Raw genomic sequence first — 65,808 nt, 5'->3', positions numbered from 1 at the left:
CCAAGGTGAAAGACTTCTGGGAAAAGATTCATAATGAATTGAAAAAGATGTTGAAATATACATTTATTAAGAAACCAGAAGCCTCTCTACTTGGAATAACAGGTTCGGAATTGCCCAAGAAGGATGTTAGATTGTTTTTGTACGCCACAACTACAGCTAGAATTTTGTTTGCCAAAAACTGGAAATTACAAGAAGTCCCAACAGTAGAGGAATGGCAGATGAAGATGATGGACTTTTGGGAGCTAGCCGACCTGACTGGAAGAGTCTGCGACGGGAAGGAGGAGGAATACCAGGAGGAATGGAAGAAATTTAAAGACTATTTAGCTAAATATGTTAAGATAACTTAAATAGAATTACTTGCAAGTATCAGATTGGCCTAGGATTTAAATATGTGATGTTATAGAATAATATGTTTAAAGTTAAAATGAAAAGAAAGAAAGAGGTTAATTGACTAAGTAAAGTTTAGGTGAAATTAGTTTTGGAAAATGCTACAATGATATATATGGAAATTCAGCCAGGGGGATTCGAGGAAGTCACCCAACAATGTTATCAAAAATGGAATTATTACGGTAGTTAGGATTTATGTTTGCTTGTTTGTTTGTTTTTCTTTTTGATGTTTTCTTTTATTTGTTTGTCATAAATTTGGAAACTCAATAATTTTTTTTGAAAAAAATAAATAAAATAGACTGGAGGGGATAGACAAACGGCTGGGTGGTGAACATCAGGTTGTTAACCCGCCTGTAGTTGCTCACCCCTGCCTTCTCACAGGTTGCCAGGAAAAAACAAATCTTTCACACTGGAAATAACAGACTTATTTATATCTAGTGTGCATGTTTATATGTATGCATGCAGGAGGGATGCGTGTTAGAGGAGAGGTAGTACCCCTGGACGTGGGTGGTGCTGTGGTCTAAACCACTGAGCCTAGGGCTTGCCAATTGGAAGGTTGGTGGTTCAAATCCCCGCGACGGGGTGAGCTCCCGTTGCTCTGTCCCTGCTCCTGCCAACCTAGCAGTTTGAAAGGATGTCAAAGTGCAAGTAGATAAATAGGTACCGCTCCAGCGGGAAGGTAAACAGCGTTTCAGTGCGCTGCTGTGGTCCACCAGAAGCGGTTTAGTCATGCTGGCCACATGACCTGGAAGCTGTACGCAACCCCAGAGTCGTCCACGACTGGACCTAACAGTCAGGGGTCTCTTTACCTTTACTAGTACCTCTGGAGGGGGGCACATCGTGCCTCCCCCCCCGGGGTTCTTTGCACTCAGCTCTCACCTGTGGCTCTTAGAAGCTGTCAGCATGCAATAGTAGCCACAGTCCAGGAAACAGCTTTGACTGGAAAGCTAAACCGTGCGAGGGTGGCCGATAGGTCTCAAACCCTTGGTGAGTTGGGGACTTCCCCGGCTTGCGAAGACAGGCTCTGGTGGATTGAGCATGTGAGACCAATTTTGTGGGTCCTACGGTTATGAAGGCAGTTTTTGTACCTGCTGTAGAGGGAAGTGAGGGGCAGATAGGGCTCGACAACCTGGAAAGGTAGCCAATCTAGGAGAAGGAAAACTCTGATCCTAAACCTCCACTGCTTTGGGGAGAAGAAAAGGTTAAGGAGTAAACCCCACACAAACTCCAAAGTGGAGTCCCCAAAGACAATTGGATGGCAGCCTGTACGCCTCCTGCCAAACAACTCCTGCAGCCAAGCTGGTGCCAAATGTCTTGGTCTGCTTCCCTTTGGACCACATCAGTGAGGCTGAGAGCAGTCTTATCGTCTGGGCAGGCCAGGACCCTCATACACACTGCCCAGGCTTGCGCCCTGGGGAGGTCACTTCGGGGCTGCTAACACAGCAATTTGACTTCACCCCCAGAGGCACACTCCACTGTCTCTCGAGACAGATGGATGCCAACAACATGCATGCAGGGACGCTCTTTTTCCATGGGGAGAAACCAGCCAAATGTGGGGAGAGCTGCATTCTTCCTATGGTGTACACACATACACCTGCACTACATAGCCATCCATTTACTCTTTCATAACTTGCAGCTAGCAAAACTGGTGGCCTGGACCCAGCCTAGGAGTGACAATATTCACCGCATGCAAAATAAACAGGTTATCGACAATGATTCTTTTTTTTTTTAGATCAGCTTTGAAAGGCCAAAGATTTGGCTCCCTTCCCATTCCACCTGAAATTTCTATTCTGTGAAATTCAAAAGCTTGCATGCTCTTCCAATCAGCCTAAACCAGGGGTGCCCAAACTTTTTCAAAGAGGGCCAGATTTTATGAAGTCAACATGCATGAGGGCTAACCGAAGTTGTCGAGCTTTTTAAAAAGGATTTAAGCCCAGAGCTGTTGAGCTTTTTAAAGGATTTTAACCCAGGACATATACCGCCACAGGGGCTGGATTAGATCGACCAGTGGGCCGGATTAGGCCCCCAAAACGGACTTTGGACATGCCTGGCCTAAACTGAAGGTGATGACAAAGGCAGAAGGAAAAAGAGCAACCTTATTTCAGCCCAATTACATGAATGGAAGACACCGATTGCAGGATAACATGGCGGAAGTGTTCAGTCTTCCAGACACGACTTGTTAAAAAGTGCCTTTGCTGCAAGAGGCTGCTCATCAATGATGGCTATTCTAACCTCAGATCTGTTTGCTCTTCTGTTCACGTAAAGGGAGGTGCTTTCTGCCAACATCCCCTTCCATATCCTAGCCCAGATCATTCCTGAATCCCTGTCAGATCAGTTTGGGGAGAGGAAAGATGCTGCAGAGCAATGGGGGACACAGGTAAGATAAGATCCAAACCGAAACTTTTGTATTATCCTGTAATATGTGGCTTGGGTTTCCCTCATCTCCTTGTGCCACCTAGTGGTTTGGTGAAGTTTGAGCTTGCACATCATTTAGGGCGGGGTGGCTTCTGATTTTGCAAAGTCATAGAACAGGGGTCAGCAAACTTTTTCAGCAGGGGGCTGGTCCACTGTCCCTCAGACCTTGTGGGGGGCCGGACTATTATTTTGAGGGGGAAATGAACCAATTCCTATGCCCCACAATAACCCAGAGATGCATTTAAAATAAAAGCACACATTCTACTCATTTAAAAACACAGATTCCCAGACCGTCCACAGGCCGGATTTAAAAAGCGATTGGCCCAGATCTGGCCCCCGGGCCTTAGTTTGCCTACCCATGCTTTAGTTAGTAGGTACAGTGATTATTGAGCACGGTAGATAAGAATCCGAAAGGGTGTGTTAAAAATCAAGTTTTTTTCAGAACGTGGGGAGCAGCAAAATTAGCCTTGGTGGATTAGAATGATTGGGACCTACATATATCATGACCAAACTGGCTGATTGCCGGACTGTGTACGGGCCGGATTTAGAAGGCGATTGGGCCGGATCTGGCCCCCTGGCCTTAGTTTGCCTACCCATGTCGTAGACTCATAGAATTGTAAGAGACCCTGAGGATCATCTGGTCCAACCCCCTTGCAATAGAGGAATATACAGCTGTTCGGGACCAATCCTGCAACTTTGGCGTTAACAGCACCATGCTCTAACCAACTGAGCTATCCAGGGGCTTGATCCCAACTGGCCTTGGATCTTACTTTGCTTCCTCTGCCAGTAAACAGCTATTCATAGCTCAAGGAGGACTCCTCTATATCAGGGGTAGCTATTCTGTGGCTCGTCGGCACCCCAACACGCATGGCCAAGGGCAAGGAACAGTGGCAATATCTGAAGATCAGCCATCCCCGTTCTATATTGAGACTTCTTTGCTGGGTGCTTGGCGGAGTTCATTGCACTTTAGGCCAAGACAAAGAAGATCCTGAGGGACTTGGGACTACAGTACCTCGGGTTAAGAACTTAATTCATTCTGGAGGCCCGTTCTTAACCTGAAACTGTTCTTAACCTGAAGCACCACTTTAGCTAATGGGGCCTCCCGCCTCCGCCACTCGATTTCTGTTCTCATCCTGAAGCGAAGATCTTAACCCGAGGTACTATTTCTGGGTTAGCGGAGTCTGTAACCTGAAGTGTCTGTAACCTGAGGTACCACTGTACTTATATGATCACAGTCGGTGTCCCCTAGCAATTACTGCTTGTCAAGTGTGCCTGGTAGGAACTTTACAGCCATAGAAAAATGTCAAGCCGCATTGTGTTTGTCTCAAGCTAAATTATGTCTTTTAATTCTCATGCTGCTGGACGAATACTGCGGCAATTCTGTACCAAACGGCTATCAAGCAGGGCATCCGAGAGGAATGCGTCAACATGACCTAGAAAACAGAACAGTACTGAGTAAAAGAGCTAGTGCGAAGCATTGCAGTGACAGCTACAGACACATCTGAGACGAATGCCAAAAGGAGTTGTTGTGTGCCAGCCAATTGCTGCAAAATCTTGGAAGTTGCTTATGGCACCTTAAAGGCTAACAAATGTATAGCTTTTCTGGGTCAGAGCCCATTTTGGCATCGACGTATTCTGAGGCAGTAGTTTGGTTTGGAAGACCAACCAGCCAATATATGCTTAAAATCCAGCTTTTAGTGGTGTCCACTCAGGTAGGGTAGGTAGGTAGGGACGTGGGTGGCGCTGTGGGTTAAACCACAGAGCCTAGGACTTGCTGATCAGAAGGTCGGCGGTTTGAATCCCCGCAACAGGGTGAGCTCCCGTTGCTCGGTCCCTGCTCCTGCCAACCTAGCAGTTCGAAAGGACGTCAAAGTGCAAGTAGATAAATAGGTACTGCTCCGGCGGGAAGGTAAACGGCGTTTCCGTGCGCTGCTCTGGTTCGCCAGAAGTGGCTTAGTCATGCTGGCCACATGACCCGGAAGCTGTACACTGGCTCCCTTGGCCAATAAAGCGAGATGAGCGCCCCAACCCCAGAGTTGGTCACGACTGGACCTAATGGTCAGGGGTCCCTTTACCCTTACTTAGGTAGCAACAATATGCTGGTGTGTTAAAGCAGTGTTTTCCAAACTTGGACCTACGGCTGTTTTTGGACTACAACTCCCATCATCCCTAGCTAGTGGTCAGGGATGATGGGAATTGTTGCCCAAAAAACAGTTTGAGACCCAAATTTGGGAAATACTGTGCTAAAGGCACCACTCACCTATTGCCAGATACGCTGGTGCAATTGTTCAGTATCAGGCACTAGCCAATCTTACTGTTTGGTTCATAGTAACTCACTATTGCAATCCTTCCCCGAGTCAAATAAAATCAGGAATCCAGGGTATATTCTTAAATATGGTTTAATACTCTTCTCCATTCTGTACATCACAACACCAAGATATCACTGCTTGGGAGCTCTCTGAAGAGGCTATGTAGTATGCAAAAGGCTAGGATTCTCACCCTTTTAATGTGTTTGTGTAAGTGTAATACATATCGGTATATATTGATATACACATCAATATATAATGCAATATATATCACCAGATATAACACATTGATTAAAGAGATACAAAAATTTGGCATCATTTCCAACTTAAATAGTAAAAATAAAACTACAAAAAAGGAGCTGCATACCCTAAATGTGAAACAAGCAGTATATTCAAAAATGTAAATTTACACCCAATTTTTCTGCTCTTGTCATGTCACAGCAGACCCATTTACAATGGCAAAATCCAAGTGTACTGCTTTCTGGAAGAGACTTCACCCTACGTGAACACTTCTCGTGGACAATCACACACACTGCCTGCTTGCGGAGTTATAAAAAGATACAAATTCTATTGCTCACATTGACAGAAAGTCATTTTGGACCTCTTTTTAAGAATACACTGTGAGGAGGTTTACGTTAAGACAAACCCGCCTTCCAGTTCAAGTGAGACAGGATTAATGGAACGATATGCAAAGTTTGCCAGCTGGGGAGTTTTACCAATACATGAAGGACAAGAGGAAAATGTGAACACAGCTAGGCACTAAAATATCAAGAGTATCCTTTAGAAAACCAGACAGTCCCAGGGGGATTCGGGAAAGTGAGCTAACTGCCTTGCGTGAGCGATCCCACAGTGTTTAAAGTGAACCTTTGGCGCCAAGCTTCTAAAAAAAAGAGAGAACTTGCTAATTCCTACAGCTGCTTCACAGCTCCCAGTGCCAAGGTTGACATCAGTCACATTTTGCTAGCTACTTGCATTTAAAGCAGTTTGTGAAATTTTGATGTTAACTCACACCAAGGCAGCTTATGCAGTCCCAAAGCAGAACTAAAAAAAACACACCTCCCAAACCCTAGTAAAGAATAGAACCAAGCATAAGAAGCATTAGCTTGCTTGTGGAAACTGTTTATTGACTGACAAGAGGGAAGAGTGAAGGCCACACGACTCATAATCCCCAATCAAGCCTGCCGAGACCCTGGCATTTTGATTGCCACAAATGAGACATACTTCTTGATTGAAACAAGCAGCGCTTTTGCAGTCAAAGATTAAAATGGGTGGAGCTCCCAGACTGTCTGAATTTACACATCGCACCTTTGAAAGCTGGCATGCCATAAGGGTTCAATCTCTATTACTTCCACCACTGTAGACCAAGAGCAATGGGTGCACCTCCTAAGGTTCTTCTTCCGCAGTCTAAGCCAAGAACGCCATGTAAATGGGTCTTCTCACTGCAAAACGCAGCGACTTAATTGCCTCCAATCAATTTAAGAAACAAACCAGTATAATCTATTAATTTTTCAAATGAAGGTTTTACAGCAGTTAATGTAGCATGAAGGTTAAAAAAATCATTTTCATAAAATACAAGAGCAACCAATTTCACCATTAAGTAAAAGTAAAAACTGGGATTTATTTTTTTTAAATTAGTCCAAAATGGCATTATAGAAACTTAGTAGATTGCTGCTGTACTGACACTATGACAAATCAGTAGGGTTTGCTTCTTTCTTCTTCTTTTAAACCCGGTGTTCTGGATAAAGTTCTGGAAAAACTCCAATTCTAAGGCAGGGATCTGTTTTGTCTTCCATCGCAAGCTTTTTCCTTGGGTTGGATGCTGGAGGGGTGAGGCACGTTTTGCCAGACCCAGGTCGACTACCTAGTAGTCATCAAGGTCAAAAAATTCATCGTCTCCTCCTTGGTATTCCATTCCCTGGAAGTCCACTCGGTACCGCAAGATACCTTTGGAAATAAACGTTAGAAGGAAGATGTTACAAACACTTTGTACCCCGGAGTCGAAAGAAGAAGGCTGTACACATTTCCTTTCCACCTCTATTGATTCCATTTCTCGGAAAGACCTGTGTAAAGCTGGAAGGTGGGAAGAGACCTGTGCATAAGCTGGCAGGTGAATTCTTCAAGTGAGGCATTTGACTGGCAAGACAAATCTAAAGTCAGAGGAGGTGGTAAAGAATTATTGCAGCCTGAACAAGCAAGCACTCACAGTCTGACCCAACTGAAGTTGAAATTTGGGGTTCAATTCTGAGAAGTAAAAGGCCTGTTATCTGTAGTGAGAGAAGCCAACATTGAACGAGCCTATACTGTATGTGCAAACGAAGAAGTCCCCCTTTTTTTCTTTTTTGTAACCTTTATTAATCTTTTTTCTTTTCTTTTTTTCATGTTTAAAAGTTTTGATTCGTATTTATCTGCAATATAACTTAAAAAAAAAAACTAAAAAAAATCAGCCTTTAAATTCCTGTCATCTTGACCAGTAGCCAACAAGAGTGCTGGGAAATTATCACAGTAAGTTATTCTCCATCAGTTATAAAATATTGACAGAGATGTGTCCGTGTATGCACTATTGGGGTCTCTCTCTCTCTGTAAGATGAGTTACTTGTAAACCGATTCCCTCTGTGCTCGGTAGAATGTACGGTTTCTGCTCTGGGTGGAGCATACAGGATGTACTGCCCCAAGGAAAACCATACCCCTTTCCTGGTTACAGGTTGTGTCCCCTTATGGGGACATAAGTCCCTCTCTATGATGCAATTCCTCCAAGATTACCCTGAAAAGCTTGTTAACAGACTTGGGAATGAAAGATAGGACCATGGGAAGCATCCATTAGAGAAGGTGGACATAAAGATACAGCAGACCTGTACTGAATCTGAATTTGTTTTTATGAATAGGAAATCTCATTATTCTATTACCACTTTGAGATATCACAAAGCAGCATGAACCACAACTGCCTCAATCATAGATACTTATATGCGGCCTAGGACCCTCGTACCTATGGGACTGCCTCTCCTGGTATGCCCCGCGGAGGACCTTAAGGTCCACAAATAACAACACTTTGGAGGTTCCAAGTCGCAAGGGGGTTAGATTGGTCTCAACTTGGGCCAGGGCCTTTTCAGCACTGGCCCCAACTTGGTGGAACGCTCTGCCACAAGAGACTAGGGCCCTGGGGGATTTGACATCTTTCTGCAGGGCCTTCAAGACGGAGGTGTTCCACCTGCCTTCGGCTTAAGACTCACTCTGATCTCTTATATGGGATTTGGTATATAAATTTTCCCATGGTTTTTTTTTTTTGCTGACCCATGTAGGACCAGCATGGATAGCTGGCTCGGGTGAATATCTGATGTTTCCTCCCTTTATGGTCTTGATTTATGGGCTACTACTAAAATGAGGCTACATTTTTAAGCTGTATTTTAAGCCATATTTTAATTAACTGTTTTTTTCCCTATTACATTTTATTGTAATTTATATTTGGTGTTAGCTGCCCTGAGCCCGGCCCTGGCCGGGATAGTAATAATAATTATTATTATTATATTTAACAGTTGTAAGACTTCACTAAAGTAATGTAGGGTGCTGCAATTGTGGGTTACAAGAAACACACCACTCTGCCATTTCCCCTTTTCAATTACCTCCAATTCCTCCAAATCCTTTCACAAACTGGGATCCTTCCTGTGACTTATCTGTCACGATCTCCAACGTGGCTCCAAACTTCTTGTAGTTGTTAGCAAACCACTCAAGCAGAGGCATGCTTTCTATCAGCTCGTGTTCCTGTCCAGTCTAAAGATGAAAATGGAAGAGAATTGCTAAGCAAATCTATTACCTGTACTTCCATCAATAGCTAATATGTAAACTGTCTTAGGTTGCTTCGTAGCTAACGTACGAAAAAGATGCGGCTTTACATAAATACCTCTTTATCTGTGAAGTGAGATTTATCTTTTTCTTGTTCTGGTGTCAGATAGAGAATCTTCTCCTCTGTAAGGGGAGAGAGAGAGAGAGAGAGAGAGAGAGAGAGAGAAGCTTAACCGACATATTAGTAAAAATTCCCAAAGACAATCAGATTGCACACGCACCTGACAAATGAAAAGCCAAATGTTATTAAGTTCAGGGAACTAGAACATCAATTTTTGTGGAGAGGCATTTTTAGCCCAATCACCATACTTGGAACATTATGGAGAAAAGGTGCAACTAGAATGCAAGCTGGGCCAAAAAATATTGGGGGATGTGTGAGAAAGCTACTGGCTAGAAGCCGGGACCACCTATATTCTTCAAGGAGAGAATGTATATGTTCGATGTGTCGTTAAATGCCATCAGTGTGAGCACATCTAAGAGCCAAACTGCTTTACATTGTGATCTACCCATGTTAACATACAATTCTTATTCCCCTAGATCCCAATATTTGTGTAGGTAGGAGCTACATACCTTCTGTGCCTTGGCAATGGAGAACATATCTCATTATATCCAGGTTCTCATAAACTATCAGGATCTCTACTGCTCCCATTTCTAAGGCTTTTAGAGTGTCTTCAACACCAAAACAGTATTTTCCTGTGTCCTGACTGATCTCATCAAAGTATCGGCCTACATTTAAAGAAAACAAGAGAGATGGAAATGAACATGTCATGCATATTTTTAATCAGTGCAGACTGGAACACAAGAGCAACTAAATTTCACGATGATCACTGCGCTGCTGTGACATTAGGGAGACAATGTTGATTACATTCAGAAAGGTGGAAGATAATTACTTTGGCAGTACATGGACAGTTGACTCACTGACACTTTCATAGTTACCAGGTTATGTACTCTGTGACCTGGTTCAGAAGTCACGCTAAACCGTAGCTTAGCATGAGAAGAATGGGTCTTGGTAAGCTTCAATCTCACTTGCTTCCTGCCCCTTTCAGCAATGCTACAAGGAGGAATCCAACACCTTGCCGGGTTGTTCAAACCTGAATGACTGTGGTTGGTCTTAACTATGGTTTATTTGAAACATGCCAATTTCAAACAGTGGTTTATGAAGCTGGCTTGTTTAGAATAACAATAGTTATATGATGAGGAATTGACACTAGACGTCGCTATCTGTCAATATAATTAGGACTCTACATCAGATAGATAAGGACTTGTCCCTCACTTCATTATTTCATGAGAATTAGGCATCAGATGTGCTATACATCAGAGGACTTGACAGCTGGCCTGAGGAGAGGAGGAGCCAACTAGGGGTCATGTAGTTGGCCCAGCCATGGAACTGCCCTGAGACCTCCGGGTATAGGGCGGTATATAAATTCAAACAACAACAACAGACAATTTTGATTCATCACTGGGAACAGAGGGAGGATGGACACTGTGCCAACGGCAACAGATAAGAGAGGACCTGCTATGAGATTATGCTTGCAAGCCTCTATTTAAGTGTCTGACTTCAGAGGCTTGGCGAGCCTTTGCACAGAGTTCTACCGGTGAATGGTCAGTGTTGGTCTCACCAACTGAGCGAAGGATCTGCTGCACCTGGGGGCTTCGCAGCAAATGAGATGAACCACAAACTTCGCCTTTGCAGTTATTTCCCCCAATATCCTTTTGTTCTTGCACTTCTGGCTTGGTATCTTAAGTGCAACTGGTTAGTGAGTATGATATATAACTGCTAGACAGATTCTTTTGTTTATTAGGTGCTGTCTTGTAGTATTGTAATATTTGCTAACCAATAAACCACTTTCTTTTTTATCTAACAGTCTGCCAGTCTTCCATCCGCTGGGATCCTAAAGAACCTATTGCCTGCCCCTTGCTCTACCCACTAGGCAATACACCCTTCCCAAAATTGTGCTTTACAAACACCTTGAGTGTCAGCTTATGATAACAGATTAAATATAGTATTTTATTCATACCTATTAGTTTCTTTTCTTGAATGAATTTCACATTAGATAGGACCTCAGTGGACAATTCAATTGCTTGATTGAATCCATTTTCACCACCATATGAGATGTCAACTAGCTTTAGTACTTTGGACTGCAATCGCTATAAATAAAAAGATGTGGTGTTAGAAGACACATTGCATCAGGCATGAGCAACCATTATGTCTGTTGAATGAAGGCAGCATTCCCTTGGGGGTGATATGTTGGGGGCCAGCAGCCAGCAACTGTTGGGGTCAAAACCAGTAGCTGTGGTTGTCCCCTTCTCTTTTTACCTCTGGCCCAATGGACTGCTGGGGGAGAGGGAAGAGCACATATTGAACTAATAGCCTGCAAAGGGCTTTTGAAATGAGGCCAATGCTTGAAAGCTGCTCACCAAAGTAAATTAGAAGCCTATAGTTTTACACTGTGGAGTTAACACAACCTCTGGTTGCAAATGAGGTTGCCTCATACTTTATCAATACTAAAATCAGGAGAAACTGGGTAACTAATATCAGGCTTTCACCTCGAAGGCAGTGAAATCCCATCCTCAAAAAAGGGTAGCAAATAACTCTTGTTATCATTTCAAGAGGAAATTTGTAAACCCTCTGCAAAGAATGCAAATACACGGGTAGCATTTGGTGAACACCCAGATCTAGACAGAATAATCTGAATGATTCCAATGGTCACATGATAGAACGTTAGTGCCTGCACATCTCTTTCAAGCTTCTTCTCAAAGTTAATGGCGCCTCTTTTTATTTTATGTATTCACTGAATAAATCTCTATACTATTCTTTGTCAATAACCTCAGAGAAGTTTTCATATATACAGTGGTACCTCAGGTTAAGTACTTAATTCGTTCCAGAGGTCCATTCTTAACCTGAAACTATTCTTAACCTGAAGCACCACTTTAGCTAATGGGGCCTCCCGCTGCTGCCATGCCATCGGAGCACGATTTCTGTTCTCATCCTGAAGCAAAGTTCTTAACCTGAGGTACTATTTCTGGGTTAGCGGAGTCTGTAACTTGAAGCGTTTGTAACCTGAAGCATATGTCGCTTGAAGCATATGTAACCTGAGGTACCACTGTAATTAGAATTATCATCATTAAAACTGTAAAGCCCAATATCACATTAGAAGCAGTACTAAAATCTGTATCAAGTCAACAGCAGAAAGCAGTCCCTCATTACAAATGGGCAATTCTCCATCAGCCAAAATCCCCATTTACCTGATCAAACATGTCTGACTGACTTAGTTCAGTTTTGAAGTCAGCTGACCCAGCTAAAACGAGACCAGCCACGTTCACCTTGTCGCCAGAAATGAACAGCTGTACAGCCGTTTCTGCTACTTTCCTTACATAGTTGTGCCGCTTCTCCATTCTCAAACGAGCAAAACGCAAGGCAGACTGACCTCCTCTTCCTTTGAGAGACAGAGGTAAAAGCACAGCAATAATGAAAGTTGTTTCCATCCCCGGGTTTTCCCCTCACCCCCATTTTTTTTTAAAAGCCAAATGTTTTAGAATTCTTTCATGTACTTTGAAGTGCTTGGACCACATGTTTGTCAAAGCATATAACCAAGTTCACACAAAATACACGTCTATATTAATGTTCACAGACACTTGTTTCAAGGCAGATTATTATAAATTATGACTCAACTGCAATTACCACAACAGCATTATTGTGTGAGGACATCGTGGATGGTGCTCATCACATGAAGCCAAGCCTATTTAGTGATCATACTTGCTGCACAAAGCACTATTACTGGCTGTGTCGATTGACTGCTTTATTAGTGCAATGGCAGCTTTCTGCAAAATCACAAAGCCTTTAAGCAATGGGATGCTGGTCTGTATCTATCTGCAGTATTACTACATTCAAGTTACCCAAATAGCATAGAAAACAATAATTTAGGTATGCAATATCCCTCCTTCCAAATGACATGACAGAGCCACTTACAAATGTTCCCAATCATCTTCTCTTTCCTTGATAAACCATGTTTTGTCCTATCTACTATTAATAATTCTTGAGCTATTTTTACACATTACCATGCTTCTTTGGGAGGTCGACTGTGAACTTGTGCAGCACCTCTCTGGTGTTTCCTTGAAGAGTTCCGAAGAGTGCACCACTACCATCTATTACAATAAAACCAAACTTGCTGTCGTCTGACAGTAGTGCTGTAAGGGCCTGGAAATCAATGCAGATGATGCCGGTGTTATACTTACGATATTCAATAGTTACGGAAAGTCTGTATCAATACGATCAATCTAGGAGGAGGAATGTTCTCCTGTTCGCCTTTATCCCTTTTAGACTCTGAGAATCTATCTTGACTCGCTTCAAACTCATGTAAAAAAACAAGTTAATTATGTTCATCTAGGGCCTTTTTGAATTTAGGAATGTCACTGCTCACTGTGCAGCATCCCTTTAAGCTTGCTAGAGAGAACTGTTAGCAAGTTATTTCTGATTATGATGATGTGCAAGCTGATTATGATGATGTGCTAAGTAAGGGGAAATAATCAGAAGCCAGCTTGAGTAAGTAGCAAATGGGCAACCCAATAAAAACAGTTTTACACAAAAAACATGCATTATTTTATGAAAGGGAAAAGAAAAGCAAGCATCAAAAGAGAAAAAGCTCAAACTGGTGCTTGATGGAGAATGTATTAGTTATACACAATAAAAGTCTGAAGCTTGCATTTTGTGCCATCCCTGCAATTAATTGCTCCCCTAAGGCAATCAGCAATTGTTTGAGTAAGTGAGCATCAAACAGGAACATCAAAGCTCAAGAACCATGACAGCAACAAGCACAGGTGCAATATCACTGGGCTGGAATGGCCAGCCCAAGGTGGCCAACTTAGCATTTCTGACTAGAAACAGTGTTAGGTGTGTGCAACAATTTAAGCTATTAAAAGCCTTTCACAACTCCATTGACTGGCACACCACATGAAAGAACTGGACGTTACAAATATGTTCTGAGATGCAGGTGGCTGTAACACTGGCAAAAACCTGCCCGAAATGTATATTAAAAAGGAACCATAAGCATACTGTTACTGTTTTATTTAGACCAATATAGAAAAAGCAAGTTCAAGTCTTTCAGTCAGAACTGGTGTTGCATGAATACCAGACCTTTTCCAATGATATTTGCTGCACACATTGGAGACATTGAGCAAGGTTCAACTAATGAGTCCCATCAATCGAAGCCCTGAGCAAAGCCTTCTACTTGCTCAACAGGGCTTCTGCCCCCCCCAAAAAAAATGGCTCGGGGTGTGTGTGTGTGCGTCAGGAGAATCTCTGGAACAGAATGAAGGGAAAGGAGAGGGTGGGATTTTTTGGTCTGGAAAGTCAAAATGTTTATGCTGAAGGAATGATCAGAAAAATGTTGAATTTCTCCCAATATGTGAGAAGTGGGAACTGTTTTTGCATCTTCCCCACAACAATTGCTAATGCAGTGTTTCTCCCAGAAAGTGGGAGCATAACCAGTGTTTGAAACTCCCATTGTTCTAGGCACATTTTGCGACAGGGAATTTCATTACCAAGAGCAGCTTCTGAGCTCTGGGCACAGTACTGTGCCTAAGATGGAAGGAAAGGAGGGCCCTTTTCTGCCTCCCCACTTCCAGAAATTCTCTGAAGACTGGAGAAGAGACCCTCTCAAGAATATTAGGGGGGTGGGCAGGGGAAGGACATGTGAAAAATGAACATAATATTTTAGCTGCAGTTCATTCATTTTCAGCTTTGTATTCTTGTTATACAAAAAGAACGCCTAGACATTCCGTTGTTGCGCCCATAACCTAGGTTTAAGGTGCCATTTAGCTCCTAGCTTTTATATCTCAGTTTCCAACACTGAGCATAAACACAGTACACAAATATTAACTGATCTGGGCATCACTGACATGGCAAGTTCACAGGCAGATCAAGAAATGGTGTCCCCTTGCTATTGTTACACAACAATTCTGAATAAACCAGATATCCAATGGTTTCCTGGAAAAATTAACCAATGAATCAGAATTGTTTCTGGACCCAGAAATAACACAATAACTATCACACATTTTATCTATAATTATGTGTTTGAAGTGGAAGGTAAGGCCTAGTAAATCACAGTGTTCAACTCCAGGGGGAAAAATCCCTGTATCTCATTGTAACAGTGCACTGAAATCACTTGCATAGTCTGGCATTTTATGTCTGCAATTTGCTCAGCTCACAATTACATTTACAACCTTCCAGACAAAAATGAACCTTTGGATCCCAACATTTGTGATGGTGATCAGCCTTTGTTTCTGGAAAGGTCTGGACGCTGGGTGTATAAGTAAACAACCTTGCTTAGTATCTTTGTATGTGAACAGAAACAGGAAATCATGTTTTGAAGTAAAATACACAAGTGTATGTTGAATTCAGAAATAGGTTGTTATAATTAACATCTAGAAACCAACACACTGTATACGATAACCATTCATGAGCATACTGCAAACTGAGGAAAGTTATCCTGAGCCAAATTTACAACCTGGCTAGAAATGCAAAATGACACTTACCTCTGTATGGAATTTATTATCGCACAAATACAACGATGTATTTATTGGTTTGAAAGGTTCAAAATCAATGTTCACTTTCTTCTCCTTTCCTTCTTCTGTCACAATTGTTCCACAGTATACAACAAGACCATTTGGAGGTACTGTAAAAAGCACAGGGTGCAACCTTAGATGATGCCAAAGCGAGCACAAAGTTATTCCTAAAGTAAGCAGAAGAACTTTTTACCTTTGTTATAAAGTTTTAGCCGTTGCTGTACAGATGTAATGGCGCCGAGGACTGAAAGGCGATTCACTCGAGATTTAATGTTTGATGCTGTACCAAACTCATCCGCTAACATCTTTGCTACTCGTGAAATCTGGTCTTTGGGGGGAATGATCAATGATATCATGCTGGTGCCATTGCTAGGGAAGAAGGGAAAGAAACTATGTTAACACAAGTTGTGTGACTTCAAGCCTGGAAGAAAGCATGCCCAAAACTAATCTCAGATGTTCAAGACTTATTCTCTTTCCATTATTTGCAACATCCTTTTGGAAATAAGGCCTTCCATGCAGGCCAGTTGCTTATACTGACCACAGGACTACTATGAGCCTATGTACACACCAAACTGGTAATGTTCTATACAGTGAAAATAGTAGGCACGCCTTCTGGGTCAAACTCACCTGATCTGCAGTCCCAGAATCAAGCTGTGGACTGAAGCTTGCCACCCCACAATTTAAAACAGGCTACCTCTTAGAACATACTAGTCTAGCTGTTATAAAGACTCAATGACAAAGTTAGCTCCCACAACTTTCTTTGTGCTTCTGGTCTTTGTATAAAGGAAGTTCCACCAGTTATTAGGGAGTTCCTAATATTTATGGTAAGAATATTTAAAAGTTTCATCACAACTTCTGAATGTTTATGAGAAGCACATTTTTATTCTGATTTCTTTTGAGCCAACAATCTATACCTATTCTCCAAATAGAAATAGTTCTTATACCTTTAAAGTTGCCTTATCTGAACTGAAATAACCAACCCAGAAGGTAAAGGAAACTTTGAGGCTGCTGCATCTTGAGAAATGCCAAATCTTTCTTCAGGTATTTTCATCCCTAAAGTCTATGTGCTTTATGAGGCATTAGTGCCTTAACTTCCTAGCTGGTTCCTTCCAATGTAAGGGGCAAAAGAGAATGGGCAACTCAAATAGCCTTTGGAGGCTGCATACTTCTATTAGTGCTATTTTCTGAAAAATATTATGTCTTAGGTAGTAGCAAGCTTCCAAATGCACAGAGGGGAGTTTTATGTGTTTTAACACATTTCTTTACCTCCCTTCACTGGATCAGATGTCACAGCAGTGAGCCATATCATTCTCAATGCAATAAAATGTAGCCCAAGAGACAACAGATAAAACCACAAAACATGCCAAAGTATAGAAATTTTAAAAAATGCTTTAGTAAATAAAAAAATTTAACCTGGCATTTAAAAGCCTGGCAAAAGATTTGTACTGCAACTTATTCTGTTTAAGTGCTAGGGCTAGCAAGATGGCTGGGAAAGCTGTACAACAAAGTCAAAACAAGATGCATAGTTCAAGCACCCCGAATATTAGATCAAATTGAATATACAATATTTACTTCTCCTCACCCTGAATTTAGGAAAAGAAGTCTGACTCGTAACAAGCAGCCTGTACTTAATAAGAGAGCAAGCCTACACAGGTAAGATAGAATGTACTGGAATATGGGAGTTACACAGTTACACATTTTTATGGAAGGGAAACCCACGAGAAAGACTCATAATGGCAGCCAGGAATGCAAATCTAACAATGGGACAAGCCCACCACATGCTTCAGTAATTTTCATTTTTTTAATTTACTAAATTGTTTAAACAAGGAGCACAACCCCCATTCCACCCCCCAAAATCTCCACTTCCTCCTTGTCAACTAACCCACACAGATCACACACCCTCCTATTGGGGAAGAGAAAATTTCTAGTGCGCTAAAAATGTAACCATGCTTACAAAACACAAGCTTTCAATAGGTCAGTTACTAGCACTAAGGTAACACTCCTTTCTTTTATGTCTTTGCTCTCCCAACCATCACAGCTACATCCAGGGTTCAAAACTAGCAGGGTGCCAGGCACATTTTGCACCTAATGATTCTCCATTTGAGAGTACCTTAAAACGTATGGGTGCCATTTTTTGTGCCTGGCTGACACTCAAGGATTACTGCAATGTATGTGCTTTGAAGCCTCAAAGTATATGTTAAGGATAGACAATATGTTAAGGAGTTTAACAATAAAGAGTAGAGTGTTTCGGAAACTGAAGTGTGCTACCAATATTTTTTACTGTAAACACCAAATTAAACATGTATTAACAATTTCTGTTAAAAATGTGACACTTATGTGAATTGTGTATTAGTTCATGCTTGGGCTCCTAGCTTTTCTATCCCATTTTCTAACATTCTCTATGATGGACAGAGGAAGTCGTCAGACCTACTCCTTTTGATTCAGATATGTGGATTTTCACTGTACTGCACTTTACAGCACCTATACCATGAGACTAGTACAGTAAATGATTTAGCTGTGTCGGGTTAGATGGTTTTTTTTAAGGCAAGAGGCAAGACCATTTATGATACTTTATCTATATAAATTTACATCTTATATAAAAAGTTGTATGAAATCATCCACATATTGGACCTATACTGCAGGTTGCTAAAATGTGTTTTGTAGTTCAGACAAGGTGCAGACAGTATTAAAATCACATGGCAGTCTTACTGCTATAGCTAATTAGATTAGAAACTCCATGAAATTAGTTTCAGTGACTTCAAGATACTAATTGTTAGAGTAGCCATTTAAAAAGTTTGTACTGTACCATACCATATTATTTTGGGTCGAGTTTCTTTAACTTTTCAAAAAAAAATTCAAATCTATCAGTATATACTTCAGTTGGGGGAGGGAGAGACCTTTTATCTTAATTTCTACTCAGATACAGTATCCCTTAGCAGCTACATCACGTTACAGCCACTTCACACAAGCCAATTTCTACATCTAACTACTCAAGGATGCAATGAGAAATCAGTTCAATGACAGAAAGGTTTTTTCACTTCCTTGTGTCATTTTAAAAAAGGATACCAATTGCCACCTCGTGGAATACACTGCTGCCATCTGCTGGTTAAATATCTTATCAGCACAAACTGTGATCAAGAGGAATGATAACAGATCTGTGCTGTCTTAATCAAGATTCAGATTAACTTTCAGCATACCGTAGTTTCAGTGCTCTAGAAACTGATCCCTGAATACTGTCAATTATTCAGATGATTTGGAATCCTCTGTTGGCTTCAGTAATCAAACACTGTGTGTTGATTAACTAGAACTCAGGCTATCTGGGTATTATCATGCTAAGATAGCAGAAAATATGTACAATTACAACACAGGCTAAAGATATTTTAGAAACTACCATAAATAATGTTTTGCCTTTCTAGGACCAAAATTGTTTGTTTGTTCGTTCTCTCTCTCTTTCTCATGCGTGTCACAAGTGAAAAACCAGGAGAAGCATACCTCATCTCAGTTAAGGAAGAGCCTCGCCAGAAAAATGTGCCCAGCATCATTCTTGTGGTCTTTTTTAGTCACTCAGCTCTTTTAAACAACATATGCTTAATGATCTGGGCATCTCCATTTATAATTTGTGTTCTATTGCGTATTTATGTTAATTGTTCTTCTACTTTCTCCGCCAGAATTCATTTATGCTTTTTTCAATACTGCATTTCTTTAAAAAATTATGAGCCAACAAGAGAACATTTGCTATTGGGCAGTCACACAAATGCAATTAGCACTGCTTATTATTTAATAATTAAATTATGAAACAAATGACTAAGTAACAGCTCATGAGATCATTATATGGATTACCAAAATGCGGCTTCAGAACACTTTATAGTACAAAACCACACTTCTTACTGCTCCACAACTGAGGGGTTCCCCACAACCACCAAAGGAGCTTCACAAATAGTAATTTAAACCTATGTTGCTTACGTCCAAGTTCAACACTTTCGCAAGAGCATATGGGTAATATTTCAATACAGTGCAAACATTTGGGAGTTCTCTTGCGCATCAGAGCAGTACAGTCACTAGACCAACTGAGTGCTCTCACAACTTATGCAAGCTAGGATATGGATTATCATTAGAGAGACAAAGTGAGTGCCAATTTACTAGCCAAACAGGAAGCTTGTATAAACAGCTGATGCAGCAACACTCCAATCCCACTTTGGTTACTAGGCCACTATAGCAGTTGCCTAGCTGCTGAAATCACACACTCTGGTGTTTTGACTCCACCCTAGGCAAAGCTTGTTGTGGGTGCTAAGGAATAAATCTATAGAGCAATGACAAATGGTTTCTTTTTCTTTGGGGCTACTCTGTTCACTGAAAACTGCTCTCTGAGGGCAGGTAGCATATTCTGCAACAGGAACTGCTCAGGTTCTAGAATAAGGTTAATGTCAGCCAGAATGCGCAACTGATCCAATGCTTTCTTTCCTAACCCCATCCTCCTCCCACTTTGTATACTGTCTACTAGAATCTGAGGCTGTAGGCAGGAACAGTCGTATGTTTTAATATCTGTACGGTGCTTTGAAAGTTCTGGTACTTTGTATTAGATAAAAATAATAATCTAGCAGCAAGGGTTTCACAAAAGTGGTGTGCACATGCTAATGGACATAATTACTTACAAATATGTGTTCTTGTATATGGATGCAGAGTGGTGATGTAGATTAGAATTTACACAGCTTCATTTTTTTTTTTTAGTAAAGTGGTTCTTAGCTGTAAATATTCCTCAAAACATATTGGAGGTCATGGTGGACAGCATAATTCAGGCCATCTTACAGAAAAGGTAGGAGCCTAGGGCTACACAGGCCAATAAAAAAATCTGACGGACTGGGAGCCTTTCTGCAAGGCTCTGCACCCCTGAACTATTTCATGAAATAAGTTTCCATTGTGCAACTACCAGCCCATGGTTCTGGGCAACTAAACAAAAAGCATCTGAGCGTGTTCTAAGACTTAAATTTTCCTGATCTAAGTCAGTGGAGACCTAGCATGCCATTAAAAAATCCCAAACAACCCACTGCTTTACATGCAATGTATTTTTATTTAATACCCTTTCTACCTCCACCTTAGAGATATATAATGCAGCAATAACTGGTGGATCCTGGGCCCAGAGAACTGCACACTAAAGCTCCCCACCTCAACACATACTATGAAGACACCGAAAGGGGTGCAGATTCATGGAATGCTAAGATGGTCTGAAGTGAAATGTGGAAGAATGTGATAATGAAAAGTTTAAGCAACACGTTGGATAAACAATTCACTTTCTATTCGGAACCAAATCAGTCGATGTCACGGTTAGATCAGGTCTGGATTTCAAGTGAATTGACACCAAGAACCAAACAAATAGAAATTAGACCCAAAGTAATTTCAGACCATAATCCGATTGAATTTGAGTTGGAGAGTTTTGAGAAAAGAACTTTTAGATGGAGATTAAATGAATATCTTTTAGACGATCAAAAAATTGTAGAAAATGCACAGAAGAAGCTAACAGATTATTTTGCTGATAATTGTGATAAAGGAACAAAGAGTAAAGTGGTTTGGGACGCGAGCAAGGCTGTAATAAGAGGTTACTTCATCCAGCAGAATGCAATTAAAAACAGGAATAGAGAGAGAGGAAAAGAGGAAATTTTAAAGCAGATAATGGACAATGAACAAAAACTAATTAAGAAACCTAACTGTCGGAAAATAAAATAAAAGATCAAAATCTTACAAGCCCAGTTTGCCACAATAATAAATAGAGAGGTGGAATGGAATATTAAGAGATTAAGACAAAGGAACTTTGAATTCTCAAATAAACCAGGCAAGTGGCTTGCGTGGCAAATTAAAAAAAGGAAAGAACAGAGCACAATAAATAAAATTACAGTAGAGGGAGAAGAAATAAGCGATCCAAAAGGAATCAGGAAAGAATTCTTGGACTACTATAGAAGCCTTTACAAAAACAAGGAGAGAAACAATATGAGGAGAATAGAGAGATTTCTGAAGGATAAAAGGGTGCAGAAAATCCCAACAGATAAAAAACAACAATTGAACGCTCCTATTGAAACAGAAGAGATAGTAGAAGTAATCAAAGAATTGAAGAGAGGAAAAGCCCCAGGACCTGATGGATTCACTGCGGGTTATTACAAAGAGATGAAATCCATCTTGGTGAACCCACTGAAGGAGGTTATGAATAACATCCTAAGAGAAGAAGAAATTCCGGAAACATGGAAAGAGGCATATGTTACATTTATTCCAAAACAAGATGCAGATCCAACCCAAGTCAAAAATTATAGACCGATTTCACTGCTGAATATAGATTACAAAATCTTTGCAGGAGTTCTGGCGAGGAGGATGAAGATTTTGTTATCAGAAACTATCCACAAAGACCAAGCGGGTTTTCTTCCTGGCAGGCAGATGAGAGACAATATAAGGAACATAATTAATATGTTAGAATATCTGTCTGCCAGGTATGACAAACAAGCTATAATGATGTTTGTGGACGCAGAGAAAGCATTCGATAATGTGGCATGGGACTTTATGCTGAAAAATTTGGAATATATGGAAGTGGGCAAAGATTTTTTTAATGGGATAAAAGCAATTTATAGGGAGCAGAAAGCTAAATTGATCATAAATAATGTAGTAACGGAAGAAATAAAGATACAGAAAGGAACGAGACAGGGTTGCCCACTTTCCCCACTTCTATTTATAACGGTGCTAGAAGTCCTTCTGAATTCAATTAGGCAAAACAAAAAAATAAAAGGAGTAACAATCGGTCATAATGAGTACAAAATTAAAGCATTCGCAGACGACTTGGTAATAATGACTGAAGATCCCATAACTACAATTGAAGAAATCTTAAAGGAAATAGATCTGTTCGGAGATGTGGCAGGCTTCAAACTAAATAAGAAGAAAACGAAAATGATAGCCAAAAATATGGATCAGAGGGTAATAGAAACAATTCAACAACAGTCACAGATAGAGGTGGTTAAAAAAGTTAAATATCTTGGAATTTGGGTAACCCCTAAAAATATAGACTTATATAAGAACAATTATGAAACAGTGTGGAAAGAAATCAGAAAGGACCTAGAAGTGTGGGGAAGACTAAAACTGTCATTTTGGGGAAGGATTAACACAATTAAGATGAATGTGCTACCAAGGTTGTTGTTTCTATTCCAGACCATTCCAATAATTAAGGGGAATGGAGTCTTTAAGGAGTGGCAAAGGGTGCTCTCAAGATATATTTGGCAGGGCAAAAAACCGAGAATTCAATTTAAATTGTTAACAGATATAAGAGAAAGAGGAGGTTTTGCCCTGCCAGATTTGAAATTATACTATGAGGCATCATGTCTTTGCTGGCTGAAAGACTGGGTCAAGTTAGTGAACAATGAATTGCTAGATCTGGAGGGTTTCGACAACAGGTTCGGTTGGCACACCTACTTGTGGCACGGAAAAAGGAAAGTACATAAGGGATTCGAAAACCACATCTTTCGAGGCCCACTAATTGAAATATGGGAAAGGTACAAAAACCTGTTGGAGCCTAAAGTTCCACACTGGTTATCACCTCTTGAAGTGTTAAGTGTGAAAAAGATTAATATGAGAAGTAACTGGGTAACATACAGCCAATTATTAATTAAAGAAGGTGGGAAATGGAGAGTGAAACCTTATGGGCAGGTTAAAGAACTAGTATTTGATTGGCTACAGTATTTCCAAATAAATGCAATGTTTAAAGAAGACAACAAAGAAAGAGGATATGTGGATAAAGACTCTAAATTTCAGACGGAAATTATAGACAATGATGTGAAAACTTTATCTAAAATGTATAAGATGTTGTTAGATTGGAATTTAGTAGATGAGGAAGTCAAGTCCGTTATGATTCACTGGGCTAGAGATGTGGGCCATAGTATACAATTTGAAGATTGGGAAAAACTGTGGAAAGATGGATTAAACTTTACAGCATGTACGACAATAAAAGAAAATGTCATGAAGATGTTTTATAGGTGGTATATAACACCTATAAAATTATCGAAAATGTACAAGGTTTGTAATAAGTGCTGGAAATGCAAAGACAAGGAAGGCTCCTTCTACCACATGTGGTGGGAGTGTAGAAAAGTGAAAGAATTCTGGGAAAAAATATATATCGAACTCAAGAAGATCCTAAAATATACGTTTTTAAAGAAACCAGAAATCTTCCTATTGGGGATACTAGGGAACGAGATACAAAAGAAGGATTGTAAATTTGTGTACTACGCGGTTACAGCAGCAAGGGTAACGCTAGCCCAGAAGTGGAAACAGCAGGAAATACCAACGGTGGATGAGTGGAGAGCAAAATTATTAGACTACGCGGAGTTGGATAAATTGACAGGAAAGATTAGATATTTAAGAGACCAAAAGTTCATTAAGGATTGGGGAAAATATGTAGATTACCTGGAATATATAAGTGAGGGACAAACAACGTTAAGGGGATTTAAAGAAGCATTGTGAAAGACGAAGAGTTATTGACTAAAGGGAATAGAAGAGAGAGATATATATATTGTCAATATAAGCTAGGAAATGCGTAATCTTAATTATTACCACGAATGATTTACGGACAAGCTGAAGGAAGTCTTATAAGAGATGGAAATGTGAAATATCTGATGTGAAACATGTAACGTGTACTATTTTTTTTTCCTCTTCTTTTCTTTTTATTTTCTTCTTATTTTTTGTCTATTTTTTATTTGTAAATCAATAAAAAATTTAAATATGAAAAGTTTAAGCAACAGACACAAGAGTAGGCACACGGTAAAGTCATAGTCTGAGTACAATCTAAGTGTACAACTGAGTTGTCTCCAACAAAGCCATCCTGTTAACACAAAGACTTCCATCTCTGCAGAAGGCCTACTTCCTCTATAATTCGTTCAGGGCTTCTCCCCAACTCTCCGGGGTACATCTGGGAGGAAGCACAGGGCAAGCACAGCAACAGAAAGTCCCATTGCATAGACATAAATTATTGTGCTAACAGGACCTTGTTGGATACCCTCAGATATGATATAAACAGAAGGCACTGGCAAAATAATTCTGGGAAACATAGACCAAGGTAGAACATTTTATTTACAAAACTGCTCATGCACAAATGGAAATCACTATTTAAAGACAAAAACCCAGGATCTGTCTATGATGTAACTTTCTCATTAAGCTCCCCACAAAAACGAGGCCTACTTTCCTGACACCCCAAAATGTGCAAGTTAAGCACACTAATACCAAAACCTAAGCTTTTAGGTTTTCTAGCCAACCTATTGCTTGTGTAAAATATTTTTTTATAAAAAAAAAAGCACAATGAAGAATGGAGGTGAGTATATACTCACTTAGAGATATATAATTACAGGTGATTCATATTTAAATAAATATGAAGGAAAGGGTAGGCAATTGGTTGAGAAGGGTCACTTTGGAAGTTGCATTCCGAAAGAGTTGCTAACGTCATGCTAGATAATTCCTGCCATCAGCACTAAACAGGAAAAAACATTAGGTAATGCAGCTCCTCTATGGAAGAATAAGGAAGCAACTACATCAGCTAGTGAGACCAGACTCTCCGAAGGCAGACAAAAGAGCAGTCTGTATTCATACTAAAAATAAGTGGCACTTCAAGGGAAGAGAACACACGCCTTCTCCAAATGAGGCTTCATGTGACAGCACAGCCATGCTGGTGATGATACAAGTTGGGCAACTAGGTTGGCCAAGGCTGTTATGGACAAACAGATTTTCAGCAGGCCTCCCCATCTTATGTTTATGGCTTTCTCTTCTAAATATCTGAATTTCAACTCCCCGTCTCCAAGCCTTTTAAGAGTCCAAAGCTTTGATCTGTTAGGCTATCAGGATGAACCTTAATGTGGTTCCTGCTCAGATAAGCACAACCTGAATGGCACAACCATCCTGCAAGCTTAAAATCAAATGGAAAAAAAAGAAAAGAAAAAAACCTAGTGCTGGGCAACTCAAGAGTACAGGCAACGACTGTTTTAGGTGAATCCAATATGTGTGCAACTATGCTCATGCGCTGAACCTGGAAATGACTGAAAAACATCACAAAAAGCAGCAGCACAGGGTGTCTGCAGGCTTTTGCAATGGTGTTTCAAATAAACGCAATTTCACTTCAATGCACAGTGCCTTGGAACGTAACCCCCACTTAAATTGAGAGTTGCCTGTACCAAAGAAAAGCCTTGCAAAAATGTAGGATGCTTTCCCCCTCACCACTTAAAAGCCATGATGGGTTGCATCCTGAAGTGAATCTGAAGAAGTGGAGCTTCTTCAGCAAAGCTGTGGGCCCTCCATAAGTAATCTTAGTTAAAAACTGAGTCCCCACTTCTGTATTCATTATTATCTTCCAAACAGTTTTTGGAATAAATTCCATGTCAAGTTTCAATATGCTAATTTATTTCAACTATTTATATGCCACTTAATTCCAACCATCTCGAATCAAGAAGAGTATATTAAACTTCCTAGATCTGGCTTCTGTAGGTGTGAGCATAGTTTAATCTGCAAAAAGGCAACAAGGCCCAAGATACAACCTGGGCATCCGGAACTAAATTTGGTCCAGAACAGTACCTGGTGCTTCAAGTAGAACGCAGCTCCATTCAAAAGAACACCCCCCCCCCAATGCATGCACACAGGTCCCACAGAAGGCTTAAGAATGTGTTTGTCTGGATTCAAGCTTATTTACTCTCATCAGACATACCACTGTTGCTTCTAGGTCACAGGAGAATAATAGAGCTGGGTGTCTTTAGTACTTCAAAGACGCCACACTCCAAACCTCCAGACAACCCTTCTCAGTAGCTTTATATAGATACTGAACATAGGAGCCAATTTGAAACTGTGCAATTCCCCATAGGTTAACTCCCAAGTCCAACCACTATCCTCTAAAGTCATCTTGGAAATAAAGAGTGCAACCTGGCAAGCAGGCAGTTCCCAACATGAGGCAATACATTTTTCTTTTGTTCTGGATATCTGTGTTCCATAAACTTTAAGACATTCCCTGTACTTCAGATATATGAATATGTGTGGAAAGAATAAAAAAGGATCACAGGAGTCAGGACTACAGTGCTTTGTACATCCTTCTATATCTACCACAGTCCCACTCCAAAATCAGGCCAGCTAATAAAATTTCCATGTGATTTCTTAACACTTACACAAAAATGTATTGAAGGTGATAGTGGATTGTATTGAAAGTGGATGACCAATGTTATACTTGGATTACTGTTCAGTCATTGTTGGAGCTTCTTCAAACTGCTCAATTAAAAACGTCCAGTATTTGTACTCCTGAGAAAGGCTATTGTTTATTGGACCACTTAACAGAACAGAGGATTGTATAAGATTTGAAACAATTGTATTGTTAAATCCAAGCAGTAAATATTATTTCTTGTGGTTTTATAGCTCCTTTGGTAATAGTCTCAATGACGAATGTAATGATTAAAGTAAGCAGGATGTAATATACTGCCTATCTAGCAGTAGTGTGCAATAACAGAAATTTAGTATAGGATTACTGTTTGATCTTAATTGTTGGGGCATGGACTTTGCTTGTCTCGCAAGCTTTGCTCCAGACCATCCACCACACAGGAGAAACAAATCAAGACCCCTGGTTTGGCCTTATGACTGAATCAATTATTGTGGTTTATTCGGAGTGAAACGAACTACAATTTCTGGATTGAATGCAACGTTAAACCGGGGATTACAGATTGTTTATACCACGTGTGTATGCTGGCTGTTTGGCAGTAATAATAAACATTCATTCTACCACAGGCGAGAGGGAAGAAGCAAAGCAGGCAAGATCATGGTATACTATCACACAAGTATTTTATCTTCTGCAAAGCAGTACAATAGCTAATCACCTTCAGATTCGAAACCCATGAATTCTCTCAATCTTTTCTACACTTGCCCCTCCCCACAAACACACTTGTATTTTTGTCAGAATACAAAATATTTAAAGAAAACCTGCAATGTTCTTCCACGTTGCCAACAGCTGATTGAAGTCAAAATAATCAGCATGGTATGATAATTAATCAATGCCGCATACTGAGCCCAGAGATGCTTTGGGCTGCCTGGGGTGGATGACTTCATAAAGGAGATTATCAAGAATCTCCACTTGCCAAAAAAGTTTTAAGTTTCCTATTTAATCTAAACCTCCACATTTTGGAATGCAGTAAACTGAGAGACCATTTCGCTCCTGCAGTAATCTGTACCCTAACACCAGTTGCTAGGCATTAGAAAATTGTAAAGTAAAGAGACATGAGAAAGGCTTTTCCCACAAGACACAGCACATTCAACAATAATCTTAATCCTAACATGCATTTAGCAGGGTACAAATTCAGCAAGTTCACCACAAACAATAAGTCCAATTCCTCAAAGCAGGACTCACAGCAGCATGCAAAAGGTTATGCAATTATCCTCAGCTATATATACACATGTCTTTTTAAAAGCCAGAGTTTGAAAAATTAACATTAGGATCTGTCTCCAGTCTTCTTAGGGTCATGGCCTTTTCTTTTTATAAACATACCAGGTGTAATACTTACTGAAAGGTTATGATCAGTGTTCAAAATTCCCATTGTTCTAGGTGCATTTTGCGACAAGGAATTTCATTAGCGCAAACAGTTTCTGAACTCTGGGCACAGTACTGTGTTTAAGATTTTAGATTAAAACTGCAGAGTGGAAGGAAAGGAAGACCTTTTTCTGCCTCCCCACTTCCAGCTACTCTGTGAGGACTGGAGAAGAGACCCTCTCAAGGATATTAGGCAGGTGGTCAGGGGAAGCACTAGACCATGTGAAAAATGAACATAATATTTTAGCTGTTCATTCACTTTCAGCTTTGTATTCTTGATACAAAAAGAGTGTGCCTAGACATTCCGTTGTTGCACCTGTAACCTAGGTTTAAAGTGCCACCCAGCTCCTAGCTTTCATATTTCAGTTTCTAACACTGGTTATGATTCTGATACTATTCTTTTTAAGCTTTCAAATAATTTGGGCAAGTTCATTTATACTTGAAGGTGAGGGCAAAGCTGTAAGGATTGTGAAACCTCAGTATTTACTACACAGTATTCAAAACTCAGAGCCTCAACATCAAAAGTTGTCCTCCAGCCTTTTCCCCAAATTAGCAGCAAAATCTAATGAGACGTGTTACTGGAATGTAATGTTTATTAAAATTTTGATACATGGCAATGAGGCCATATGGAGTATGCAATGCCACACACACACAAAAACCGAATGAAATTCATAGACAGAATATCCCACATGTGGTGTTTTGGAAGCTGCTCCTACTTCAGATACACACAATCATTTCTAAAGTCTCAGTGCTGTGTTGCACATTCCACACACTGAAAGACACCATCCTGGATCATTCCTTCTTGATGTTTAAGTTTTCACAGTACGTTTTTTATTTTTTAAACACACCACACATTCCTATTGCCCTTATTATTTCTTTTGTGAGACTGTTAACACCATACTCCAGAAATGTCAACCTGAAGCCTCAGCAACCTAAAATTCAGTACAACAAGCATTAGCAATGATAAGCAGACCTTCTCATGTTGCTTTTTGACTGCTATCAAAGTTTACTATCTGGAAAGAGTATCCAATCAACTACCAACACAGATATTCTCATTATCAACAATTAACCAGTGGGTGGGATCCAGGCAACCCAATATACATGCACAGAGCACTTCAAACTTCGGAAAGGCCTTTTAGATGTCTGTCACCAGAAGGAGGGAGTTTCCTTGTGCAAGACACTGTCTGTGGCACTTCGTATCTTGACGTTGGCCACTACAGTCTAAGAGAATTTCCACCTCACTTCCCAGGCTGCTACAAACACTTGGAGCTTGTAAACAATTTGTATTCCTTGTCTTCCTGACACATGTTCAATAGTGAACACTTCTTTTCAGTGGCAGCACATTAAGTGCCAGCAGAAATCAGAAGCATGTCTCCATGTCATGTGGATTCCATGTTTCACATAATCCTCCAACATGGGAAATGTAAGGTTGCCTATAAAATTAATGCTTGCACTCTCTGTGTAAGGGATAATTACTAATATGCTGAAAAGAGCCAGTAATTTCTCATCAGACATAAGCAGTTGCCATTGAATCAGACTACTAGATCAGCTATACCACTGGGATTTAACTATAGACTCCAAACAAGGTACAATAAATCCATAATGAAGAGCTAAAGTGTCCAGCTCCTTTAGCAAATATTCTACTTGGATTCGGAGCTATGAGGCTGGGCATACTCAAAGTAAGGTATCAAGAAAAATGTTTCTGAGAATGTACTAATGATATACAGGCATAACCTACACAAGTTTCCATATCAGTTCTTAAGTTCAATGTCTAGCAACCTGTCCAGTCACACAGCAAACACTAACGTCATTTAATTATAAAATGAGAGCAAAACTTTAATGAACAGAGCACTCAAGTGTGGGTACCATGTGCCTTTTCCCAAAACCAGGCTGTCTGTCATATTACATGCTTTCCGCTCATTACATAAAAACCTACATGGGCAAAACATTTTTTGGGGGTGGGATTGATTTACAGTGGTGCCCCGCAAGACGAACGCCTCGCAAGACGGAAAACCCGCTAGATGAAAGGGTTTTCCATTTTGGAGGCGCTTCGCAAAACAAATTTCCCTATGGGGTTGCTTTGCAAGACGAAAAAATCTTGCGTCCCCCCGCGGGTTTTTTTCGCTTTTTTCGCCCTTTTCCTAAGCCGCTAAGCCACTTATCAGCTGTTCCGCTGATAAGCCGTTTAACAGCTGATCGCGAAAAGCCGCTTGACAGCTGTAGCGCTAATCCGCTAAGCTGTCAATGGGCTTGCTTCGCAAGACGAAAAAACTGCTAGACGAAGAGAATCGCGGAACGGATTCTTTTCGTCTAGCGAGGCACCACTGTAACTTCACCACAAAACACACAGCAAAGTGGCAAATGTAAAGTTCCCATGTGAATCTAGGAGGGTAATTGGTCTGGCCTATGCTTTTCTTTGGCAGCTGATGAATCATAGGATCATACAATTATAGAGTTGAAAGGGATCTGAAGGCTCATCTAGTCCAACCCCCTGTAATGCAGGAATAAGCAGGTGGCATGCATGAAATTTATAGCTAAGTAGCCTCCCTCCTGAAGGGCCAACCAATTCTGGCTGGCTTTTATAGTGAGCCACTATTTGTGATTCCCACTAAATTCACACCACTCCCAAGTCCTCTGGCACACAGATAATTCAGGAGAAGAAAGGCATCACTCTCACTTCATGATAGGCTTGAGAGACAATTTAGTCACCAAAGCATAGCACCTCCCCTCTACCAAGTCATCCATGTATGTAGGGAGGAGGAAATAGACATGGCCTGTTCTTCCCAACCAGTATAAAGTGAGACTCTCCCACTCTCTTCAGTGCATGGAAAACTTCAGAGATCTGGAATAAAAACAACTACCACAAAGGCTACTATTACCCTGGTAATCTCATGTGCAGGCCTTCATTCCCTACTATGGTTCTTTATTAGGAAAAATTAAACACAAAAAAATAGTCCTCCAAATGTGTACAATACAGTGAGAATGGATGGAAAACTGAATAAGGAAACATAGCTTTATAATCAAGAGGCTGCATTTTTGGCCCAAAATTAATCTCTATATAAACAAAGACACTAGTTTGGGGGTTTTTTAAAGTCACTCCTCCTTCACAGGTGAGTGTGACTAGCAAGCAAGCCATAGCATGTAATTCAGTGGAAGTGGAAAAATGCAGCCGAAGACAACACAAGGCAGAGAACTGCACCTCACCTATATACACCTCTCTACTAAGAATGGAAAAATTTAAAGAAACCCAAGAGTAGTGGAATGTCTCCACTCCAGATGACGAAATGCAGGGAATGGGGTGGGGGTAAGATGACTCTTGATACCAAGAGACAAAGCTAAATACAGCCTTTGAAGCAGGGCCCAAATCACAAGAACCCACATGCTTCACATTCCTTGTTTGGGGATTCAAGGTTGGGACCTGGGCACTCAAAAAACATTCACCTTTCTCTTCTTAGGTGCCCAAGTGGGACAAGCCCACAAGCCTTCTCTTTGCCTTCTATGCACCTGTAGCTCCATATGGACCTTGGCATCCCAAAAAGAGAGGCAAGAGGAAGAAAGGCCTAACTCTATCTTGGGGGGGGGCTAACTCTTGGGGGGACACCCACCCATATGTCTGGACTGAATCGCTTTATAGCTGTCTGTAAAGGGGGGGTGTGAGTTGAAGGTTTCCACACAGGTGACATCCACATGACTGAATAGTTCTCCATGTAGGAGCGAACCAACCCAGTTTTGAAAGGGGGGGGGGGAGAGAGAATACTTCAGCCTGGCTTTCTCCCTGAAATTTTAAGCTTTCTATACAGAGGCGATTATTATTTTGGGGGGGAGGGAAGGTGAAGCGACTCCTGTTCCAACCCCCCCATTTTTTATAACCCGAAACTGAAGGTTTCTTCCACCACCACCACCCCCGGCGAGAGAGCCCAGGGCCCTTCCCCGCCCTCACCCGCGAGCCGCCTCGAGGCTCTTGATGAGCTTCTTGATCTTCCAGATCTCCACGTTCCTGTCGGCAGCGCTGGGATCGTCCGCCATCTTCTCCCTCCTCCTCCTCCTCCTCCTCCACCGCCCCTCCTGCGGCTGCTCGAGTCAACCGCCAAGGCCGCCGCCGCCGCACGGAGAGAGGGGGGAAAAGAGAGAGAAAAAAATGAGAACGGAGCCTCGTCTGAGGTGAAAGTAAAAGCCGTCCCCTCCCAGAGCAGGCTAGGCTAGGCTAGGCCCGCCCCGGTCTCCCGTCACCGCGGGAGTGCGGCCACCACAAGCCGAGCCAAGCGCTCCTCTGAGGCGAGAGAACGGGCGGGCGAGCGCGCGCGTTTTTACCTCAGGCCTCGCCGCCGCCTCCCTTCCCTTCCTTCTCCGGACGGCAGCGAAGGGCTCCTCGCGACGGCGCCTGTGACGTCGCTGACCGGCTTCTTCCTTCCTTTCCTTTCCGGCTCGCTCGCGCCCCCTCCCTCCTCCTCCTCCTCTCCTCCGCGCTGCATGTGTTGCAATCGCCTCACATGGGGTTCCTGACGTCAGTTCCGGTCCCCGCACGTACGCACGCAGCGGGGAGGAAAGCAGTGAGAACGCGCGTGCGCAAGGCGGGGGAGAGAGAGCGCTCTCCGCCACTTCTTCTCCTCTCATTGGTTGCCTAGCTTCCTCTCCGTCGGGTGGCTCCGCGGAGGAGGCGCCGCCCACCCCACCACAGCTCCGTCACGCCTTCCGCAGCGCGCGGCATGCCGGGAGGCGTAGTTTGCTGCCACGGGGGGGGGTCGCGCAGGGCGGATGCGGGGCTCTCGCGTTGTCAGCGACGTTTTTCCGCGTCAGGGTGCGTTTCCTTTAAAGGAGACGCGCACGCGTTTTGGGGGGAACGTGTGGAGCCGCGTCCATGAGTTCCGCAGGGCGGGGTGGACCAACAGCATCTGCTACGTCGACGTGGGGAAGAAGCTGGAAGGAGACCCTCCCCAAAGTTTCTGTTGCTAAACCAGGGAGCCCAATTAATAATAATTGCTTTCATTGATTAAGACTGGCTCCCGTGGAATTATTATTATTAAAAATATTATTCATACAGCAAGAAAAAAGAAAAAACACAAATACCAAATTACACACAAGAATAACCATAGACACATAATTCTCTTAACAAACAATAAAACATATATTAGTCTTAACACTAAAGACACATATCCACCACATATGGTAGAAAGTTCCTGAGTTATCTCCGCATCTCCAACAATTACTTGACACATTTTTATACATTTTCAAAAGTTTCCATAGTGTTAGGTACCATCGGTGTTGCATTTTTTGAAGGTTCTCTCTAATTGTATAACAATTTGTGAATTTCCAATTGATCTAGCTCCCATGGAATTCAATGGAGCCAGGAGTAGACATGCATAGGGGGTCCTTTACCTTTGAAATTTTTCCTAGACATGTATAAAATCATAGGATTGGAAGGGACCACGAGGGCCATCTAGTCCAGCCTCTGCAATACAGGAATCTTTTGCCCAATGCAGAACTCAAACCCACGACCCTGCGATCAAGAGTCTACGAAAGAGCTATCCGCTGTTGCTCATGACCACGCTCCCTTCACTTTTAATGTGGTTCGGGCATAAAAGAACCACACTTGGTGAGACCCAATGTGATAAGAATTTTAAAGTCTTAGATATAAATGTTCATAAATGTATCAACCAAGCACAGACAAAGTTTGGCTCCCAAACTGACCAAATATTTTCTCTGCAAGGTCAAAGGAAAATGAAAAATTCTCCCCATTGTCTTTTCCTTCACAAATCCTGTCTTAAGAGTATATCTGTGTATGACTAGGGTGAGCCTGTGACCTGGCTCAGGAACTAAGTATTTATCATTACAAAAGACTGGCCAGACTCCCCAGGGTATCCAATCAAGTAAGGATTAACAGGTAACCTGTCAGACTAGATAACGCACTCAGATTTCTGCTGCTGTTGTTGTTTAGTTGTTTAGTTGTGTCCAACTCTTCGTGACCCCATGGACCAGAGCACGACAGGCAATTCTGTCTTCCACTGCCTCCCGCAGTTTGGTCAAACTCATGCTGGTAGCTTCGAGAACACGGTCCAACCATCTCGTCCTCTGTCGTCCCCTTCTCCTTGTGCCCTCCATCTTTCCCAACATCAGGGTCTTTTCCAGGGAGTCTTCTCTTCTCATGAGGTGGCCTAAGTATTGAAGCTTCATGATGTGTCCTTCCAGTGAGCACTCAGGGCTGATTTCCTTCAGAATGGATAGTTTTGATCTTCTTGCAGTTCATGGGACTCTCAAGAGTCTCCTCCAGCACCATAACTCAAAAGCATCAATTCTTTGGTGATAAGCCTTCTTTATGGTCCAACTCTCACTTCCATACATCACTACTGGGAAAACCATAGCTTTAACTATACGGACCTTTGTTGGCAAGGTGATGTCTCTGCTTTTTAGGATGCTGTCCAAAGCAATTTATGCACACATAAAGACATCCCCAGATACCGGTAACCTCGCCCAGCTGTTTCATGTAGATGGAACGGACTGTCCTGTGGTCCTTGGATGAAGGGCAGTATAGAAATTTAATAAGTAAATAATAAATTAAAGCACGTTGAACAAAATAAGAGCCTGGCAGTACTCCATAATGTGTCAATTGTGCCATGGAGCAAATGTGGAGCATTTCCACTTTAGAGGGTTATCAGAGCATTTGGTATCCAAAGCTGCTAAGTCTGTTGTTATTTTAATTTTGTCTCAAGAGAAGCAACAGTATTGCATTCCTGCTATTTTCTCCCCCTGGTGTAGGTCCTCTACTAGAATCAACAGTTGTGTTTCAGTCCCAAAAAGAGGCTAAAGGCTAGACTGAAATGGGTACAGACAATCCGTGTAATCCCAGAATGCTTGGAGTTGAGCCAACATAGAAACTGGGTAGACTATCTAGCTCTGAAGGTTAATTCATGTGCCATGAATATATATAAGCCTTTAAAAAAAAACAAAAAACCCATGAACAGTCCTGCTGGGTCAGACTAAAAAGGTCAAATTAGTCCAGCATTCTGTTTTCAATGCTGGAAAACCGGTATTTAAAAAAAAAAAAAAAAGGTAGACAAGTGGGGCATGAAGATAGACTTCCTTCATTTTTTGGCTCCTGGTTAACCTATTAGAAGGTATACTGCCTCCATATGTGAAAGTTCCATCTAGTTCTTATAACTAGCAGGTGCAGAAAGTAACAGCTGCCAACATGTGTGCCTTGGAGAAAGTGGTATATGTTGTTCTTTAGTCGTGTCCGACTCTTCGTGACCCCATGGACTAGAGCACGCCAGGCACTCCTGTCTTCCACTGCCTCCTGCAGTTTAGTCAAACTCATGCTGGTAGCTTCAAGAACACTGCCCAACCATCTCGTCCTCTGTTGTCCCCTTCTCCTTGTGCCCTCCATCTTTCCCAACATCAGGGTCTTTTCCAGGGAGTCTTCTCTTCTCATGAGGTGGCCTAAGTATTGAAGCTTCATGATCTGCCCTTCCAGTGAGCACTCAGGGCTGATTTCCTTCAGAATGGATAGGTTTGATCTTCTTGCAGTCCATGGGACTCTCAAGAGTCTCCTCCAGCACCATAATTCAAAAGCATCAATTCTTCGGCGATCGGCCTTCTTTATGGTCCAGCTCTCACTTCCATACATCACTACTGGGAAAACCATAGCTTTAACTATACGGGCCTTTGTTGGCAAGGTGATGTCTCTGCTTTTTAAGATGCTGTCTAGGTTTATAAAGTGGTATATAAATGCAATTAAATAATTAAAATACAGACACCATTAAACTGGGGACTAGACAAATTCATGGAAGACAAGTCTCAATGTCTAGCATTCCTTATGGCTGTGTACTACCTGCAGAATCTGAGGCAATATGCTGCCTCTAAAGCAGTGGTCAGTGCTCTAAGGCAAATGCTCCCCTGAAAGGTTTGGTGTTGGAAAAAGAAGGCTTTTTCTCACAGGACAAGAAATCAGCTCTCGACAACATAACCGGCTGAAAAGATTTTTTTGAAAAAATCCCTAAGCCCCGGGGTCACAATTTCCGAAGAAATCTGACTTTGGGCAATTCACTCAAAAATTGTGCCAAACGTTTGCAAATGCTCCCCTGAAAGGTTTCGCAGTCAAAACAGAGGGCTTTTTATCACAGGACAAGAAATCAGCCCTCCACAACTTAACCGGCGGAAAAAGATTTTTTTGAAAAAATCCCTAACCCCCGGGGTCACAATTTCAGCAAAAATCTGACTTTTGGCAATTCACTCAAAAATGGTGACAAACGGTTGCAAAAGTTCCAGCTGAAAGGTTTGGCGGTCGAAACAGAAGTCTTTTTATCGCAGTGCAAGAAATCAGCCCTCAACAACCTAACCGGTAGCAAAAGATTTTTTGGAAAAAATCCCTAACCCCTGGGGTCACTATTTCGGTAAAAATCTGACTTTTGGCAATTCACTCAAAAATGGTGCCAAACGATTGCAAAAGCTCCCCTGAAAGGTTTGGCGGTCAAAACAGAAGGCTTTTTATCACAGAACAAAAAATCAGCCCTCCAGAACTTAACCGGCGGAAAAAGATTTTTTTGAAAAAATCCCTCAGCCCCGGGGTCATAATTTCAGAAAAAATCTGACTTTTGTTAATTCACTCAAAAATGGTGCCAAACGGTTGCAAATGCGCCCCTGAAAGGTTTCGCAGTCGAAACAGAATGCTTTTTATCACAGGACAAGAAATCAGCCCGCCACAACTTAACCGGCGGAAAAAGATTTTTTTGAAAAAATCCCTAAGCCCCGGGGTCACAATTTCAGCAAAAATCTGACTTTTGTCAATTCACTCAAAAATGGTGCCAAACGTTTGCAAATGCTACCCTGAAAGCTTTGGCGAAGGAACAAAAGGCTTTTTATCACAGGACAAGAAATCAGCCCTCGACAACTTAACCTGCGGAAAAAGATTTGTTTGAAAAAATCCCTAAGCCCCGGGGTCACTATTTCGGTAAAAATCTGACTTTTGGCAATTCACTCAAAAATGATGCCAAACGGTTGCAAATGCTCCCCTGAAAGCTTTGGCGAAGGAAACAGAAGGCTTTTTATCACAGGTTAAGAAATCAGCTCTCGACAACTTAACTGGCAGAAAAAGATTTTTTTGAAAAAAACCCTAAGCCCCGGGGTCACAATTTCAGCAAAAATCTGACTTTTGGCAATTCACTCAAAAATGGTGCTAAACAGTTACAAATGCTCCCGTGAAAGGTTTGGCGGTCGAAACAGAAGGCTTTTTATCACAGGACAAGAAGTCAGCCCTCGACAACTTAACCGGCAGAAAAAGTTTTTTTGAAAAAATCCCCAAGGGTCACAATTTCAGGAAAAATCTGACTTTTGGCAAATCACTCAAAAATGATGCCAAACTGTTGCAATTGCTCCCCTGAAAGCTTTGGCGAAGGAAACAGAAGGCCTTTTATCACAGGACAAGAAATCAGCCCTCGACAACATAACAGGCAGAAAAAGATTTTTTTGAATAAATCCCTAAGCCCCGGGGTCACAATTTCAGCAATAATCTGACATTTGGCAATTCACTCAAAAATGATGCCAAACTGTTGCAAATGCTCCCCTGAAAGCTTTGGCGAAGGAAACAGAAGGCCTTTTATCACAGGACAAGAAATCAGCCCTCGACAACATAACTGGCGGAAAAAGATTTTTTGGAAAAATCCCTAAGCCCCGGGGTCACAATTTCAGCAAAAATCTGACATTTGGCAATTCACTCAAAAATGGTGCTAAACGGTTGCAAATGCTCCCCTGAAAGGTTTGGCGGTTGAAACAGAAGGCTTTTTATCACAGGACAAGAAATCAGCCCTCGACAACTTAACCGGCGGAAAAAGATTTTTGAAAAAATCCCTAAGCCCCGGGGTCACAATTTCAGCAAAAATCTGACTTTTGGCAATTCACTCAAAAATGGTGATAAACGGTTGCAAATGCTCCCGTGAAAGGTTTGGCGGTCGAAACAGAAGGCTTTTTATGACAGGACAAGAAATCAGCCCTCGACAACTTAACCGGCGGAAAAAGATTTTTTGAAAAAATCCCTAAGCCCCGGGGTCACAATTTCTGAAAAAATCTGACTTTTGGCAATTCACTCAAAAATGGTGCTAAACGGTTGCAAATTGTGATGGGATGGTGAGCTGCTTGTGCGTAAAATCCTAGTCCCTCAGAGTTTGGCTAAGTCCACAAACCTCTGTCTGTGACGGAGCTCCTTAAGCATGGCTCCATCAGTCGCTCGTAGAATCGGACAGTGGGCGTTTACGGAACTTCTTCCAGCATAAAAGCTCCTTAACGGAAACGCGTCTTCTGGACTCTCGGCGTGACAGTTTCCGGCGAGGAGTAGGTGTCCCTATGGGAGGTCCTGAAACCTCCCCACTGTTCTCGCTTGAAGTGTCTCTGAGCCCTCCCTCCGACTCACTTTCCCTTGGAACTCCACTTCTCCCCCTGCTGGTTCCCTCCTCAGCTGAATGGTCTCTCTCACCCTCTGTGAGCCCTTTCACCTCCTGCTCCTCAGATGGCAGTTCCCTGACATCCACCTCCCCTCCAGGGCCCCCTTCACCCCCTTCCCTCCCCTCCTCTGCGGGAGGCGAGGGAGCAAAACCCCTGAAAGAACCTCCCTCATCTTCCGAAGTTTCGAACACTTCCCTCCACCTGTTGCTGTTTCCGGTTTCCAAGTACTCCTCCTCATCGGAGTCTGTTCCTTCTTCCAACTCCGATTCCCTGAATCCTTCCAGTTCCTCCTCATCGTCGGTGGTGCCAAAGTACTCCCTCCGGAACCTCGCTACTGGCTGAGGTTTCCTGGGGAACCTTTGGTGGAACGTTTCGATCAAGATCTCGTCACTGACCTCCTCTGCTGTCACCCAGGTGTTTTCTGACTCCGGTTCCCCTTCCCACGCGACCAAATACTCCACCTGATTACCCTTCCACCTGGAGTCGATGATCTCCGCCACATGGTTGCTGCTTTCCCTTTCTTCTAAGACTGGCCCCCGTGTGGATACCCCTTCACCTTCTCCCCTATATGGTGACAGTAATGACCTGTGGAATACTGGGTGTAGTTTCATGTGGTTCGGTAACCGGAGTCTGAAAGCCACTGGCTTGACCTGTTGGATGACCTCAAATGGTCCCAATCTTTTGGGTCTCAATTTCTTGCAACCCCCCTTGAACGGCAACCCTTGGGTTGATAGCCAGACCTGACTCCCCACCCTAATGGTTTCACCTTCCCTTCTGCTCTTGTCTGCCTGCCTCTTATATTCTTCTTTGGCCCTTTCTAAGTTGAGTTGGAGTTGACGATGGATCGCTTCCATTTCTTCTACAAAATGTTCAGCGGCCGGGACACTCCATCTCTCCCCTCCTCCCCCTGGAAACGCCCTGGGGTGGCACCCATAATTAGCCAAAAAGGGGCTCATCCCGGTGGACACATTCTCCGCATTATTGTAAGCAAATTCCGCTAGCGCCAACTTTTCGACCCAATCGTTCTCTCTGTCATTGACATAACACCTCAGGTATTGTTGGAGGATACCGTTTGCCCTCTCCGCCTGCCCATTGGTCTCAGGGTGCCTGGCAGTCGAAAAGTTGACCTCTACGTGCAACAAGCTCATAAGTTTCCTCCAGAATCTGGACGTGAACTGTTTCCCTCTGTCGGAGACCACCCTCAAGGGGGCGCCATGCAGCCTAAAAATATGTTCTACAAACAATTTCGCTGTCTCTTCCGCCGTGACTGCATGTGAGCAAGCTACAAAGTGACCCATCTTAGTTAACAGGTCTACTACGACTAGTATGGCGGTTTTCCCCTGGGATTTAGGCAGATCAGTCATAAAATCTATCGATACCGCCTCCCACGGTCGTTCTGGTGTGGGTAACGGTTCTAATAACCCCGCTGGCGCCCACCTTTCTCCTTTGGCTCTCTGGCATTGGTCACACCCTCTCACATACTCCCGTACATCCTCCCTCACCTTGGGCCACCAAAACTCCCTGGTCACCAACCACATGGTCTTGTGTTGCCCAAAATGCCCCGCTGTGGGGTTGTCGTGCAGCTGTTTGAGTACTCTCCCCCTCAATTCCCCTTCGGGTATATATAGTGCCCCTTTGTAATACAATGCCCCGTTTCTTTCTTCAAAACCTCCGGGGTCTTCTCCCTCTCTCCTTAAACCTCTGAGCTTATTCTGGGCGTATTCATCATTTACCGTTCCCTCTACCAGTTCCCTTTGCCCCACCCAGGCCGCCCCACACACCCAGTGGTCCTCTGGGATAATATGTCTCTCTTCAGGCGCTCCCTCCCCCTCCAAATATTCAGGTTTGCGTGAGAGAGCGTCCGCTCTGATGTTTTCTGGACCTGGCACATAGCAAATTTCAAAATGGAATTTGGAGAACTCCTGGGCCCACCTCACTTGTCGTTGGTTGAGCACTCGTGCCGTTCTCCAATACTCCAAATTCTTGTGGTCCGTACACACTTGCACCTTATGCTGTGCACCAATTAGTAAATGTCTCCATCTCCGGAACGCTTCGTGAATGGCGAGTAGTTCTCGGTCATATACGGTGTAGTTCCTCTCGGATTTGTTCAGCTTACGCGAAAAGAAGGCACACGGTCTCCATTCCGACTTATTGCTCCCCGGCTGAAGCAGCACTGCCCCCACCGCCCGGTCTGAGGCATCAGTTTCCACTCTCATGGGTTTTTGTAAATCCACATGCAGGAGCTGTTCTTCCGAAGCGAATGCCCTTTTCAATTCCTCAAATGCTTGCTCCGCCTCCGCCGTCCAAACGAATTTCTTCTTGCTGCTTAGACAGTCCGTGATGGGAGCCGTTAAGTGGGCAAAGTTCTTGATGAATTTACGGTAAAAGTTCCCAAACCCTAAGAACCTTTGCACATCCTTTTTCGTTTTCGGTGTCTTCCATTCCAGCACCGCCTGGACCTTGCCTGGATCCATGGCTAATCCCTTGTCTGATAAGCGGTACCCCAGGAATTCCACCTCCTTGGTGTGAAACTCACACTTCTCCAATTTCACCCACAGCTGGTTTGCTTGCAGTTGGCTCAGCACTTCCCTGACATCCTTTACATGCTGCTCCTCATTCTCTGAATATATCAGCACGTCATCGAGGAAGGCCACGCAATTCTTGTAGAGCAGAGGTCCCAGGACATGGTTCATGAACGATTGAAAACATGCGGAGCCTGATTGTAATCCGAATGGCATAACTAAATATTCAAAAGCCCCCAAAGGGGTGAACATGGTGGTTTTCCATTCATCCCCTTTCCTTATTCGTATCAGGTTGTATGCCCCTCTCAGGTCCAGTTTCGTGAATATCTTTCCCTTCCTCACCCTGGTCAAAATGTCATCAATTCTGGGCATGGGGAAAGTCACTGGTTCTGACACTGCATTTAGGGCCCGGTAGTCCACTACAAGCCTGGGTTTATCCGTGTTTTTTTTGTCCACAAAAAACACTGGGCTCCCCCCCACCGCTCTGGACTCTCTGATGAAGCCCCTCTTCAGGTTTTTATCAATAAACTCCCTTAACTCCTGCATTTCCCTGTCTGAGATGGCGTACAGCTTGCCCACGGGGAGCTGGGCCCCAGGGACCAGGTTAATTTGGCAGTCAAAGGCTCTATGCGGTGGTAGTTTATCTGCTTCCCTTTCGCTGAAGACCTTGCTCAGGTCAGCGTATTGTTTGGGCACCTTCCCTTTGTCCGCCACTTCCGTCCCTGCTAGAAAGGCTTTTGCCCCTTCTGGCACCTTTCCCTCTCTGCAGTGTTCCAGGCAATGTGCTGACCCAAAGGAAACCACTCTCTGATGCCAGCCCACTAGCGGATCATGCAACGCTAGCCAGCTCATTCCCAAAATAACGGGAGCCCCTCCCAGGGTGGCCACATTGAACGCTATCCTTTCGGTGTGCCTGGCCACCCTCATAACCATTGGGACGGTCTGTAGGCTAACTTCTCCTCCCAACAGCTCCCTCCCATCGATCGTGGTCACCTGCAGGGGGTTGCTTAAAGGGAGTATCTGTATCTGGTGTTCAGCTGCAAACTCCTTACTCATAAAATTACAGGAGCTGCCTGAGTCCAACAGCGCCTTTGTCTTTAGTTGGTATCCGTTTGCCAGCTCTAGCAACACCTCTATTACCAGGGCTGGTCTTGGAGGTTCCGGAGTGGGCACTTTTACTGCTCCTTGGCCTGGCTGCAGTGCCCTGACGGTGGCAGCCAGGCGTTGGCTTTTACTGGCTCCTGGACTCCCTCCTCCTTCCCCCCAACAGCTCCCGCCATCCCTTGCCATTCCTTTCTTTGCGGGCAGACTCTGGCAAAGTGACCTGGCTGCTGGCAGAGATAACATTTCTTGGTGCTCTTTCCCTCCTTCTTCCTCCCTTCACTGGGATTTGAAACTGCGCGCGCGTGCGCTGTTCCAACTTCCATCGGCTCTCCTGGCGGGAAATTTGGCTCCGGAATCTCTGGAATGCGGAAATCCCTCCAACGCTCTCCTTTCCCCTCCCGCTTCTCCAAGGCTCTTGCCTCCTGGCGCGCTCCAATGGTCAGCGCTGATTTGGTCAGCTGGTCCATAGACTCCGCCCTGGGCGCCCGGGAAAGTTCGTCTTTCACCGCCGAAGAAAGCCCCTCTTCAAAAAGCATTTGAATGGGTTCCGCCGATAGGTCCCACCCCAATTTATGTATCAACATTGTAAATTCAGTCCAGTACTCACGAACCGATCGGCTACCCTGTTTACAAGCCATCAATTGTCTGCGCACCAGTCCCTGTTCAATCTCGCTGGAAAACATCAAATCCATGGCGCGAAAAAACTTCCTCGTGTCCTTCAGCATTTCACTATTCCCTGCCATCAGGGGTCTAACCCAGTCTCTCGCCCCCCCTTCGAGATGGCCAATCACAAACGCCACTCGCGATGCCTCGTCGGGAAAGTCGTCAAACTGCAGCTCGAGAGCATACTGCATCTCTGTCCTAAAGGCTTGATAGTTCCTGGGGTCCCCCCCAAACTTCTGCACCAATCCTGGCATCTTTCTGTTGAATGGTTTCTTTAAATGTAAAGGTTCATCATTGTTCCACCCGATGTGTATGTCTTTAAGGGGCCAGAGCAAGGGCCAGAGTAAGATAACGAGACCCAGCTTTACAGCTGTGAAGCATAGCAGGTGCTGCTGAGTTGTATTTGATTAAGGTGTGTCAGCATCTGGGTGTAGTATATAAGGAGCAGCACCTAGCTCTCCCATTACCCTGGGGGATGGGTTGGTGGTTGGGTCTGGCTTGGTTGTTAATGTAATGTAAAAGGAGTTTTTGTTTTTCTTATTAAAACCTTGTTTAAGTTATTTTTGAGTCCTTTCTTTTTAATGCATGGTCTCCCCAGCAAGCTCTCTGCAGCGTTACCATACTGCAAACAGCCAACATCTTTGGTTATGGGCCCAGATGCTGAGTGGATGACTGCATATTTTTGGACTCTGAGAAAGGTTTGAAAACTCCTTCTCCTGTTAGTGTAGTTCTGTGGGTCTGGAAGAGTTCCAGAATGGTTGACCGGGTTCCTGAAGCTGAGAAGGCTCTGGTCTTCCCACAGCTAACAGATGAGAACTATAGTTTATGGTCTTTTCGGGTGGAGGCGCTTTTGACCTCTAGAGAAGTATGGACCTATGTAACTGATGACCCTCCTGACCCTGTGACTAATGCTTGGTCGAAAGGAGATGCAAAAGCCAGGGCGATAATTAATTTGGCAGTCAGTGACCAGCAAGTAGTCTATATAAGAAATAAGAAAACTGCCAAAGAAATGTGGGACAGTCTTGCAGCAGTGCATGTTAGAAAAGAGTCAGCATCTGCATTGACGTTTTTCAAGCAGTTGTACCAGACGAAATTGCAGCCTGGTGGTGATTTGGCAGCACACTTGAGACGTCTGGAGGCAATACGCTGCGAATTAATTCGAAGGGACATGGAGATACCTGATATTCAGTATGTTTTTATCATTCTATGTTCCCTTAATGAGGACTTTGATGGTATAGCTAGCCAGATATCTGCTGTTCCACCAGCACAATTAACTGTGGAAGGGGTAACGGCAAGATTAATGGGCGAGTTGGACAGAAGGGAGGCTTGTGCCATAAGCACTCCTATTTCCAGAAGTAATGAGGAACGCCATATGCAAACCTGTGGTGATACGACTGCATTTAAAGCTGCCAAGCGTTGTTGGTTCTGCAATAAGCAAGGACATTTTGCAAAGGACTGCAGATCCAAAAGAAAGCAAAGTACTCCCAAGCCTGTTTCTGTTCGTCAGTCACGGTCGTCAGCCCAGCAGCCGACATTGTATAGTAGAGATAGAAACGAGCCGCGAGTTTTCCATGCTAGGACAACAGATCGTAAAAGACTTAAATGTGCCAAGTGGAAGTCTTTTGTTGTGGACTCAGGAGCATCTCAGCATATTTGCAACGATCGAAGCTTGTTTATTTCTTTCAAAGAGGAAATTGGTAATGTACATTTAGCCAATTCACAAGTCTTGCAGTCGCTTGGCAGGGGTACTGTTAAACTTGACTCTTTAAACATTACAATAGCGAACTGCATTTACTGCCCGTCAGTGGACAATTTATTGTCAGTAAGGTGCTTTGCTCGTCAAGGCATAACTGTGCGTTTCTTAAAGTCAATGTGTGAGTTTTTCGATGGGAACAAACGTCTATTATATGCCCGGGAATCTGATGGTTTATATAGACTGTATTTTCGCACCTACTCCCAATCGCCTATAAATTGCAGAGCAGCACAGTCAAGCCAGGGGTTGAGGAATGTAAGGCCACATTCCGGGTGTGTCCATGAGGCGCACAGAATTCTGGGACACCTGAATTTTGCTGATGTAATTAAGACAAAGAATATTGTTAATGGCCCCAACTTAAAACCATGTAAATTCTTTATGCAATGTCTATCCTGTTGCAAGAATAAGATTAAGGTAGCACGCAAGGGTAGATGCTCAGATAGGAAAGTAACTGAGCCATTTGAGCGTGTACATTGTGATTTAGTTGGGCCACTCCCACCATCATTAGGAGGTTCTAGGTACTGGCTTACTCTGATAGACCAGTATAGTAGATATTGTTGGACTTATGCAATAGCTGAAAAGTCCCAAGCATTTGAGAAGTACAAAGTTTTTTGCAACTGGGTAAAAACGCACTTTAACAAACCAATTAAGAACCTGTTTTCTGACCGGGGCGGGGAATTTGTTTCTGAGGATTTTGAGAAATTCCTGGAAGCGCAGGGGACTACTCATGAGTTATCTTGCCCCCGAAGTCCATGGCAAAATGGGCTTGTTGAAGTTGTGCAGCGCGACCTACAGGCAGGGGTTAAAACTTATCTGCACGATGCTAATCTGCCCAAAGACTTTTGGGCTGAAGCGCTTAATGCGTTTTGTTATGTTAGAAATCGCAGTTATCATTCTGGTTTAGATGTCACCCCCTATGAGAAGCTGTTTAAAAAACGCCCTAATCTGAAATACCTACGCATTTGGGGTTCAGATGTAATTATGCATTATCCCGCTAAGCAGAAATTGGGTGAACGTAGTGTCCAGGGAAAATTAATGGGCTACCAGCAGGGGGCGTACAGAATTTACATACCAGCAACTGGCAAATTTCATATTACCAGAAGCATGATACAAACTGTAAATTGGAATGGAGTTGCTGTCTTCCAAGATACTGATGGTATAGATAATACTGAGGAAGAAGAGGAAGCAGCAGCAGCAGCAGGAAATGGTGCTTCCGAATTAATGGAAAAAGACAAAAAGTCTGTTGAATCTGATTTGTTTGATGATTTAAAGTCACAGGCACCCAAGGGGAGGTTAGATTCTCTTGAGTTTTCTGACCGTGAGCTTAGCCTACAGGCATCTCTTCAATCTGACAATGATTTACAACCTGAAACTAGTGGTTCACTTAGTCCCATTAAGTCTGAGGAGTCTGACTCTCCTTCTGGACTAAGACGTTCAGATAGAAAGAGACAGAAGCCACAACGTTTTGCAGATGAACATTTTAATACTGTGTATGCCAAAAAGGCAGTTTTTGAGCCAAAAAGCTACAATGATGTTCAGAAATTACCTAAGCAACAAGCTGCAAATTGGTATAAAGCTATGAACTCTGAGATAGCTTCTTTAAAAGAGCATAACACTTGGTCTCGTGTACCACAAACCCCAGATATGAGACTTATTGATTCAAAATGGGTTTATAGAATTAAAATGAATGACAAAAATGAAGTTGTAAGGTACAAAGCAAGACTAGTTGCTAGGGGTTTTCAACAAATTCCAGGCGAAGATTATGATTTGTGTTATTCACCAAGCGTAAAATATGAAACAGTTAAGCTTTTGTTAAAAGATGCATCACAACGTGGACATTCTGTTTATCACCTAGATATAAAAACTGCATATTTGTTTGCAGATTTAAAAGAACAAATTTTTATGCGTGTTCCTGAAGGCATAGACGCCGCTGAAGGTTTGGTATGCAAATTAAATAAATCCCTTTATGGTCTGCACCAAAGTGGAAGGAATTGGCACCAAACTTTAGCAAAAGAATTGCTGGATATTGGTTTTTCACAAGGAAAGGCAGACAACTGTGTGTTTATAAAGGAAAGGGCAAACTCTGTAACAAAAATATGTGTGTATGTAGATGACGTGTTAATTTCTACAAAAACTAAACAGGAATATGAACTGGTAGTATCACAGTTACAGAAGAAATTTGATGTGGTGGAATTAGGCATAGCTAAAAATTACTTATCCATGCAAATTGAGAAAGGCAAAAATGGATCTTTTCTGGTTCATCAAACTGCAAAAATTGATGATCTTGTTGAAATGCTATGTTTAGAAAATGCAAATGGCAAGGAAACGCCTATGGTGTGTGGTTTCACCTTTACAGGTGAAGATAAGCCATTTCCTAACAAAACTTTGTATCGTTCTGCTATAGGCAAGCTAAATTTCATTCAAAGAATCTCAAGACCAGATATAACTTATGCTTTTCACTTTCTGGCAAAATTTGTGGAAAAGCCTACTACACAATGTTTCTCTGCTCTTAAGAGAGTGGTAATGTACCTTAAACACACCAAACATTATAGGTTGCAGTTTACAACATGTATTGACAAAGGTTTTGAAATTTTCTGCGATGCATCTCATGCAGTGGAACAAAATAATTGCAGGGGTGTGTCTGGTATGGTGTTTTGTTATAATGGTTGTCCATTTGAATGGAAGTCCCAGACACAAACCATTATTTGTCTCTCCACAACAGAGAGTGAATTATGTGCATGCGTTCAGGCCACTCGTGATGTAGAATGGTATCTGCAAGTATTTGCAGACCTACAGATGCAAGTAACACTACCAGTAAAAGTTTACCTTGATTCCCAGAGCGGACTCGCTATCCTGTGTTCAGAAACCAATACGCAGCGCACTAGAGTCTTAAGATTAAGGTTGCAGTTTGTAAAGAAACTAATTGCTGACGAAATGATTGTGTTTGAATATGTTCCAGGTGACAATCAAATTGCGGACATTTTTACTAAAGCACTTCCAAATGTTACACATGAAAGACATGTACAAAGTATGCTTTATGTTTTTGTTCCACAATGATGAACCGCAGGGGAAATGTTGAATGGTTTCTTTAAATGTAAAGGTTCATCATTGTTCCACCCGATGTGTATGTCTTTAAGGGGCCAGAGCAAGGGCCAGAGTAAGATAACGAGACCCAGCTTTACAGCTGTGAAGCATAGCAGGTGCTGCTGAGTTGTATTTGATTAAGGTGTGTCAGCATCTGGGTGTAGTATATAAGGAGCAGCACCTAGCTCTCCCATTACCCTGGGGGATGGTTGGTGGTTGGGTCTGGCTTGGTTGTTAATGTAATGTAAAAGGAGTTTTTGTTTTTCTTATTAAAACCTTGTTTAAGTTATTTTTGAGTCCTTTCTTTTTAATGCATGGTCTCCCCAGCAAGCTCTCTGCAGCGTTACCATACTGCAAACAGCCAACACTTTCTTGCTAGTGTAGCGCCTTTTGCCTTTTCTGCATCCTGCGCCCTCCTTTCCTCTAGCCTCGCCGTTTGCAGCGCTAGCTGGACTTCCAACACCCTGTACCTTTCTTCCAGGCTTGGACCCTCTCCAGCTCCTCCTGCTCCCCCGGCTCCGGCTGGGTTGCTCATGATGCCTCTCTGCACAAGCTGCTTTCAGGGACTGTCCGATTGCTGTGATGGGATGGTGAGCTGCTTGTGCGTAAAATCCTAGTCCCTCAGAGTTTGGCTAAGTCCACAAACCTCTGTCTGTGACGGAGCTCCTTAAGCATGGCTCCATCAGTCGCTCGTAGAATCGGACAGTGGGCGTTTATGGAACTTCTTCCTGCATAAAAGCTCCTTAACGGAAACGCGTCTTCTGGACTCTCGGCGTGACAGTTTCCGGCGAGGAGTAGGTGTCCCTATGGGAGGTCCTGAAACCTCCCCACTGTTCTCGCTTGAAGTGTCTCTGAGCCCTCCCTCCGACTCACTTTCCCTTGGAACTCCACTTCTCCCCCTGCTGGTTCCCTCCTCAGCTGAATGGTCTCTCTCACCCTCTGTGAGCCCTTTCACCTCCTGCTCCTCAGATGGCAGTTCCCTGACACAAATGCTCCCCTGAAAGGTTTGGCGGTCGAAACAGAAGGCTTTTTATCACAGGACAAGAAATCAGCCCTCGACAACTTAACCGGCAGAAAAAGTTTTTTTGAAAAAATCACTAAGGGTCACAATTTCAGCAAAAATCTGACTTTTGGCAATTCACTCAAAAATGATGCCAAACTGTTGCAAATGCTCCCCTGAAAGCTTTGGCGAAGGAAAGAGAAGGCCTTTTATCACAGGACAAGAAATCAGCCCTCGACAACATAACTGGCAGAAAAAGATTTTTTTGGAAAAATCCCTAAGCCCCGGGGTCACAATTTCAGCAAAAATCTGACATTTGGCAATTCACTCAAAAATGGTGCTAAACGGTTGCAAATGCTCCCCTGAAAGGTTTGGCGGTCGAAACAGAAGGCTTTTTATGACAGGACAAGAAATCAGCCCTCGACAACTTAACCGGCGGAAAAAGATTTTTTGAAAACATCCCTAATCCCCGGGGTCACAATTTCTGAAAAAATCTGACTTTTGGCAATTCACTCAAAAATGGTGCTAAACGGTTTCAAATGCTCCCGTGAAAGGTTGGGCGGTCGAAACAGAAGGCTTTTTATCACAGGAGAAGAAATCAGCCCTCGACAACTTAACCGGCGGAAAAAGATTTTTTGGAAAAAACCCTAAGCCCTGGGGTCACAATTTCAGAAAAAATCTGACTTTTGGCAATTCACTCAAAAATGATGCCAAACTGTTGCAAATGCTCCCCTGAAAGCTTTGGCGAAGGAAACAGAAGGTTTTTTATCAGAGGAGAAGAAATCAGCCCTCGACAACATAACCGGCGGAAAAAGATTTTTTTGAAAAAATCCCTAAGCCCCGGGGTCACAATTTCAGCAAAAATCTGACATTTGGCAATTCACTCAAAAATGGTGCTAAATGGTTGCAAATGCTCCCCTGAAAGGTTTGGCGGTCGAAACAGAAGGCTTTTTATCACAGGACAAGAAATCAGCCCTCGACAACATAACCGGCTGAAAAGATTTTTTTGAAAAAATCCCTAAGCCCCGGGGTCACAATTTCAGCAAAAATCTGACATTTGGCAATTCACTCAAAAATGGTGATAAACGGTTGCAAATGCTCCCCTGAAAGGTTTGGTGGTCGAAACAGAAGGCTTTTTATCACAGGACAAGAAATCAGCCCTTGACAACTTAACCGGTGGAAAAAGATTTTTGAAAAAATCCCTAAGCCCCGGGGTCACAATTTCAGAAAAAATCTGACTTTTGGCAATTCACTCAAAAATGATGCCAAACTGTTGCAAATGCTCCCCTGAAAGCTTTGGCGAAGGAAACAGAAGGCTTTTTATCAGAGGAGAAGAAATCAGCCCTCGACAACATAACCGGCGGAAAAAGATTTTTTTGAAAAAATCCCTAAGCCCCGGGGTCACAATTTCAGCAAAAATCTGACATTTGGCAATTCACTCAAAAATGGTGCTAAGCGGTTGCAAATGCTCCCCTGAAAGGTTTGGCGGTCGAAACAGAAGGCTTTTTATCACAGGACAAGAAATCAGCTCTCGACAACATAACCGGCTGAAAAGATTTTTTTGAAAAAATCCCTAAGCCCCGGGGTCACAATTTCAGCAAAAATCTGACATTTGGCAATTCACTCAAAAATGGTGCTAAACGGTTGCAAATGCTCCCGTGAAAGGTTTAGCGGTCGAAACAGAAGGCTTTTAATCACAGGAGAAGAAATCAGCCCTCGACAACTTAACCGGCGGAAAAAGATTTTTTGAAAACATCCCTAAGCCCCGGGGTCACAATTTCAGCAATAATCTGACATTTGGTAATTCACTCAAAAATGATGCCAAACTGTTGCAAATGCTCCCCTGAAAGCTTTGGCGAAGGAAACAGAAGGCTTTTTATCACAGGAGAAGAAATCAGCCATCGACAACTTAACCGGCAGAAAACGTTTTTTTGAAAAAATCCCTAAGGGTCACAATTTCAGCAAAAATCTGACTTTTGGCAATTCACTCAAAAATGATGCCAAACTGTTGCAAATGCTCCCCTGAAAGCTTTGGCGAAGGAAACAGAAGGCTTTTTATCACAGGAGAAGAAATCAGCCCTCGACAACTTAACCGGCGGAAAAAGATTTTTTGGAAAAATCCCTAAGCCCCGGGGTCACAATTTCAGCAAAAATCTGACATTTGGCAAGTCACTCAAAAATGGTGCTAAATGGTTGCAAATGCTCCCCTGAAAGGTTTGGCGGTCGAAACAGAAGGCTTTTTATCACAGGACAAGAAATCAGCCCTCGACAACATAACCGGCTGAAAAGATTTTTTTGAAAAAATCCCTAAGCCCCGGGGTCACAATTTCAGCAAAAATCTGACATTTGGCAATTCACTCAAAAATGGTGCTAAACGGTTGCAAATGCTCCCCTGAAAGATTTGGCGGTCGAAACAGAAGGCTTTTTATGACAGGACAAGAAATCAGCCCTCGACAACTTAACCGGCGGAAAAAGATTTTTTGAAAACATCCCTAAGCCCCGGAGTCACAATTTCTGAAAAAATCTGACTTTTGGCAATTCACTCAAAAATGGTGCTAAACGGTTTCAAATGCTCCCGTGAAAGGTTGGGCGGTCGAAACAGAAGGCTTTTTATCACAGGAGAAGAAATCAGCCCTCGACAACTTAACCGGCGGAAAAATATTTTTTGGAAAAACCCTAAGCCCTGGGGTCACAATTTCAGCAAAAATCTGACATTTGGCAATTCACTCAAAAATGGTGCTAAATGGTTGCAAATGCTCCCCTGAAAGGTTTGGCGGTCGAAACAGAAGGCTTTTTATCACAGGACAAGAAATCAGCCCTCGACAACATAACCGGCTGAAAAGATTTTTTTGAAAAAATCCCTAAGCCCCGGGGTCACAATTTCAGCAAAAATCTGACATTTGGCAATTCACTCAAAAATGGTGATAAACGGTTGCAAATGCTCCCCTGAAAGGTTTGGTGGTCGAAACAGAAGGCTTTTTATCACAGGACAAGAAATCAGCCCTTGACAACTTAACCGGTGGAAAAAGATTTTTGAAAAAATCCCTAAGCCCCGGGGTCACAATTTCTGAAAAAATCTGACTTTTGGCAATTCACTCAAAAATGGTGGTAAACGGTTGCAAATGCTCCCTTGAAAGGTTTGGCGGTCGAAACAGAAGGCTTTTTATCACAGGACAAGAAATCAGCCCTCGACAACATAACCGGCGGAAAAAGATTTTTTGGAAAATCCCTAAGGGTCACAATTTCAGCAAAAATCTGACTTTTGGCAATTCACTCAAAAATGATGCCAAACTGTTGCAAATGCTCCCCTGAAAGCTTTGGCGAAGGAAACAGAAGGCTTTTTATCACAGGAGAAGAAATCAGCCCTCGACAACTTAACCGGCGGAAAAAGATTTTTTGGAAAAATCCCTAAGCCCCGGGGTCACAATTTCTGAAAAAATCTGACATTTGGCAAGTCACTCAAAAATGGTGCTAAATGGTTGCAAATGCTCCCCTGAAAGGTTTGGCGGTCGAAACAGAAGGCTTTTTATCACAGGACAAGAAATCAGCCCTCGACAACATAACCGGCTTAAAAGATTTTTTTGAAAAAATCCCTAAGCCCCGGGGTCACAATTTCAGCAAAAATCTGACATTTGGCAATTCACTCAAAAATGGTGCTAAACGGTTGCAAATGCTACCGTGAAAGGTTTGGCGGTCGAAACAGAAGGCTTTTTATGACAGGACAAGAAATCAGCCCTCGACAACTTAACCGGCGGAAAAAGATTTTTTGAAAACATCCCTAAGCCCCGGGGTCACAATTTCTGAAAAAATCTGACTTTTGGCAGTTCACTCAAAAATGGTGCTAAACGGTTGCAAATGCTCCCCTCAAAGGTTTGGCGGTCGAAACAGAAGGCTTTTTATCACAGGAGAAGAAATCAGCCCTCGACAACATAACTGGCGGAAAAAGATTTTTTGGAAAAAACCCTAAGCCCTGGGGTCACAATTTCAGAAAAAATCTGACTTTTGGCAATTCACTCAAAAATGCTGCTAAATGGTTTCAAATGCTCCCGTGAAAGGTTTGGCGGTCGAAACAGAAGACTTTTTATCACAGGAGAAGAAATCAGCCCTCGACAACTTAACCGGCGGAAAAAGATTTTTTGGAAAAATCCCTAAGCACCGGGGTCACAATTTCAGAAAAAAATCTGACTTTTGGCAAATCACTCAAAAATGATGCCAAACTGTTGCAAATGCTCCCCTGAAAGCTTTGGCGAAGGAAAGAGAAGGCTTTTTATCAGAGGAGAAGAAATCAGCCCTCGACAACTAAACCGGCAAAAAAAGATTTTTTGAAGAAATCCCTAAGCCCCGGGGTCACAATTTCTGAAAAAATCTGACATTTGGCAAGTCACTCAAAAATGGTGCTAAATGGTTGCAAATGCTCCCCTGAAAGGTTTGGCGGTCGAAACAGAAGGCTTTTTATCACAGGACAAGAAATCAGCCCTCGACAACATAACCGGCTGAAAAGATTTTTTTGAAAAAATCCCTAAGCCCCGGGGTCACAATTTCAGCAAAAATCTGACATTTGGCAATTCACTCAAAAATGGTGCTAAACGGTTGCAAATGCTACCGTGAAAGGTTTGGCGGTCGAAACAGAAGGCTTTTTATGACAGGACAAGAAATCAGCCCTCGACAACTTAACCGGCGGAAAAAGATTTTTTGAAAACATCCCTAAGCCCCGGGGTCACAATTTCTGAAAAAATCTGACTTTTGGCAATTCACTCAAAAATGATGCCAAACTGTTGCAAATGCTCCCCTGAAAGCTTTGGCGAAGGAAACAGAAGGTTTTTTATCAGAGGAGAAGAAATCTGCCCTCGACAACTAAACCGGCAGAAAAAGATTTTTTGAAAAAATCCCTAAGCAAAAATCTGACTTTTGGCAATTCACTCAAAAATGGTGCTAAGCGGTTGCAAATGCTCCCCTGAAAGGTTTGGCGGTCGAAACAGAAGGCTTTTTATCACAGGACAAGAAATCAGCCCTCGACAACATAACCGGCTGAAAAGATTTTTTTGAAAAAATCCCTAAGCCCCGGGGTCACAATTTCAGCAAAAATCTGACATTTGGCAATTCACTCAAAAATGGTGCTAAACGGTTGCAAATGCTCCCCTGAAAGATTTGGCGGTCGAAACAGAAGGCTTTTTATGACAGGACAAGAAATCAGCCCTCGACAACTTAACCGGCGGAAAAAGATTTTTTGAAAACATCCCTAAGCCCCGGGGTCACAATTTCTGAAAAAATCTGACTTTTGGCAATTCACTCAAAAATGGTGCTAAACGGTTTCAAATGCTCCCGTGAAAGGTTGGGCGGTCGAAACAGAAGGCTTTTTATCACAGGAGAAGAAATCAGCCCTCGACAACTTAACCGGCGGAAAAAGATTTTTTGGAAAAACCCTAAGCCCTGGGGTCACAATTTCAGAAAAAATCTGACTTTTGGCAATTCACTCAAAAATGATGCCAAACTGTTGCAAATGCTCCCCTGAAAGCTTTGGCGAAGGAAACAGAAGGTTTTTTATCAGAGGAGAAGAAATCAGCCCTCGACAACATAACCGGCGGAAAAAGATTTTTTTGAAAAAATCCCTAAGCCCCGGGGTCACAATTTCAGCAAAAATCTGACATTTGGCAATTCACTCAAAAATGGTGCTAAATGGTTGCAAATGCTCCCCTGAAAGGTTTGGCGGTCGAAACAGAAGGCTTTTTATCACAGGACAAGAAATCAGCCCTCGACAACATAACCGGCTTAAAAGATTTTTTTGAAAAAATCCCTAAGCCCCGGGGTCACAATTTCAGCAAAAATCTGACATTTGGCAATTCACTCAAAAATGGTGATAAACGGTTGCAAATGCTCCCCTGAAAGGTTTGGTGGTCGAAACAGAAGGCTTTTTATCACAGGACAAGAAATCAGCCCTTGACAACTTAACCGGCCGAAAAAGATTTTTGAAAAAATCCCTAAGCCCCGGGGTCACAATTTCAGCAAAAATCTGACTTTTGGCAATTCACTCAAAAATGGTGGTAAACGGTTGCAAATGCTCCCTTGAAAGGTTTGGCGGTCGAAACAGAAGGCTTTTTATCACAGGAGAAGAAATCAGCCCTCGACAACATAACCGGCGGAAAAAGATTTTTTGGAAAATCCCTAAGCACCGGGGTCACAATTTCAGAAAAAATCTGACTTTTGGCAATTCACTCAAAAATGATGCCAAACTGTTGCAAATGCTCCCCTGAAAGCTTTGGCGAAGGAACTAGAAGGTTTTTTATCAGAGGAGAAGAAATCTGCCCTCGACAACTAAACCGGCAGAAAAAGATTTTTTGAAAAAATCCCTAAGCAAAAATCTGACTTTTGGCAATTCACTCAAAAATGGTGCTAAGCGGTTGCAAATGCTCCCCTGAAAGGTTTGGCGGTCGAAACAGAAGGCTTTTTATCACAGGACAAGAAATCAGCCCTCGACAACATAACCGGCTGAAAAGATTTTTTTGAAAAAATCCCTAAGCCCCGGGGTCACAATTTCAGCAAAAATCTGACATTTGGCAATTCACTCAAAAATGGTGCTAAACGGTTGCAAATGCTCCCGTGAAAGGTTTGGCGGTCGAAACAGAAGGCTTTTAATCACAGGAGAAGAAATCAGCCCTCGACAACTTAACCGGCGGAAAAAGATTTTTTGAAAACATCCCTAAGCCCCGGGGTCACAATTTCAGCAATAATCTGACATTTGGTAATTCACTCAAAAATGATGCCAAACTGTTGCAAATGCTCCCCTGAAAGCTTTGGCGAAGGAAACAGAAGGCTTTTTATCACAGGAGAAGAAATCAGCCATCGACAACTTAACCGGCAGAAAACGTTTTTTTGAAAAAATCCCTAAGGGTCACAATTTCAGCAAAAATCTGACTTTTGGCAATTCACTCAAAAATGATGCCAAACTGTTGCAAATGCTCCCCTGAAAGCTTTGGCGAAGGAAACAGAAGGCTTTTTATCACAGGAGAAGAAATCAGCCCTCGACAACTTAACCGGCGGAAAAAGATTTTTTGGAAAAATCCCTAAGCCCCGGGGTCACAATTTCTGAAAAAATCTGACATTTGGCAAGTCACTCAAAAATGGTGCTAAATGGTTGCAAATGCTCCCCTGAAAGGTTTGGCGGTCGAAACAGAAGGCTTTTTATCACAGGACAAGAAATCAGCCCTCGACAACATAACCGGCTGAAAAGATTTTTTTGAAAAAATCCCTAAGCCCCGGGGTCACAATTTCAGCAAAAATCTGACATTTGGCAATTCACTCAAAAATGGTGCTAAACGGTTGCAAATGCTCCCCTGAAAGATTTGGCGGTCGAAACAGAAGGCTTTTTATGACAGGACAAGAAATCAGCCCTCGACAACTTAACCGGCGGAAAAAGATTTTTTGAAAACATCCCTAAGCCCCGGGGTCACAATTTCTGAAAAAATCTGACTTTTGGCAATTCACTCAAAAATGGTGCTAAACGGTTTCAAATGCTCCCGTGAAAGGTTGGGCGGTCGAAACAGAAGGCTTTTTATCACAGGAGAAGAAATCAGCCCTCGACAACTTAACCGGCGGAAAAAGATTTTTTGGAAAAACCCTAAGCCCTGGGGTCACAATTTCAGAAAAAATCTGACTTTTGGCAATTCACTCAAAAATGATGCCAAACTGTTGCAAATGCTCCCCTGAAAGATTTGGCGAAGGAAACAGAAGGTTTTTTATCAGAGGAGAAGAAATCAGCCCTCGACAACATAACCGGCGGAAAAAGATTTTTTTGAAAAAATCCCTAAGCCCCGGGGTCACAATTTCAGCAAAAATCTGACATTTGGCAATTCACTCAAAAATGGTGCTAAATGGTTGCAAATGCTCCCCTGAAAGGTTTGGCGGTCGAAACAGAAGGCTTTTTATCACAGGACAAGAAATCAGCCCTCGACAACATAACCGGCTGAAAAGATTTTTTTGAAAAAATCCCTAAGCCCCGGGGTCACAATTTCAGCAAAAATCTGACATTTGGCATTTCACTCAAAAATGGTGATAAACGGTTGCAAATGCTCCCCTGAAAGGTTTGGTGGTCGAAACAGAAGGCTTTTTATCACAGGACAAGAAATCAGCCCTTGACAACTTAACCGGCCGAAAAAGATTTTTGAAAAAATCCCTAAGCCCCGGGGTCACAATTTCTGAAAAAATCTGACTTTTGGCAATTCACTCAAAAATGGTGGTAAACGGTTGCAAATGCTCCCTTGAAAGGTTTGGCGGTCGAAACAGAAGGCTTTTTATCACAGGAGAAGAAATCAGCCCTCGACAACATAACCGGCGGAAAAAGATTTTTTGGAAAATACCTAAGCGTCACAATTTCAGCAAAAATCTGACTTTTGGCAATTCACTCAAAAATGATGCCAAACTGTTGCAAATGCTCCCCTGAAAGCTTTGGCGAAGGAAACAGAAGGCTTTTTATCACAGGAGAAGAAATCAGCCCTCGACAACTTAACCGGCGGAAAAAGATTTTTTGGAAAAATCCCTAAGCCCCGGGGTCACAATTTCTGAAAAAATCTGACATTTGGCAAGTCACTCAAAAATGGTGCTAAATGGTTGCAAATGCTCCCCTGAAAGGTTTGGCGGTCGAAACAGAAGGCTTTTTATCACAGGACAAGAAATCAGCCCTCGACAACATAACCGGCTGAAAAGATTTTTTGAAAAAATCCCTAAGCCCCGGGGTCACAATTTCAGCAAAAATCTGACATTTGGCAATTCACTCAAAAATGGTGCTAAACGGTTGCAAATGCTACCGTGAAAGGTTTGGCGGTCGAAACAGAAGGCTTTTTATGACAGGACAAGAAATCAGCCCTCGACAACTTAACCGGCGGAAAAAGATTTTTTGAAAACATCCCTAAGCCCCGGGGTCACAATTTCTGAAAAAATCTGACTTTTGGCAATTCACTCAAAAATGGTGCTAAACGGTTGCAAATGCTCCCCTGAAAGGTTTGGCGAAGGAAACAGAAGGCTTTTTATCAGAGGAGAAGAAATCTGCCCTCGACAACTAAACCGGCAGAAAAAGATTTTTTGAAAAAATCCCTAAGCAAAAATCTGACTTTTGGCAATTCACTCAAAAATGGTGCTAAGCGGTTGCAAATGCTCCCCTGAAAGGCTTGGCGGTCGAAACAGAAGGCTTTTTATCACAGGACAAGAAATCAGCCCTCGACAACATAACCGGCTGAAAAGATTTTTTTGAAAAAATCCCTAAGCCCCGGGGTCACAATTTCTGAAAAAATCTGACTTTTGGCAATTCACTCAAAAATGGTGGTAAACGGTTGCAAATGCTCCCGTGAAAGGTTTGGCGGTCGAAACAGAAGGCTTTTTATCACAGGAGAAGAAATCAGCCCTCGACAACTTAACCGGCGGAAAAAGATTTTTTGGAAAATCCCTAAGCACCGGTGTCACAATTTCAGAAAAAAGTCTGACTTTTGGCAATTCACTCAAAAATGATGCCAAACTGTTGCAAATGCTCCCCTGAAAGCTTTGGCGAAGGAAACAGAAGGTTTTTTATCAGAGGAGAAGAAATCTGCCCTCGACAACTAAACCGGCAGAAAAAGATTTTTTGAAATAATCCCTAAGCAAAAATCTGACTTTTGGCAATTCACTCAAAAATGGTGCTAAGCGGTTGCAAATGCTCCCCTGAAAGGTTTGGCGGTCGAAACAGAAGGCTTTTTATCACAGGACAAGAAATCAGCCCTCGACAACATAACCGGCTGAAAAGATTTTTTTGAAAAAATCCCTAAGCCCCGGGGTCACAATTTCAGCAAAAATCTGACATTTGGCAATTCACTCAAAAATGGTGCTAAGCGGTTGCAAATGCTCCCGTGAAAGGTTGGGCGGTCGAAACAGAAGGCTTTTTATCAGAGGAGAAGAAATCAGCCCTCGACAACTTAACCGGCGGAAAAAGATTTTTTGGAAAAATCCCTAAGCCCCGGGGTCACAATTTCTGAAAAAATCTGACATTTGGCAAGTCACTCAAAAATGGTGCTAAATGGTTGCAAATGCTCCCCTGAAAGGTTTGTCGGTCGAAACAGAAGGCTTTTTATCACAGGACAAGAAATCAGCCCTCGACAACATAACCGGCTGAAAAGATTTTTTGGAAAAAATCCCTAAGCCCCGGGGTCACAATTTCAGCAAAAATCTGACATTTGGCAATTCACTCAAAAATGGTGCTAAACGGTTGCAAATGCTCCCCTGAAAGATTTGGCGGTCGAAACAGAAGGCTTTTTATGACAGGACAAGAAATCAGCCCTCGACAACTTAACCGGCGGAAAAAGATTTTTTGAAAACATCCCTAAGCCCCGGGGTCACAATTTCTGAAAAAATCTGACTTTTGGCAATTCACTCAAAAATGGTGCTAAACGGTTTCAAATGCTCCCGTGAAAGGTTGGGCGGTCGAAACAGAAGGCTTTTTATCACAGGAGAAGAAATCAGCCCTCGACAACTTAACCGGCGGAAAAAGATTTTTTGGAAAATCCCTAAGCACCGGGGTCACAATTTCAGAAAAAATCTGACTTTTGGCAATTCACTCAAAACTGATGCCAAACTGTTGCAAATGCTCCCCTGAAAGCTTTGGCGAAGGAAACAGAAGGTTTTTTATCAGAGGAGAAGAAATCTGCCCTCGACAACTAAACCGGCAGAAAAAGATTTTTTGAAAAAATCCCTAAGCAAAAATCTGACTTTTGGCAATTCACTCAAAAATGGTGCTAAGCGGTTGCAAATGCTCCCCTGAAAGGTTTGGCGGTCGAAACAGAAGGCTTTTTATCACAGGACAAGAAATCAGCCCTCGACAACATAACCGGCTGAAAAGATTTTTTTGAAAAAATCCCTAAGCCCCGGGGTCACAATTTCAGCAAAAATCTGACATTTGGCAATTCACTCAAAAATGGTGCTAAACGGTTTCAAATGCTCCCGTGAAAGGTTGGGCGGTCGAAACAGAAGGCTTTTTATCAGAGGAGAAGAAATCAGCCCTCGACAACTTAACCGGCGGAAAAAGATTTTTTTGAAAAAATCCCTAAGCCCCGGGGTCACAATTTCAGCAAAAATCTGACATTTGGCAATTCACTCAAAAATGGTGCTAAATGGTTGCAAATGCTCCCCTGAAAGGTTTGGCGGTCGAAACAGAAGGCTTTTTATCACAGGACAAGAAATCAGCCCTCGACAACATAACCGGCTGAAAAGATTTTTTGGAAAAAATCCCTAAGCCCCGGGGTCACAATTTCAGCAAAAATCTGACATTTGGCAATTCACTCAAAAATGGTGATAAACGGTTGCAAATGCTCCGCTGAAAGGTTTGGTGGTCGAAACAGAAGGCTTTTTATCACAGGACAAGAAATCAGCCCTTGACAACTTAACCGGCGGAAAAAGATTTTTGAAAAAATCCCTAAGCCCCGGGGTCACAATTTCAGCAAAAATCTGACTTTTGGCAATTCACTCAAAAATGGTGGTAAACGGTTGCAAATGCTCCCTTGAAAGGTTTGGCGGTCGAAACAGAAGGCTTTTTATCACAGGAGAAGAAATCAGCCCTCGACAACATAACCGGCGGAAAAAGATTTTTTGGAAAATCCCTAAGCACCGGGGTCACAATTTCAGAAAAAATCTGACTTTTGGCAATTCACTCAAAAATGATGCCAAACTGTTGCAAATGCTCCCCTGAAAGCTTTGGCGAAGGAAACAGAAGGCTTTTTATCACAGGAGAAGAAATCAGCCATCGACAACTTAACCGGCAGAAAAAGTTTTTTTGAAAAAATCCCTAAGGGTCACAATTTCAGCAAAAATCTGACTTTTGGCAATTCACTCAAATATGATGCCAAACTGTTGCAAATGCTCCCCTGAAAGCTTTGGCGAAGGAAACAGAAGGCTTTTTATCACAGGAGAAGAAATCAGCCCTCGACAACTTAACCGGCGGAAAAAGATTTTTTGGAAAAATCCCTAAGCCCCGGGGTCACAATTTCTGAAAAAATCTGACATTTGGCAAGTCACTCAAAAATGGTGCTAAATGGTTGCAAATGCTCCCCTGAAAGGTTTGGCGGTCGAAACAGAAGGCTTTTTATCACAGGACAAGAAATCAGCCCTCGACAACATAACCGGCTGAAAAGATTTTTTGGAAAAAATCCCTAAGCCCCGGGGTCACAATTTCAGCAAAAATCTGACATTTGGCAATTCACTCAAAAATGGTGCTAAACGGTTGCAAATGCTCCCCTGAAAGATTTGGCGGTCGAAACAGAAGGCTTTTTATGACAGGACAAGAAATCAGCCCTCGACAACTTAACCGGCGGAAAAAGATTCTTTGAAAACATCCCTAAGCCCCGGGGTCACAATTTCTGAAAAAATCTGACTTTTGGCAATTCACTCAAAAATGGTGCTAAACGGTTTCAAATGCTCCCGTGAAAGGTTGGGCGGTCGAAACAGAAGGCTTTTTATCACAGGAGAAGAAATCAGCCCTCGACAACTTAACCGGCGGAAAAAGATTTTTTGGAAAATCCCTAAGCACCGGGGTCACAATTTCAGAAAAAATCTGACTTTTGGCAATTCACTCAAAACTGATGCCAAACTGTTGCAAATGCTCCCCTGAAAGCTTTGGCGAAGGAAACAGAAGGTTTTTTATCAGAGGAGAAGAAATCTGCCCTCGACAACTAAACCGGCAGAAAAAGATTTTTTGAAATAATCCCTAAGCAAAAATCTGACTTTTGGCAATTCACTCAAAAATGGTGCTAAGCGGTTGCAAATGCTCCCCTGAAAGGTTTGGCGGTCGAAACAGAAGGCTTTTTATCACAGGACAAGAAATCAGCCCTCGACAACATAACCGGCTGAAAAGATTTTTTTGAAAAAATCCCTAAGCCCCGGGGTCACAATTTCAGCAAAAATCTGACATTTGGCAATTCACTCAAAAATGGTGCTAAACGGTTTCAAATGCTCCCGTGAAAGGTTGGGCGGTCGAAACAGAAGGCTTTTTATCAGAGGAGAAGAAATCAGCCCTCGACAACTTAACCGGCGGAAAAAGATTTTTTTGAAAAAATCCCTAAGCCCCGGGGTCACAATTTCAGCAAAAATCTGACATTTGGCAATTCACTCAAAAATGGTGCTAAATGGTTGCAAATGCTCCCCTGAAAGGTTTGGCGGTCGAAACAGAAGGCTTTTTATCACAGGACAAGAAATCAGCCCTCGACAACATAACCGGCTGAAAAGATTTTTTTGAAAAAATCCCTAAGCCCCGGGGTCACAATTTCAGCAAAAATCTGACATTTGGCAATTCACTCAAAAATGGTGATAAACGGTTGCAAATGCTCCCCTGAAAGGTTTGGTGGTCGAAACAGAAGGCTTTTTATCACAGGACAAGAAATCAGCCCTTGACAACTTAACCGGGGGAAAAAGATTTTTGAAAAAATCCCTAAGCCCCGGGGTCACAATTTCAGCAAAAATCTGACTTTTGGCAATTCACTCAAAAATGGTGGTAAACGGTTGCAAATGCTCCCTTGAAAGGTTTGGCGGTCGAAACAGAAGGCTTTTTATCACAGGAGAAGAAATCAGCCCTCGACAACATAACCGGCGGAAAAAGATTTTTTGGAAAATCCCTAAGCACCGGGGTCACAATTTCAGAAAAAATCTGACTTTTGGCAATTCACTCAAAAATGATGCCAAACTGTTGCAAATGCTCCCCTGAAAGCTTTGGCGAAGGAAACAGAAGGTTTTTTATCAGAGGAGAAGAAATCTGCCCTCGACAACTAAACCGGCAGAAAAAGATTTTTTGAAAAAATCCCTAAGCAAAAATCTGACTTTTGGCAATTCACTCAAAAATGGTGCTAAATGGTTGCAAATGCTCCCCTGAAAGGTTTGGCGGTCGAAACAGAAGGCTTTTTATCACAGGACAAGAAATCAGCCCTCGACAACATAACCGGCTGAAAAGATTTTTTTGAAAAAATCCCTAAGCCCCGGGGTCACAATTTCAGCAAAAATCTGACATTTGGCAATTCACTCAAAAATGGTGCTAAACGGTTGCAAATGCTCCCGTGAAAGGTTTGGCGGTCGAAACAGAAGGCTTTTAATCACAGGAGAAGAAATCAGCCCTCGACAACTTAACCGGCGGAAAAAGATTTTTTGAAAACATCCCTAAGCCCCGGGGTCACAATTTCAGCAATAATCTGACATTTGGTAATTCACTCAAAAATGATGCCAAACTGTTGCAAATGCTCCCCTGAAAGCTTTGGCGAAGGAAACAGAAGGCTTTTTATCACAGGAGAAGAAATCAGCCATCGACAACTTAACCGGCAGAAAAAGTTTTTTTGAAAAAATCCCTAAGGGTCACAATTTCAGCAAAAATCTGACTTTTGGCAATTCACTCAAATATGATGCCAAACTGTTGCAAATGCTCCCCTGAAAGCTTTGGCGAAGGAAACAGAAGGCTTTTTATCACAGGAGAAGAAATCAGCCCTCGACAACTTAACCGGCGGAAAAAGATTTTTTGGAAAAATCCCTAAGCCCCGGGGTCACAATTTCTGAAAAAATCTGACATTTGGCAAGTCACTCAAAAATGGTGCTAAATGGTTGCAAATGCTCCCCTGAAAGGTTTGGCGGTCGAAACAGAAGGCTTTTTATCACAGGACAAGAAATCAGCCCTCGACAACATAACCGGCTGAAAAGATTTTTTGGAAAAAATCCCTAAGCCCCGGGGTCACAATTTCAGCAAAAATCTGACATTTGGCAATTCACTCAAAAATGGTGCTAAACGGTTGCAAATGCTCCCCTGAAAGATTTGGCGGTCGAAACAGAAGGCTTTTTATGACAGGACAAGAAATCAGCCCTCGACAACTTAACCGGCGGAAAAAGATTTTTTGAAAACATCCCTAAGCCCCGGGGTCACAATTTCTGAAAAAATCTGACTTTTGGCAATTCACTCAAAAATGGTGCTAAACGGTTTCAAATGCTCCCGTGAAAGGTTGGGCGGTCGAAACAGAAGGCTTTTTATCACAGGAGAAGAAATCAGCCCTCGACAACTTAACCGGCGGAAAAAGATTTTTTGGAAAAACCCTAAGCCCTGGGGTCACAATTTCAGAAAAAATCTGACTTTTGGCAATTCACTCAAAAATGATGCCAAACTGTTGCAAATGCTCCCCTGAAAGCTTTGGCGAAGGAAACAGAAGGTTTTTTATCAGAGGAGAAGAAATCAGCCCTCGACAACATAACCGGCGGAAAAAGATTGTTTTGAAAAAATCCCTAAGCCCCGGGGTCACAATTTCAGCAAAAATCTGACATTTGGCAATTCACTCAAAAATGGTGCTAAATGGTTGCAAATGCTCCCCTGAAAGGTTTGGCGGTCGAAACAGAAGGCTTTTTATCACAGGACAAGAAATCAGCCCTCGACAACATAACCGGCTGAAAAGATTTTTTTGAAAAAATCCCTAAGCCCCGGGGTCACAATTTCAGCAAAAATCTGACATTTGGCAATTCACTCAAAAATGGTGATAAACGGTGGCAAATGCTCCCCTGAAAGGTTTGGTGGTCGAAACAGAAGGCTTTTTATCACAGGACAAGAAATCAGCCCTCGACAACTTAACCGGCAGAAAATTTTTTTTTTAAAAAATCCCTAAGGGTCACAATTTCTGAAAAAAATCTGACTTTTGGCAATTCACTCAAAAATGATGCCAACCTGTTGCAAATGCTCCCCTGAAAGCTTTGGCGAAGGAAAGAGAAGGCCTTTTATGACAGGACAAGAAATCAGCCCTCGACAACATAACTGGCAGAAAAAGATTTTTTTGAATAAATCCCTAAGCCCCGGGGTCACAATATCAGCAATAATCTGACATTTGGCAATTCACTCAAAAATGATGCCAAACTGTTGCAAATGCTCCCCTGAAAGCTTTGGCGAAGGAAACAGAAGGCTTTTTATCACAGGAGAAGAAATCAGCCCTCGACAACTTAACCGGCGGAAAAAGAGTTTTTGGAAAAATCCCTAAGCCCCGGGGTCACAATTTCTGAAAAAATCTGACATTTGGCAATTCACTCAAAAATGGTGCTAAACGGTTGCAAATGCTACCGTGAAAGGTTTGGCGGTCGAAACAGAAGGCTTTTTATCACAGGAGAAGAAATCAGCCCTCGACAACATAACTGGCGGAAAAAGATTTTTTGGAAAAAACCCTAAGCCCTGGGGTCACAATTTCAGAAAAAATCTGACTTTTGGCAATTCACTCAAAAATGCTGCTAAATGGTTTCAAATGCTCCCGTGAAAGGTTTGGCGGTCGAAACAGAAGGCTTTTTATCACAGGAGAAGAAATCAGCCCTCGACAACTTAACCGGCGGAAAAAGATTTTTTGGAAAAATCCCTAAGCCCCGGGGTCACAATTTTAGAAAAAATCTGACTTTTGGCAATTCACTCAAAAATGATGCCAAACTGTTGCAAATGCTCCCCTGAAAGCTTTGGCGAAGGAAACAGAAGGCTTTTTATCAGAGGAGAAGAAATCTGCCCTCGACAACTAAACCGGCAGAAAAAGATTTTTTGAAAAAATCCCTAAGCAAAAATCTGACTTTTGGCAATTCACTCAAAAATGGTGCTAAGCGGTTGCAAATGCTCCCCTGAAAGGCTTGGCGGTCGAAACAGAAGGCTTTTTATCACAGGACAAGAAATCAGCCCTCGACAACATAACCGGCTGAAAAGATTTTTTTGAAAAAATCCCTAAGCCCCGGGGTCACAATTTCTGAAAAAATCTGACTTTTGGCAATTCACTCAAAAATGGTGGTAAACGGTTGCAAATGCTCCCGTGAAAGGTTTGGCGGTCGAAACAGAAGGCTTTTAATCACAGGAGAAGAAATCAGCCCTCGACAACTTAACCGGCGGAAAAAGATTTTTTGAAAACATCCCTAAGCCCCGGGGTCACAATTTCAGCAATAATCTGACTTTTGGCAATTCACTCAAAAATGGTGCTAAACGGTTTCAAATGCTCCCGTGAAAGGTTGGGCGGTCGAAACAGAAGGCTTTTTATCACAGGAGAAGAAATCAGCCCTCGACAACTTAACCGGCTGAAAAGATTTTTTGGAAAAACCCTAAGCCCTGGGGTCACAATTTCAGAAAAAATCTGACTTTTGGCAATTCACTCAAAAATGATGCCAAACTGTTGCAAATGCTCCCCTGA

The 65,808-nt window shown here is 42.6% G+C and overlaps 1 protein-coding gene across 1 annotated transcript; it reads right to left on the bottom strand.

Annotated features, from left to right (window-relative positions):
* Positions 1-5,185: 5,185 nt before the first annotated feature.
* Positions 5,186-32,524, bottom strand: ETF1 (eukaryotic translation termination factor 1). Its single transcript, XM_053380678.1, has 11 exons — positions 32,389-32,524; positions 32,018-32,148; positions 15,703-15,878; positions 15,480-15,619; positions 13,005-13,143; positions 12,192-12,382; positions 10,964-11,093; positions 9,516-9,671; positions 9,004-9,068; positions 8,726-8,873; positions 5,186-7,052 (listed from the first exon to the last, which is right to left on the bottom strand). The coding sequence occupies exons 2-11, from the start codon at positions 32,101-32,103 to the stop codon at positions 6,970-6,972; spliced, it is 1,314 nt and encodes a 437-aa protein (XP_053236653.1). The 5' UTR covers positions 32,104-32,148; positions 32,389-32,524; the 3' UTR covers positions 5,186-6,969.
* Between the last annotated feature and the right edge of the window lie 33,284 nt (positions 32,525-65,808).

The sequence above is a fragment of the Podarcis raffonei genome, chromosome 3 (assembly GCF_027172205.1).
Source record: "Podarcis raffonei isolate rPodRaf1 chromosome 3, rPodRaf1.pri, whole genome shotgun sequence".
In the NCBI taxonomy this organism is placed as follows: domain Eukaryota; kingdom Metazoa; phylum Chordata; class Lepidosauria; order Squamata; family Lacertidae; genus Podarcis; species Podarcis raffonei.
Note: the sequence above shows the minus strand (reverse complement) of the source record. Positions and strands in the feature narration are given on the sequence as shown.

Excerpts from the sequence above, each read along its gene's own strand:
- ETF1 (XM_053380678.1), bottom strand. The coding sequence starts at position 32,103 with ATGGCGGACGATCCCAGCGCTGCCGACAGGAACGTGGAGATCTGGAAG. Across the intron at positions 15,879-32,017 it reads AGCCTCGAGGCGGCTCGCGG|CAATGGCACCAGCATGATAT; the intron begins GTGAGGGCGGGG and ends CTTCTTCCCTAG. Across the intron at positions 11,094-12,191 it reads AGTCAGACATGTTTGATCAG|CGATTGCAGTCCAAAGTACT; the intron begins GTAAATGGGGAT and ends TTTTATTTATAG.